The sequence below is a fragment of the Triticum urartu genome, chromosome 1, assembly GCF_003073215.2.
Source record: "Triticum urartu cultivar G1812 chromosome 1, Tu2.1, whole genome shotgun sequence".
Lineage (NCBI taxonomy): Eukaryota > Viridiplantae > Streptophyta > Magnoliopsida > Poales > Poaceae > Triticum > Triticum urartu.
Window position 1 is genome coordinate 481,985,270 of NC_053022.1, and position 72,089 is coordinate 482,057,358.

Here is a 72,089-nt window from a genome sequence, read left to right on the forward strand (position 1 = left end):
AAAATTATATGTTCTCAACAACACGAAATAACAGACCTTTAAAGTAATATCATCGATCAACTAACCAAATGCAAACCAAGTCTCATAAAAAAAAGTTTTAATGCAAACATAAGGGATACTTGATTTGATTTCTATAAGCACCATTTGCCACCTACCCGTTAAACCAGCATAACAAGAATCAATTGTGCAACCACATAATGTTCCAAATTTCAGTTACAAGCTATAAGGTTTACACTTCAAAATGTGAACATTATCATGTGAGACAATATCTTCCCAACAATCCATACCCCAACATCTTTCTGCTGCAAACAACCAAATAACCAAACATGCCCAAAGCAACCAAATGAACTCAAGAATCAGTATTAGCATGCAGCAAAACCACAAATAGACAATCAAAATACCCCCTTAATATTTCAAATCTTCACAATCTTACTACAAACTGGCATTTCATGAGTATATGCAACAAACTTTGTATTACAAAATAATGAACCATTATAACAGATCGTTGATTAACCAATTGAAATGAAAACAAGGACTCGTAAGAAAAGGTTGAAATGCAGACAGAGTGAACACCTAACTTTGATTTCTATCAGCACCAGGACTGACATTTTTGCAGCCTACCAGTTGAATCGACATAACAAGAATTCAACAGCACAGCCACTCGATGGCCTATTCCGATCACAAGGTTTTCACTTAGAAACTCAAACATTATCAAGTGATAGGAACATCCCCCCAATGATCCACACCCCACCCCAATAGCTTTCCTCCAAGGCTGCAAAGAAGCTAAACATGCCCAAAGCAACCAGATAAACACAAGAAATCGTTCTTAGCGTGCAGCAAAAGAGAACAATCAGAATAGTAGTCCTTGATATTTTCACATCTTCACAATTTTATTACAAACAGACATTCACAGTTTCCCTTCCCCTCCCTCCCTTTCCTTCACCTACGCACTTAAACGAACATACATACAGCGGTGTTAATCAGGCTACAGAGTACAAGCTGATTGGCACCTATGCGGAAGCCACGCAAAACAAGTTCAAACAAGCAGCAATCGATCCATGACAACGATGGCATGCGGCAACGACGACCACGACGACGACTGACAACTAGGTGCGTTACGGTTGAACCGAGACAGAGACAAACAGAGAGGAGGGAGAGGGTGGGACGGGGCACCGGCATAGCGAGTGCCGGGCCTAAGCGTCGGCCGCCTTCTTGGCGGGGGACTTCCTGGGAGACTTGGTCGTGCCCGCCTTGGGCTCCTTGGTAGCCGCCGCAGCGGCCTTCTTGGGCAGCAGCACAGGGTTGATGTTGGGCAGGACGCCTCCGTAGGCGATGGTGACCCCGGCCAGCAGCTTCCCGAGCTCCTCGTCGTTGCGGATCGCGAGCAGCACGTGCCGCGGGATGATCCGGTTCTTCTTGTTGTCCCGCGCCGCGTTCCCCGCCAGCTCGAGGAGCTGCCAGACAAAAAAAACACGTAGAAGGTAAAAAACAGAGGCGAATCGGAGCTAGTCCTTCCGCGGCTGGCGCGCGCGGGCGCGGCCCACCTCGGCGGCGAGGTACTCGAGGACGGCGGCGAGGTAGACGGGGGCGCCGGAGCCGACGCGCTTGGCGTAGCGCCCGTGCTTGAGGTAGCGCCCGATGCGGCCCACGGGGAACTGGAGGCCGGCCTTGACGGAGCGCGAGACGGACTTCTTCTTGGGGCCGCCGCCGCCGGCCCGGCGCCCGGCCTTCTTCGGCGCCTTCGCTCCGGTCTCCATCGCCGATCCCGAGCTCCGAAGCTTCTCTCCTCCTTCGCTCTGCTTTTTCGCCCCCTTTTCTCCCGGTCGATTTCTGCGGGGTTTTTTTTAGCCTTGCTTTGTGCGGTGGGGGAGTGTGCGTTTGTGCTTTCTGTGCGTGTGTTTCTGTGTTGTGTTTCTGCCCCGGACGAGTATGGAGGATTGGGGGCGGTGCTTCGATCTGGAGCGTTAACGGCCAGAGGATGATGGGTGTCAGCCGTTGGATGGGATTTGGCGATCCGTGTGAGAGGCAGAGGAACCAATCGGATGAGAGCACGGAAGTACCGGTGGATTGTTGTGGTTTTGGTCTAGTATGAGCAGTCCGGCCCTACAGCACGAACCGAGCCTGAAGCCCAATGGTCGGGTCGGGCTTGGACTTTAGTTTCCGCGCAAGAGTCAAGCCCGATAAAAGGCCCAAGATACCAAAAATCTGGGATTATAATAAAATATAGACACCATAACATATATATATATATATATCCAAACTAATTGTACGATTCTAAAAAAATAATTATTTTTTATGCTTAAAAAAATAATTATATTAACGTTTTGTAATGAGAAATGACAATGTTTTCATGTCGGGTTAGCTATGCTAGGGCTTGGGATTTTAGGATTGGGATTTTTAAATCATGACCCAAAAAAAACTCGGTCTGACAAATGCTAAAGTCTATGTACCCCTCCGTCACCAAAAAGAGGCCTATAAATTTTCTCCAAGTCAAGTCGTGTAAACTTTGACCATGTTTGTAGAAAAAACTATAAACAACTATAATAGTAAAATTAATATATACACAATAAAGTATATGTATTACATTATATCTATTTGATATTGTACCTATGAACATGATTTCCTACATATTTCGTCAAACATTGCACCATGAGGCGAAAGTTATAAGCCTTCTTTTCACAAACCGGGGTAGTACATATTCACATCATTTTGATGTCCTTTCAATATCTTTTTCTAAAAACACACACATCATTTTGAACAAGGATTTGGGATATGGGAATAACATGCAATATCATGTATGTCTAAATAGTGTTTGAATTGTATGACCATGTTAGTACCATCGGACCATATGGGAGAATCGTAAATCGTAGAGTCATATAGGTGCCACAGGATTTGATTTGTACAATCGAGCATCAAAGATACTGAAAAGGTTACAAAACCACGGCTTTGAGGGTTTGTTCTTTTGCGTAAAAATATAATTTCATTATGTTGTCATGTATAACTCTAAGAAATATACTTAAGAATATTAGAAAATGACTTATAATAGCAAAGGGGCAATGGAGCTAACCTTTTATTTTAATCTTGTTGACATATTGACATCCCTTTATTCCAATTTGTGCTTTTTCATGCCAAATATTAATATTTTATAAAAAACTTTTCTAAGTTATCACCGCTCTTCGAAAAATATAGTTATCATGCACTTGTAATGCATATCTTTTATATCTATATCTATATCTGTACATAATAATAAATGGGCTACTGCTTCTGGCGGTACGTCAGGGAAATTGCCCTCAAGTTGCAAAATATTGCCCACAAATGTCATCTATAAGTGATAAAAAACGTTTCACACAGGGGAATCCTCCATCTGGGCAGGCCAGTATAGTAGGGACCTCCTATACTGCGCTTTGTGCGTTGGGGGAAGACGCAACGAACCCGTTTGGGTCGGGCAATGTCCGGGCAGCCTGTTTTTAAAATTTTGTTTTTTATTTTCTGTCTTTTTTCTACTTTAAATAATTTGGGACTTCAAAAAAGTTACAAATTTTAAAAATGGAAATTTTGAAGTAAAGTAATTAATAAATCATAAAATATTTTTGGATTCAAAAAATGCTAGTGATTTTATCAAAAAATTGTTTGCTTATTCAAAAATGTTCAAAATTTTATAAAAACAGATGTTCCAGAAATCAATATTCATGATTTTTTTAAAAAGATCATGTATTAAAAAATGTTAATGAAATTAAACAAAATTTTGCCAATTCAAAAAGTGTTCATGAATGGAAAAACATCTGAAAAATCAAAAACTGTTCGTGACTTACAAAAATGTTTATTCATTCATAAAATGTTCATTGATTCAAATAATGATTGTGCATTTCAAAAAATGTTTGCTAAATTAAAAAATGTTTGTAAATTTCAAAAATTGTTTCGCCAATCTCTAAAACAATGTTCGTCCATTCTACAAATGTTCGCCGATTCAAGAAAATTGCTAAAAAATGTCATAGTTTTTAAAAAATGTTTGCAAATAGTATAAAATTTCATGAATTCAAAAAATGTTCTTGATTTTACAAAATGTTTGAAAAATTGTAAAAGTGTTCATGAATTTGAAAAATGTTCATGATTTCAAATATGTTCACGAGTTCAAAAATGTTCATGATTTCACGAAATTGAGAGTGATAGTATGTCTCGGTGATGTAGCAAAATGTGATCATGGCCAAATTATGATTTTTTTCTCCCGTTGCAACGCACGTGCATTTTTGCTAGTCTAAATAATTAGCCAACTAGTAGACTTGTGTGCACATGCGTGTTTCCACATCACCTCAATTGTTTATGGCCCTTGACCAAATTATGTGACATCGAGAAGTCATGCATTTACTCATACATTACCTTTTGCTTTAATCTACCATGCTATAATTATATATAAATGTATCTATCATTGCTTATTTCGTGCTAAAAATATATCATTTTGGCATTAATTTTCTTTATTTTTCTGGACAAACCTATTAATCCAGTGTCGTAAAATAGTTGTTATTTTTCTTGTTTTGGACTTTGTGTAAATATTCTTTTCGGAGCCCAGCAAAATCAAACAGAAATACAACGTGAAGTTTCGGAGAGGAGGAGCCATTGTGCCAAAAGCCCACTAGGAGGGGGCCCACCAGCTGCCCACACGGCCAGACACCCCAAAAAGCTAGAGCGCGTGGTGTGGTCGTGTGGCCACCCTAGAGCTCTATTCCACCGCCTCTCGGTCCCCATGGCTATATATATACTCAAAAAATACCTCCTATGTTTTACCCTATTTTTTCTGCTGCCTTCAGTTCCCGGTCCGCGGCGATCTTCGTTTAGCCCTTCTCCGACACCCCATCCCTTGATTATGATCGGGGAGGTAATCTTCATCGATCTCTCCATCGTCTCTTGTTTCTCCTATGATGATCGGGGAGTAGTTCACCCACGGAGTAGAGGGTTTGTACCAGTAACTATGTGATCTAGTCTCTTCCTTGATTATGTTCGTTTCCGATGATGAGTATGATCATGGGCTTTGTTAATGGAGCTGAATTATGTGATGTATCTGTTGGGGAACGTAGTAATTTCAAAAAAAATTGATGATGACATGACTACCTTGTATACGACCAAAAATATTGCATACATGCATATTTGTCAGGTGATTTCTAATGCAAACTATTCAATAGTCTATTTATGTTATCCAGAACAAAAATACTTCACACACTTTTGTGTTTTGTCTAATTGCAGGTGTATGGGACATTTGTACAATCCACATATGAAGATAAGGAAAAAGGAGATGTTTAGGTTGTGTTCAAAAAGTCCTCTCACGTCACTTTTGGGCCAAGAGAAGATAGAGTCCAAGTCTCTCACGTTCTGGATTCAGATTCGGACTGCACAGACATACCTGACTCAAAACGCCAACAACTTTTTCATACGGACTCCGAATTGGGTGATTCTTTTTTTGTTGGAAACTAGATTTCGTGCTCTTTCCATCCCAATTGGATTCACCTTCAAATTCGTCCGGAGCGTTGAGTTACAGACGAAACAATCTGACGTTGCAGCAGAATCCGAGTCAAACTACAAGCCCAAAGGTGTTGCATCACCTCCACTTGGGCCCATGAGCCTTGTACGACCTAGGGTTAGTTTTAGGCTGCCTTGGGACGTCCTCCCACCTCCTTGGCCACCACCCCTTGCTCCTATATAAGTAGATCCATCTAGTAGCTTTTTCCTTGGGATTTGTTTAGTTAAAAGTTAGCCATTGCAACTTCGTGTACTTCGTTTGTGTCCAACGACCAGACCAAGACCGCTTCCGGATCCCCACCATTATCAATACTTCATATATATTTGCAATATTCAGATTGCTTTATCATATTCTTGCTCGTTCTTCGATTGCTTGCAGGAATAGACCTTCGTGGTCAGGCTGACCGTGCTTCCAGCATCGTCAGTAACCTCAGGAGATTGGTTTAGCGATTGCTAAGGCACAACGTCGTGCACGTTTGTAGTCGGATCATCAAAGTCGTCTCCACCAAATCGATAGTTATCATCTCATCGAAAGATCGGGACCCTCGCCTCTATCAAGTGGTATCAGTTTTCAGGTTGCTCGGTGAGAATTTCCAGTTTTCCTAGATTAGATTTATTTTCTTACCTATTGTCCAAGAAAAATCCACAAAAAAGAGTTAGATCTATTCATCCTTTGTCCAAGCCAGTCTGAGCCTTTGCAATTTTCTTTTCATTGCTTGCATAGTTGAATTATCGGTTGCATCGTCGTGTCGAGTTGCTGGTCTTAGTGTCTAGGTCGTTTAGAGTTTCGAGTTCTGTTCACATTAGTCACGTCGCCGCTGCATCGTTATCCCTTCCGCTGTCCACCACCCATCCATCAATTTCCTCCACGTGCTACCCACCGTTCATTGTCATAATCATAGTTGAGATCGTTCCCATCTTCGCTTGATCCAATCTACATCTTATCTAGTTTGTTTTGGAAAGAGGGAGAGAGAAAAAAAAAGATAGAGAAAAAAATGAGAAAAAAAAAGTAAAAAAAAAGTCAGAGAAAAAAAAGAAAGGAAAAGAAAAAAAAGCGTGAGAAAAAAAGAGAGGAGAAAAAAAACAAAATTTGGATCTATCTAGACTCAATCTCGTAGTTGAATTCGGATTGGAATCTGTTTTGTGCACTGTTCAGTAAAACAGGCATAACTTCTTCATATGAAGTCTGTTTTGGCTCCGCGAGTACTCATATGAAAGCTAGCGACGAGCCGCATCTAAATAGTTGTAGAAGCTAGTTCAGTATTTGGCACCTCAACATCAGCTTCTAAATAGGTCTACTGCTATTGTGATCTTCACTTATATCTTGCTGTCCAGAGCTACTTCATATCCTTTATTGATGCTAGTTGTGCTACGACATGACCTCATTAGTGTTCTAGGCTCGCGTCTCTAGTTTGGTCTAGCCTAGGACCAGCACAGTACCGTCGTTGAGCGTTTATTCAACATTGCATCTCTGAATTGATTATTGCTAATCTTTTGCTACCATATATAGCCAACCCAGCTCCACATATTTCTACACCGTGTATACGTACGTTCCCCTGGCAATCGTTTTACACAATCTTAGGAGTTATTTGACACCGCTGGTTGCCTGTCACCACCTGCCGCATGGTAAGAACTTGTAAGATATTGATATTTGCTTTACTGTGAGCACTTTACAACCACATCCTAGTAGTTCATAGGAACATTATTCTCGAATTTTGGTTCTTGTTTCTACTAATCATGACAGGTTCCAGAGATAGAAGTTCTTGGATGACGGACACATCTTCACCATCACGAGAGTTGGGACAACACACACAAGCATATGGTCAGGTTATCTCTTTACCATCATTTGAGGGTAGATTTAATCCTGCTATTTATCTAGCTTGGGAGCTTGAAGTAGAACAAGTTTTTAGTCACCATGATTTTTCTGAACTTGAGAGAGTACGAGCTACCATTAGAGCATTTACTGGTTTTGCTTCTGTTTGGTGGAGTGTACATTGTAAGAAAAACATTGATAACCAACCCACAACTTGGAAAGTTTTGAAAGCTGTAATGAGACAACAATTTTTTCCTCCTTACTATCGTCGTGAATTGCGTCGCAAATTGGAGCAATTAAAACAAGGCAGTAACACTGTTCATGCTTACTACCAAGAGTTCAAATCTTATATGCATCATTGTGACATAGAAGAATCTGAGGATGATACAATGAATAGATTTTTTGGTGGTTTGAACCATGATATTCAGGCAAGATTTCGGTATATTCCTCGTTGCATTACTGGTATGTATGTCCGTGCTTGTACCTTTGAGAGACAGATACAGGAGGATGCATTGGGTGACTACAACAACTACTATTCCAGTTCATGCTCACCATCGCCGGTTGGTTACTCCACTATTGCACCTACTAGAGCAGCCCCACCTCGGATTGTGAGCGCGATATCATCTCAAGAGTATGGTACATTGTCAACGTCCGTACCTACATCAGCTACATCTTCTGCGAGGTAACAGTAAAGGTATTGATGATATAACTTGACATGAGAATGAAGCATGCCTAGTTAACTTGAATGCATCATGTGTTGAGTTACCTGTTGATTCTGAGCACACCACCTATTTTAGAGACTCTTGTTACTGTCATGAATGCGTCATGTGATCAAACAACTGAAATATCAACAATTTTGAGTGCACCCATTGAATTAACTGTTGATGCAAAAGAACCAATGTTTAATCATTTTGATATGACCTCTAATCTTGATGATGATTCTGTGTCCAATGACTTATTGCATGTTTGCTTATTTAAGCATGTTGTAGCATGTAAATTTGATGCAAGTAAGGTTTATTCATCGAAGTTAGGATGGTTTAATGATGAACATTGCCAATCTTTTGAAGAGAATAAGAGCTTCACTTATATGTGCAAACTGAGTTCCAATATTTTCATGCCTTCTACTTCTTGTGATAATTTTTTGGCTTTAGATTTTATGAACAATGAAAGTTACTCATATACATGTACATAGTGCAAAAATCAAGGGAAGTTAAATGGATGACATATACATATACAACATGTACACCTTGTCTCTTTTGTTAGCCATATTTCAGATTAAGCAATGCCGGAGCGGCTTTGTTTTTCAAAAAGGGGAGGATGATGAGACATGACTACCTTGATACGACCAAAAATATTGCATACATGCATATTGTCAGGTGATTTCTAATGCAAAACTATTCAATAATCTATTTATGTTATCCAGAACAAAAATACTTCACACACTTTTGTGTTTTGTCTAATTGCAGGTGTATGGGACATTTGTACAATCCACATATGAAGATAAGGGAAAAGGAGAAGTTTATGTTGTGTTCAAAAAGTCCTCTCACGTCATTTTTGGGCCAAGAGAAGATAGAGTCCAAGTCTTTCATGTTCTGGATTCAGATTCGGACTGCACAGACATACCTGACTCAAAACGCCAACAACTTTTTCATACGGACTCCGAATTGGGTGATTCTTTTTTTGTTGGAAACTAGATTTTGTGCTCTTTCCAACCCAATTGGATTCACCTTCAAATTCGTCTGAAGCTTGAGTTACGGACGAAGCAATCTGACGTTGCAGCAGAATCCGAGTCAAACTACAAGCCCAAAGGTGTTGCATCACCTCCACTTGGGCCCATGAGCCTTGTACGACCTAGGGTTAGTTTTAGGCTGCCTTGGGACGTCCTCCCACCTCCTTGGCCGCCACCCCTTGCTCCTATATAAGTAGATCCATCTAGTAGCTTTTTCCTTGGGATTTGTTTAGTTAAAAGTTAGTCATTGCAACTTCGTGTACTTCGTTTGTGTCCAACGACCAGACCAAGACCGCTTCCGGATCCCCACCATTATCAATACTCATATATATTTGCAATATTCAGATTGCTTTATCATATTCTTGCTCGTTCTTCGATTGCTTGCAGGAATAGACCTTCGTGGTCAGGCTGACCGTGCTTCCAGCATCGTCAGTAACCTCAGGAGATTGGTTTAGCGATTGCTAAGGCGCAACGTTGTGCACGTTTGTAGTCGGATTCAAAGTCGTCTCCACCAAATCGATAGTTATCATCTCATCGAAAGATCGGGACCCTCGCCTCTATCAAATTTCCTACGCACACGCAAGATCATGGTGATGCATAGCAACGAGAGGGGAGAGTATTGTCTACGTACCCTCGTAGACCGATAGCGGAAGCGTTATGACAACGCGGTTGATGTAGTCGTACATCTTCATGGCCCGACCGATCAAGCACCGAAACTACGACACCTCCGAGTTCTAGCACACGTTCAGCTCGATGACGATCCCCGGACTCCGATCTAGCAAAGTGTCGGGGAAGAGTTCTGTCAGCACGACGGCGTGGTGACGATCTTGATGTACTAATGTTGCAGGGCTTCGCCTAAGCACTGCGACAATATTATCGAGGACTATGGTGGAAGGGGGCACCGCACACGGCTAAGAATATGATCACGTGGATCAACTTGTGTCTCTACGGGGTGCCCCTGCCTCCGTATATAAAGGCTCAAAGGGGGAGGCTGGCCGGCCAAGAGGAGGCGTGCCAGGAGGAGTCCTACTCCCTCCGGGAGTAGGACTCCCCCCCTTTCCTAGTTGGAATAGGATTCGTGGAGGGGGGAAAGAGGAGAGAGAGGAGGAAGGGGGGCCGACCCCCTCTCCTTGTCCTATTCGGACCAAGGGGGGGAGAGGCGCGCGGCCCATCTCTGGCCACCTCTCCTCTCTTCCACTAAGGCCCACTAAGGCCCATATACCTCCCGGGGGGTTCCGGTAACCTCCCGGTACTCTAGTAAAATCCCGATTTCACCCGGAACACTTCCGGTATCCAAACATAGGCTTCCAATATATCAATCTTTATGTCTCGACCATTTCGAGACTCCTTGTCATGTCCTTGATCACAACCGGGACTCCGAACTCCTTCGGTACATCAAAACTCATAATATAACTGTCATCGAAACCTTAAGCGTGCGGACCCTACGGGTTCGAGAACAATGTAGACATGACCGAAACTCGTCTCCGGTCAATAAACAATAGCGGAACCTGGATGCTCATATTAGCTCCTACATATTCTACGAAGATCTTTATCGGTCAGACCGCATAACAACATACGTTGTTCCCTTTGTCATCGGTATGTTACTTGCCCGAGATTCGATCGTCGGTATCAAATACCTAGTTCAATCTCGTTACCGGCAAGTCTCTTTACTCGTTCCGTAATACATCATCCCGCAACTAACTCATTAGTTGCAATGCTTGCAAGGCTTAAGTGATGTTCATTACCGAGAGGGCCCAGAGATACCTCTCCGACGATCGGAGTGACAAATCCTAATCTCGAAATACGCCAACCCAACATGTACCTTTGGAGACACCTGTACAGCACCTTTATAATCACCCAGTTACGTTGTGACGTTTGGTAGCACACAAAGTGTTCCTCCGGCACACGGGAGTTGCATAATCTCATAATCATAGGAACATGTATAAGTCATGAAGAAAGCAATAGCAACATACTAAACGATCGGGTGCTAAGCTAATGAAATGGGTCATGTCAATCAGATCATTCAACTAATGATGTGATCCCGTTAATCAAATGACAACTCTTTGTCCATGGTTAGGAAACATAACCATCTTTGATTAACGAGCTAGTCAAGTAGAGGCATACTAGTGACACTCTGTTTGTCTATGTATTCACACATGTATTATGTTTCCGGTTAATACAATTCTAGCATGAATAATAAACTTTTATCATGATATAAGGAAATAAATAATAACTTTATTATTGCCTCTAGGGCATATTTCCTTCAGTCTCCCACTTGCACTAGAGTCAATAATCTAGATTACACAGTAATGATTCTAACACCCATGGAGCCTTGGTGCTGATCATGTTTTGCTCGTGGAAGAGGCTTAGTCAACGGGTCTGCTACATTCAGATCCGTATGTATCTTGCAAATCTCTATGTCTCCCACCTGGACTAGATCCCGGATGGAATTGAAGCATCTTTTGATGTGCTTGGTTCTCTTGTGAAATCTGGATTCCTTCGCCAAGGCAATTGCACCAGTATTGTCACAAAAGATTTTCATTGGACCCGATGCACTAGGTATGACACCTAGATCGGATATGAACTCCTTCATCCAGACTCCTTCGTTTGCTGCTTCCGAAGCAGCTATGTACTCCGCTTCACATGTAGATCCCGCCACGACGCTTTGTTTAGAACTGCACCAACTGACAGCTCCACCGTTTAATGTAAACACGTATCCGGTTTGCGATTTAGAATCGTCCGGATCAGTGTCAAAGCTTGCATCAACGTAACCGTTTATGATGAGCTCTTTGTCACCTCCATATACGAGAAACATATCCTTAGTCCTTTTCAGGTACTTCAGGATGTTCTTGACCGTTGTCCAGTGATCCACTCCTGGATTACTTTGGTACCTCCCTGCTAGACTTATAGCAAGGCACACATCAGGTCTGGTACGCAGCATTGCATACATGATAGAGCCTATGGCTGAAGCATAGGGAACATCTTTCATTTTCTCTCTATCTTCTGCGGTGGTCGGGCATTGAGTCTGACTCAATTTCACACCTTGTAGCACAGGCAAGAACCCTTTCTTTGCTTGATCCATTTTGAACTTCTTCAAAATCTTGTCAAGGTATGTGCTTTGTGAAAGTCCAATTAAGCGTCTTGATCTATCTCTATAGATCTTAATGCTTAATATGTAAGCAGCTTCACCGAGGTCTTTCATTGAAAAACTCTTATTCAGGTATCCCTTTATGCTATCCAGAAATTCTATATCATTTCCAATCAGTAATATGTCATCCACATATAATATCAAAAATGCTACAGAGCTCCCACTCACTTTCTTGTAAATACAGGCTTCTCCGAAAGTCTGTATAAAACCAAATGCTTTGATCACACTATCAAAGCGTTTATTCCAACTCCGAGAGGCTTGCACCAGTCCATAGATGGATCACTGGAGCTTGCACACTTTGTCAGCTCCCTTTGGATCGACAAAACCTTCTGGTTGCATCATATACAACTCTTCTTCCAGAAACCCATTCAGGAATGCAGTTTTGACATCCATCTGCCAAATTTCATAATCATAAAATGCGGCAATTGCTAACATGATTCGGACAGACTTAAGCATCGCTACGGGTGAGAAGGTCTCATCGTAGTCAATCCCTTGAACTTGCCGAAACCCTTTTGCGACAAGTCGAGCTTTGTAGACAGTAATATTACCGTCAGCGTCAGTCTTCTTCTTAAAGATCCATTTATTCTCAATCGCTTGCCGATCATCGGGCACGTCAACCAAAGTCCACACTTTGTTCTCATACATGGATCCCATCTCAGATTTCATGGCTTCAAGCCATTTTGTGGAATCTGGGCTCACCATCGCTTCTTCATAGTTCATAGGTTCATCATGATCTAGTAGCATGACTTCCAAGAACAGGATTACCGTACCACTCTGGTGCGGATCTCACTCTGGTTGATCTACGGTTCAGTAGTATCTTGTTCTGAAGTTTCATGATCATTATCATTAGCTTCCTCACTAATAGGTGTAGGTGTCACAGAAACAGTTTTCTGTGATGCACTACTTTCCAATAAGGGAGCAGGTACAGTTACTCGTCAAGTTCTACTTTCCTCCCACTCACCTTCTTCGAGAGAAACTCTTCTCTCAGAAAGTTTTCCGAACTTAGCAACAAAAGTCTTCCTTCAGATCTGTTGATAAGGTGTATCCAATAGTCCTTTGGATATCCTATGAGACACATTTCTCCGATTTGGTTCGAGCTTATCAGGTTGAAGCTTTTTCACATAAGCATCGCAGCCCCAAACTTTAAAGAACAACTTTGGTTTCTTGCCAAACCATAGTTCATAAGGCGTCGTCTCAACGGATTTTGATGGTGCCCTATTTAACGTGAATGCGGCCGTCTCTAAAGCATAACCCCAAAACTGATAGCGGTAAATCAGTAAGAGACATCATAGATCGCACCATATCTAGTAAAGTACGATTACGACGTTCGGACACACCATTACGCTGTGGTGTTCCGGGTGGCGTGAGTTGCGAAACTATTCCGCATTGTTTCAAATGTACACCAAACTCGTAACTCAAATATTCTCCTCCACTATCAGATCGTAGAAACTTTATTTTCTTGTTACGATGATTTTCAACTTCACTCTGAAATTCTTTGAACTTTTCAAATGTTTCAGACTTATGTTTCATTAAGTAGATATACCCATATCTGCTTAAATCATCTGTGAAGGTGAGAAAATAACGATATCCGCCACGAGCCTCAATATTCATCGGACCACATACATCTGTATGTATGATTTCCAACAAATCTGTTGCTCTCTCCATAGTTACCGGAGAACGGCGTTTTAGTCATCTTGCCCATGAGGCACGGTTCGCAAGTACCAAGTGATTCATAATCAAGTGGTTCCAAAAGTCCATCAGTATGGAGTTTCTTCATGCGCTTTACACCGATATGACCTAAACGGCAGTGCCACAAATAAGTTGCACTATCATTATCAACTCTGCATCTTTTGGCTTCACATTATGAATATGTGTGTCACTACTATCGAGATTCAATAAAATAGACCACTCTTCAAGGGTGCATGACCATAAAAGATATTACTCATATAAATAGAACAACCATTATTCTCTGATTTAAATGAATAACCGTCTCGCATCAAACAAGATCCAGATATAATGTTCATGCTCAACGCTGGCACCAAATAACAATTATTTAGGTCTAATATTAAATCCCGAAGGTAGATGTAGAGGTAGCGTGCCGACTGCGATCACATCGACTTTGGAACCATTTCCCACGCGCATCGTCACCTCGTCCTTAGCCAATCTTCGCTTAATCCGTAGTCCCTGTTTCGAGTTGCAAATATTAGCAACAGAACCAGTATCAAATACCCAGGTGCTACTGCGAGCATTAGTAAGGTACACATCAATAACATGTATATCACATATACCTTTGTTCACCTTTGCCATCCTTCTTATCCGCCAAATACTTGGGGCAGTTCCGCTTCCAGTGACCAGTCTGCTTGCAGTATAAGCACTCAGTTTCAGGCTTAGGTCCAGACTTGGGTTTCTCTCTTGAGCAGCAACTTTGCTGTTCTTCTTGAAGTTCCCCTTCTTCTTCCCTTTGCCCTTTTTCTTGAAACTAGTGGTCTTGTTGACCATCAACACTTGATGCTCCTTCTTGATTTCTACCTCCGCAGCTTTCAGCATTGCGAAGAGCTCGGGAATATCTTATTCATCCCTTGCATATTATAGTTCATCACGAAGCTCTTGTAGCTTGGTGGAAGTGATTGGAGAATTCTGTCAATGACGCTATCATCCGGAAGATTAACTCCCAGTTGAATCAAGTGATTACAATACCCAGACATCTTGAGTATATGCTCACTGACAGAACTATTCTCCTCCATCTTGCAGCTATAGAACTTATTGGAGACTTCATATCTCTCAATCCGGGCATTTGCTTGAAATATTAACTTCAACTCCTGGAACATCTCATATGCTCCATGACGTTCAAAACGTCGTTGAAGTCCCTCTAAGCCTAAAGCATGCACATGAACTGTTGGAAATATGCCCTAGAGGCAATAATAAAAGCATTATTATTATATTTCCTTGTTCATGATAATTGTCTTTATTCATGCTATAATTGTGTTATCCGGAAATCGTAATACATGTGTGAATAACAGACACCAACATGTCCCTAGTAAGCCTCTAGTTGACTAGCTCGTTGATCAACAGATAGTCATGGTTTCCTGACTATGGACATTGGATGTCATTGATAACGAGATCACATCATTAGGAGAATGATGTGATGGACTAGACCCAATCCTAAACATAGCACAAGATCGTATAGTTCGTTTGCTAGAGTTTTCCAATGTCAAAGTATCTTTTCCTTAGACCATGAGATCGTGTAACTCCCGGATACCGTAGGAGTGCTTTGGGTATACCAAACGTCACAACGTAACTGGGTGACTATAAAGGTTACTACGGGTATCTCCGAAAGTGTCTGTTGGGTTGACATGGATCAAGACTGGGATTTGTCACTCCGTATGACGGAGAGGTATCACTGGGCCCACTCGGTAATGCATCATCATAATGAGCTCAAAGTGACCAAGTGTCTGGTCACGGGATCATGCATTACGGTACGAGTAAAGTGACTTGCCGGTAACGAGATTGAACGAGGTATTGGGATACCGACGATCGAATCTCGGGCAAGTAACATATCGATTGACAAAGGGAATTGCATACGGGGTTGATTGAATCCTTGACATCGTGGTTCATCCGATGAGATCATCGTGGAGCATGTGGGAGCCAACATGGGTATCCAGATCCCGCTGTTGGTTATTGACCGGAGAGTCGTCTCGGTCATGTCTGCTTGTCTCCCGAACCCGTAGGGTCTACACACTTAAGGTTGGTGACGCTAGGGTTGTGAAGATATGTATATGCAGGAACCGAATGTTGTTCGGAATCCCGGATGAGATCCCGGACTTCACGAGGAGTTCCGGAATGGTCCGGAGGTAAAGAATTATATATAGGAAGTGCTGTTTCGGCCATCGGGACAAGTTTCGGGGTTATCGGTATTGTACCGGGACCACCGGAGGGGTCCCGGGGGCCCACCGGGTGGGGCCACCTGTCCCGGGGGGCCACATGGGCTGTAGGGGGTGCGCCTTGGCCTACATGGGCCAAGGGCACCAGCCCTACTAGGCCCATGCGCCTAGGGTTTCCATGGGGGAGGAGTCCAAGTGGTGGAAGGCACCTCTAGGTGCCTTGGGGGGGGAGGGATTCCTCCCCCTGGCCGCCGCACCTAGGAGATCAGATCTCCTAGGCTGCGCACCCCCCCCCCTTGGCCCTCCTATATATAGTGGGGGAGAGGAGGGACTTCATACACCAGCCCCAGGCGCCTCCCTCTCTCCCCGTTACGTCTCTCTCTCGTAGTATAGGCGAAGCCCTGCTACCGTGACGCCCTGCATCCACCACCACGCCGTCGTGCTGCTGGATCTTCATCAACCTCTCCTTCCCCCTTGCTGGGATCAAGAAGGAGGAGACGTCTCCCGTCCCATACGTGTGTTGAACGCGGAGGTGCCGTCCGTTCGGCGCTTGGTCATCGGTGATTTGGATCACGTCGAGTACGACTACATCATCACCGTTCTTTGAACGCTTCCGTGCGCGATCTACAAAGGTATGTAGATGCATCCGATGACTCGTTGCTAGATGAACTCCTAGATGATCTTGGTGAAACGAGTAGGAAAATTTTTGTTTTCTGCAACGTTCCCCAACAGTGGCATCATGAGCTAGGTCTATGCGTAGTTCTTCTTGCACGAGTAGAACACAATGAGTTGTGGGCGTAGATTTGTCAACTTTCTTGCCGTTACTAGTCTTTTCTTGCTTCAGCGGTATTGTGGGATGAAGCGGCCCGGACCAACCTTACACGTACGCTTACGTGAGACCGGTTCCACCGACTAACATGCACTAGTTGCATAAGGTGGCTGGCGGGTGTCTGTCTCTCCCACTTTAGTTGGAGCGGATTCGATGAACATGGTCCTTATGAAGGGTAAATAGAAGTTGACAAATCACGTTGTGGCTTTAACGTAGGTAAGAAGACGTTCTTGCTAGAACCCTAAATCAGCCACGTAAAACTTGCAACAACAATTAGAGGACGTCTAACTTGTTTTTGCAGCAAGTGGTTTGTGATATGATATGGCCAAAGTTGTGATGAATGATGAATGATCTATATGTGATGTATGAGATGTTCATGCTATTGTAATAGGAATCACGACTTGCATGTCGATGAGTATGACAACCGGCAGGAGCCATAGGAGTTGTCTTTATTCTTTTATATGACCTGCGTGTCATCGAGAAACGCCATGTAAATTACTTTACTTTATTGCTAAACGCGTTAGCCATAGTAGTAGAAGTAATGGTTGGCGAGCAACTTCATGGAGATACGATGATGGAGATCATGATGATGGAGATCATGGTGTCAAGCCGGTGACAGGATGATCATGGAGCCCCAAGATGGAGATCAAAGGAGCTATGTGATATTGGCCATATCATGTCACGTTTATTATTTGATTGCATGTGATGTTTATCATGTTTTTGCATCTTGTTTACTTAGAACGACGGTAGTAAATAAGATGATCCCTCATAACAATTTCAAGAAGTGTTCTCCCCTAACTGTGCACCGTTCCTAAAGTTCGTCGTTTCTAAGCACGCCGTGATGATCGAGTGTGATGGATCCTCACGTTCACATACAACGGGTGTTGACGAGCCTAGCATGTACAGACATGGCCTCGGAACACATGCAAAACACTTGGGGTTAACTTGATGAGCCTAGCATGTACAGACATGGCCTCGGAACACAGAAGACCGAAAGGTCAAGCATGAGTCGTATAGAAGATACGATCAAACATGAAGATGTTCACCGACGTTGACTAGTCCGTCTCACGTGATGATCGGACACGGCCTAGTTAACTCGGATCATGTAATACTTAGATGACTAGAGGGATGTCTAATCTAAGTGGGAGTTCATTAATAATTTGATTAGATGAACTTAATTATCATGAACTTAGTCTAAAATATTTTACACTATGTCTTGTAGATCAAATGGCCCACGTAGTCCTCAACTTCAACGCGTTCCTAGAGAAAACCAAGCTGAAAGACGATGGCAGTAACTATACGGACTGGGTCCGGAACCTGAGGATCATCCTCATAGCTGCCAAGAAAGATTATGTCCTACAAGCACCGCTAGGTGATCCTCCCGTCCCACAGAACCAAGACGTTATGAACACTTGGCAGACACGTGTTGACGACTACTCCCTTGTTCAGTGTGGCATGCTTTACAGCTTAGAGCCGGGGCTCCAAAAGCGTTTTGAGAGACATGGAGCATATGAGATGTTCGAAGAGCTGAAAATGGTTTTTCAAGCTCATGCCCGGATCGAGAGATATGAAGTCTCTGATAAGTTCTTCAGCTGTAAGATGGAGGAAAATAGTTCTGTCAGTGAGCACATACTCACTATGTCTGGGTTACATAACCGCTTGTCTCAGCTGGGAGTTAATCTCCCGGATGATGCGGTCATTGACAGAATCCTCCAGTCGCTTCCACCAAGCTACAAGAGCTTTGTGATGAACTTCAACATGCAGGGGATGCAAAAGACCATTCCTGAGTTGTTCTCAATGCTGAAATCAGCGGAGGTAGAAGTCAAGAAGGAGCATCAAGTGTTGATGGTCAATAAAACCACTAAGTTCAAGAAAGGCAAGGGTAAAAAGAACTTCAAGAAGGACGGCAAGGAAGTTGCTGCGCCCGGCAAGCAAGCTGCCGGGAAGAAGCCAAAGAATGGACCCAAGCCTGAGACGGAGTGCTTTTATTGCAAAGGGAAGGGTCACTGGAAACGGAACTGCCCCAAATACTTAGCGGACAAGAAGGCCGGCAACACCAAAGGTATATTTGATATACATGTAATTGATGTGTACCTTACCAGTACTCGTAGTGACTCCTGGGTATTTGATACCGGTGCCGTTGCTCATATTTGTAACTCACAGCAGGAGCTGCGGAATAAACGGAGACTGGCGAAGGATGAGGTGACGATGCGCGTCGGGAATGGTTCCAAGGTTGATGTGATCGCCGTCGGCACGCTGCCTCTGTATTTACCTATGGGATTAGTTTTAAACCTCAATAACTGTTATTTAGTGCCAGCTTTGAGCATGAACATTGTATCGGGATCTCGTTTAATTCGAGATGGCTACTCATTTAAATCTGAGAATAATGGTTGTTCCATTTATATGAGAGATATGTTTTATGGTCATGCTCCTATGGTGAATGGTTTATTCTTAATGAATCTCGGGCGTATTACTACACATGTTCATAATGTGAGTACCAAAAGATGTAAGGTTGATAATGATAGTCCCACATACTTGTGGCACTGCCGCCTTGGTCACATAGGTGTCAAACGCATGAAGAAGCTCCATGCAGATGGACTTTTAGAGTCTCTTGATTATGAATCATTTGACACGTGCGAACCATGCCTCATGGGTAAAATGACCAAGACTCCGTTCTCAGGAACAATGGAGCGAGCAACCAACTTATTGGAAATCATACATACTGATGTGTGCGGTCCAATGAGTGTGGAGGCTCGTGGTGGCTATCGTTATGTTCTCACCCTCACTGATGACTTGAGTAGACATGGATATGTCTACTTAATGAAACACAAGTCTAAAACCTTTGAAAAGTTCAAGGAATTTCAGAGTGAGGTTGAAAATCAACGTGACAGGAAAATCAAGTTTCTACGATCAGATCGTGGAGGAGAATACTTGAGTCACGAATTTGGCACACACTTAAGAAAATGTGGAATAGTTTCACAACTCACGCCGCCTGGAACACCTTAGTGTAACGGTGTGTCCGAACGTCGTAATCGCACTCTATTGGATATGGTGCGGTCTATGATGTCTCTTACTGATTTACCGCTATCTTTTTGGGGCTATGCTTTAGAGACTGCCGCATTCACTTTAAATAGGGCTCCGTCGAAATCCGTTGAGACGACACCGTATGAATTATTGTTTGGGAAGAAACCTAAGCTGTCGTTTCTAAAAGTTTGGGGATGCGATGCTTATGTGAAGAAACTTCAACCTGAGAAGCTCGAACCCAAGTCGGAAAAATGCGTCTTCATAGGATACCCAAAAGAAACTATTGGGTACACCTTCTACCTCAGATCCGAAGGCAAGATCTTTGTTGCCAAGAATGGGTCCTTTCTAGAGAAAGAGTTTCTCTCGAAAGAAGTAAGTGGGAGGAAAGTAGAGCTTGATGAAGTATTACCTCTTGAACCGGCAAATGGCGCAACTCAAGAAAATGTTCCTGAGGTGCCTGCACCGACTAGAGAGGAAGTTAATGATAATGATCAAGATACTTCTGATCAAGCTCCTACTGAGATTCGAAGGTCCACAAGGACACGTTCCGCACCAGAGTGGTACGACAACCCTGTCTTGGAAATCATGTTGTTAGACAATGGTGAACCTTCGAACTATGAAGAAGCGATGGCGGGCCCGGATTCTGACAAATGGCTAGAAGCCATGAAATCCGAGATAGGATCCATGTATGAAAACGAAGTATGGACTTTGACTGACTTGCCCGTTGAACGGCGAGCCATAGAGAATAAATGGATCTTTAAGAAGAAGACAGACGCGGATGGTAATGTAACCATCTATAAAGCTCGACTTGTCGCTAAGGGTTATCGACAAGTTCAAGGGGTTGACTACAATGAGACTTTCTCACCGGTAGCGAAGCTGAAGTCCGTCCGAATCATGTTAGCGATTGCCGCATTCTATGATTATGAAATATGGCAAATGGACGTCAAAACGGCATTCCTTAATGGTTTCCTTAAGGAAGAATTGTATATGATGCAGCCAGAAGGTTTTGTCGATCCTACGAATGCTGACAAAGTGTGCAAGCTCCAACGCTCGATTTATGGGCTGGTGCAAGCATCTCGGAGTTGGAACATTCGCTTTGATGAGATGATCAAAGCGTTTGGGTTTACACAGACTTATGGAGAAGCCTGCGTTTACAAGAAAGTGAGTGGGAGCTCTGTAGCATTTCTCATATTATATGTGGATGACATACTTTTGATGGGAAATGATATAGAACTCTTGGACAGCATCAAGGCCTACTTGAATAAGAGTTTTTCAATGAAGGACCTTGGAGAAGCTGCTTATATATTAGGCATCAAAATCTATAGAGATAGATCAAGACGCCTCATAGGTCTTTCACAAAGCACATACCTTGATAAGATATTGAAGAAGTTCAATATGGATCATTCTAAGAAGGGGTTCTTACCTGTATTACAAGGTGTGAAATTGAGCTCAGCTCAATGTCCGACCACGGCAGAAGAAATAGAAGAGATGAGTGTCATCCCCTATGGCTCAGCCATAGGTTCTATTATGTATGCCATGCTGTGTACCAGACCTGATGTAAACCTTGCCGTAAGTTTGGTAGGAAGGTACCAAAGTAATCCCGGCAAGGAACACTGGACAGCGGTCAAGAATATCCTAAAGTACCTGAAAAGGACTAAGGAAATGTTTCTCGTTTATGGAGGTGACGAAGAGCTCGTCGTAAAGGGTTACGTCGACACTAGCTTCGACACAGATCTGGATGACTCTAAGTCACAAACCGGATACGTGTATATGTTGAATGGTGGAGCAGTGAGCTGGTGCAGTGCAAGCAGAGCGTCGTGGCGGGATCTACATGTGAAGCGGAGTACATGGCAGCCTCGGAGGCAGCACATGAAGCAATATGGGTGAAGGAGTTCATCACCGACCTAGGAGTCATACCCAATGCGTCGGGGCCAATCAAACTCTTTTGTGACAACACTGGAGCTATTGCACTTGCCAAGGAGCCGAGGTTTCACAAGAAGACAAGGCACATCAAGCGTCGCTTCAACTCCATTCGTGAAAATGTTCAAAATGGAGACATAGAGATTTGTAAAGTACATACGGACCTGAATGTAGCAGATCCGTTGACTAAACCTCTCCCTAGGGCAAAACATGATCAACACCAGAATACCATGGGTGTTCGATTCATCACAATGTAACTAGATTATTGACTCTAGTGCAAGTGGGAGACTGTTGGAAATATGCCCTAGAGGCAATAATAAAAGCATTATTATTATATTTCCTTGTTCACGATAATTGTCTTTATTCATGCTATAATTGTGTTATCCGGAAATCGTAATACATGTGTGAATAACAGACACCAACATGTCCCTAGTAAGCCTCTAGTTGACTAGCTCGTTGATCAACAGATAGTCATGGTTTCCTGACTATGGACATTGGATGTCATTGATAACGAGATCACATCATTAGGAGAATGATGTGATGGACTAGACCCAATCCTAAACATAGCACAAGATCGTATAGTTCGTTTGCTAGAGTTTTCCAATGTCAAAGTATCTTTTCCTTAGACCATGAGATCGTGTAACTCCCAGATACCGTAGGAGTGCTTTGTGTATACCAAACGTCACAACGTAACTGGGTGACTATAAAGGTCTACTACGGGTATCTCCGAAAGTGTCTGTTGGGTTGACATGGATCAAGACTGGGATTTGTCACTCCGTATGACGGAGAGGTATCACTGGGCCCACTCGGTAATGCATCATCATAATGAGCTCAAAGTGACCAAGTGTCTGGTCACGGGATCATGCATTACGGTACGAGTAAAGTGACTTGCCGGTAACGAGATTGAACGAGGTATTGGGATACCGACGATCGAATCTCGGGCAAGTAACATATCGATTGACAAAGGGAATTGCATGTGGGGTTGATTGAATCCTTGACATCGTGGTTCATCCGATGAGATCATCATGGAGCATGTGGGAGCCAACATGGGTATCCAGATCCCGCTGTTGGTTATTGGACGGAGAGTCGTCTCGGTCATGTCTGCTTGTCTCCCGAACCCGTAGGGTCTACACACTTAAGGTTCGGTGACGCTAGGGTTATGAAGATATGTATATGCAGAAACCCGAATGTTGTTCGGAGTCCCGGATGAGATCCCGGACGTCACGAGGAGTTCCGGAATGGTCCGGAGGTAAAGAATTATATATAGGAAATGCTGTTTCGGCCATCGGGACAAGTTTCGGGGTTATCGGTATTGTACCGGGACCACCGGAGGGGTCCCGGGGGCCCACCGGGTGGGGCCACCTGTCCCGGGGGGACACATGGGCTGTAGGGGGTGCGCCTTGGCCTACATGGGCCAAGGGCACCAGCCCCACTGGGCCCATGCGCCTAGGGTTTCCATGGGGGAGGAGTCCACCTAGTGGAAGGCACCCCGAGGTGCCTTGGGGGGGAGGGAAACCTCCCCCTGGCCGCCGCACCTAGGAGATCAGATCTCCTAGGCTGCGCACCACCCCCCTTGGCCCTCCTATATATAGTGGGGGAGAGGAGGGACTTCATACACCAGCCCCTGGCGCCTCCCTCTCTCCCCGTTACGTCTCTCTCGCGTAGTATAGGCGAAGCCCTGCTACTGTGACGCCCTGCATCCACCACCACGCCGTCGTGCTGCTGGATCTTCATCAACCTCTCCTTCTCCCTTGCTGGATCAAGAAGGAGGAGACGTCTCCCGTCCCGTACGTGTGTTGAACGCGGAGGTGCCGTCCGTTCGGCGCTTGGTCATCGGTGATTTGGATCACGTCGAGTACGACTACATCATCACCGTTCTTTGAACGCTTCCGTGCGCGATCTACAAAGGTATGTAGATGCATCCGATGACTCGTTGCTAGATGAACTCCTAGATGATCTTGGTGAAACGAGTAGGAAATTTTTTGTTTTCTGCAACGTTCCCCAACATGAACTATCGAGTAGTCATCAGCTTTGCTCTGCCAGACATTCATAACATCTGGTGTTGCTCCAGCAGCAGGCCTGGCACCCAGCGGTGCTTCCAGGACGTAATTCTTCTGTGCAGCAATGAGGATAATCCTCAAGTTACGGACCCAGTCTGTGTAATTGCTACCATCATCTTTCAACTTTGCTTTCTCAAGGAACGCATTAAAATTCAACGGAACAACAGCACGGGCCATCTATCTACAATCAAACATACATAAGCAAGATACTTATCAGGTACTAAGTTCATAATAAATTTAGGTTCAATTAATCATATTACTTAAGAACTCCCACTTAGAGAGATATCCCTCTAATCCTCTAAGTGATTACGTGATCCAAATTAACTAAACCATGTCCGATCATCACATGAGATGGAGTAGTTTCATTGGTGAACATCACTATGTTGATCATATCTACTATATGATTCATGCTCGACCTTTCGGTCTCCGTGTTCCGAGGCCATATTTGTATATGCTTGGCTCGTCAAGTATAACCTGAGTATTCCGCATGTGCAACTGTTTTGCACCCGCTGTATTTGAACGTAGAGCCTATCACACCCGATCATCACGTGGTGTCTCAGCACGAAGAACTTTTGCAATGGTGCATACTCAGGGAGAACACTTCTTGATAATTTAGTGAGAGATCATCTTATAATGCTACTGTCAATCAAAGCAAGATAAGATGCATAAAAGATAAACATCACATGCAATCAATATAAGTGATATGATATGGCCATCATCATCTTGTGCTTGTGATCTCCATCTCCGAAGCACCGTCGTGATCACCATCGTCACCGGCGCGACACCTTGATCTCCATCGTAGTATCGTTGTCGTCTCGCCAATCTTATGCTTCCACGACTATCGCTACCGCTTAGTGATAAAGTAAAGCATTACAGCGCGATTGCATTGCATACAGTAAAGCGTCAACCATATGGCTCCTGCCAGTTGCCGATAACTTGGTTACAAAACATGATCATCTCATACAATAAAATTTAGCATCATGTCTTGACCATATCACATCACAACATGCCCTGCAAAAACAAGTTAGACGTCCTCTACTTTGTTGTTGCAAGTTTTTACGTGGCTGCTACGGGTTTAAGCAAGAACCAATCTTACCTACGCATCAAAACCACAACGATAGTTTGTCAAGTTGGTGCTGTTTTAACCTTCGCAAGGACCGGGCGTAGCCACACTCAGTTCAACTAAAGTTGGAGAAACTGTCACCCGCAAGCCACCTATGTGCAAAGCATGTCGGGAGAACCGGTCTCGCGTAAGCGTACGCGTAATGTCGGTCCGGGCCGCTTCATCCAACAATACCGCCGAACCAAAGTATGACATGCTGGTAAGCAGTATGACTTATATCGCCCACAACTCACTTGTGTTCTACTCGTGCATATAACATCAACACATAAAACCTAGGCTCTGATACCACTGTTGCGGAACGTAGTAATTTCAAAAAATTTCCTACGCACACGCAAGATCATGGTGATGCATAGCAACGAGAGGGGAGAGTGTTGTCTACGTACCCTCATAGACCGATAGCGGAAGCGTTATGACAACGCGGTTGATGTAGTCGTACGTCTTCATGGCCCGACCGATCAAGCACCGAAACTATGGCACCTCCGAGTTCTAGCACACGTTCAGCTCGATGACCATCCCTGGACTCCGATCCAGCAAAGTGTCGGGGAAGAGTTCTGTCAGCATGACGGCGTGGTGACGATCTTGATGTACTAATGTTGTAGGGCTTTGCCTAAGCACTGCTACAATATTATCGAGGACTATGGTGGAAGGGGGCACCACACACGGCTAAGAATATGATCACGTGGATCAACTTGTGTCTCTAGGGGGTGCCCCTGCCTCCGTATATAAAGGCTCAAGGGGGGGGGCGGCCAAGAGGAGGCGCGCCAGGAGGAGTCCTACTCCCGGAGGGAGTAGGACTCCCCCCCTTTCCTAGTTGGAATAGGATTCGTGGAGGGGGGGGGAAGAGGAGAGAGAGGAGGAAGGGGGGCCGGCCCTCTCTCCTTGTCCTATTCGGACCAAGGGGGGGAGAGGCGCGCGGCCCATCTCTGGCTACCTCTCCTCTCTTCCACTAAGGCCCACTAAGGCCCATATACCTCCCGGGGGGTTCCGGTAACCTCCCGGTACTCCGGTAAAATCCTGATTTCACCCGGAACACTTCCGATATCCAAACATAGGCTTCCAATATATCAATCTTTATGTCTCGACCATTTCGAGACTCCTCGTCATGGCCGTGATCACATCTGGGACTCCGAACTCCTTCGGTACATCAAAACTCATAAACTCATAATATAACTGTCATCGAAACCTTAAGCGTGCGGACCCTACGGGTTCGAGAACAATGTAGACATGACCGAAACTCGTCTCCGGTCAATAACCAATAGCGGAACCTGGATGCTCATATTGGCTCCTACATATTCTACGAAGATCTTTATCGGTGAGACCGCATAACAACATACGTTGTTCCCTTTGTCATCGGTATGTTACTTGCCCAAGATTCGATCGTCGGTATCCAATACCTAGTTCAATCTCGTTACCGGCGAGTCTCTTTACTCGTTCCGTAATACATCATCCCGCAACTAACTCATTAGTTGCAATGCTTGCAAGGCTTAAGTGATGTGCATTACCGAGAGGTCCCAGAGATACCTCTCCGACGATCGGAGTGACAAATCCTAATCTCGAAATACGCCAACCCAACATGTACCTTTGGAGACACCTATAGATCACCTTTATAATCACCCGGTTATGTTGTGACGTTTGGTAGCACACAAAGTGTTCCTCCGGCACACGGGAGTTGCATAATCTCATAGTCATAGGAACATGTATAAGTCATGAAGAAAGCAATAGCAACATACTAAACGATCGGGTGCTAAGCTAATCAAATGGGTCATGTCAATCAGATCATTCAACTAATGATGTGATCCCGTTAATCAAATGACAACTCTTTTTCCATGGTTAGGAAACATAACCATCTTTGATTAACGAGCTAGTCAAGTAGAGGCATACTAGTGACACTCTGTTTGTCTATGTATTCACACATGTATTATGTTTCCGGTTAATACAATTCTAGCATGAATAATAAACTTTTATCATGATATAAGGAAATAAATAATAACTTTATTATTTCCTCTAGGGCATATTTCCTTCAGTATCCCCCTCATATTATCTTTGTGGTGAATTGAATCTTGCTCATTCGTAAAGTTTTTTATGTTGAATTGAATCTTTTGGGGATCAATGAGATTATGTGATTCGTATCTAGTATAATTTTTTGAGATATCTTTAGTGGCAATGGGATGACTTATGGATTGAGATTATTACGATAAAGATCATGAGGTGATTGTTTAGTATACTTTTTTGGGACTACCTAAGGTGACATCGGGTTGTGCCTTATATATTAGAAATATAAACTTATATGTGTGTTGTTGTAGTGGATTTTAACCCTACTTAATGTTGGGGAACGTAGTAATTTCAAAAAATTGCCTACGCACACGCAAGATCATGGTGATGCATAGCAAGGAGAGGGGAGAGTGTTGTCTACGTACCCTCGTAGACCGATAGCGGAAGCGTTTGGTTGATGTAGTCGTACGTCTCCACGGCCCGACCGATCAAGCACCGAAACTACGACACCTCCGAGTTCTAGCACACGTTCAGCTCGATGACGATCCCCGGACTCCGATCCAGCAAAGTGTCGGGGAAGAGTTCCGTCAGCACGACGGCGTGGTGATGATCTTGATGTACTACTGTCGCAGGGCTTCGCCTAAGCACCGCTACAATATTATCAAGGACTATGGTGGCAGGGGGCGCTGCACACGGCTAAGAATATGATCACGTGGATCAACTTGTGTGTCTATGGGGTGCCCCTGCCCCTGTATATAAAGGAGCAAGGGGGAGGCCGGCCGGCCCTTGTGGGTGCGCCAAGGAGGAGTAGGATTCCTACTCCTAGTTGGAGTAGGTTTCCACCTTTCCTAGTCCAACTAGGAGAAGGGGGGAAAGGGGGGAAGAGGGGAAGGAAGGGAGAGAGGGGCCGCGCCCCAAACCCCCTGTCCAATTTGGACTGGGCTTGGGAGGGGCGCGCGCCACCTCCTATTCCTTCCCACTAAGGCCCATTAAGGCCCATTGCTTCTTCCTCGTATTCCCGTAACTCCCCGGTACCTCCAAAAATACCCGAATCACTCGGAACCTTTCCGATGTCCGAATATAGTCGTCCAATATATCGATTTTTACATCTCGACCATTTCGAGACTCTTCGTCATGTCCCCGATCTCATCTGGGACTCCAAACTCCTTCGGTACATCAAAACTCATAAACTCATAATATAACTGTCATCGAAACCTTAAGCGTGCGGACCCTACGGGTTCGAGAACAATGTAGACATGACCGAGACACGTCTCCGGTCAATAACCAATAGCGGAACCTGGATGCTCATATTGGCTCCTACATATTCTACGAAGATCTTTATCGGTCAGACCGCATAACAACATACGTTGTTCCCTTTGTCATCGGTATGTTACTTGCCCGAGATTCGATCGTCGGTATCTCAACACCTAGTTCAATCTCGTTACCGGCAAGTCTCTTTACTCGTTCCGTAATACATCATCTCGCAACTAACTCATTAGTTGCAATGCTTGCAAGGCTTATGTGATGTGCATTACCGAGAGGGCCCAGAGATACCTCTCCGACAATCGGAGTGACAAATCCTAATCTCGAAATACGCCAACCCAACATGTACCTTTGGAGACACCTATAGAGCTCCTTTATAATCACCCAGTTACGTTGTGACGTTTGGTAGCACACAAAGTGTTCCTCCGGCAAACGGGAGTTGCATAATCTCATAGTCATAGGAACATGTATAAGTCATGAAGAAAGCAATAGCAACATACTAAACGATCGGGTGCTAAGCTAATGCAATGGGTCATGTCAATCAGATCATTCACCTAATGATGTGATCCCGTTAATCAAATAACAACTCCTTGTCCATGGTTAGGAAACATAACCATCTTTGATTAACGAGCTAGTCAAGTAGAGGCATACTAGTGACACTCTGTTTGTCTATGTATTCACACATGTATTATGTTTTCGGTTAATACAATTCTAGCATGAATAATAAACATTTATCATGAAATAAGGAAATAAATAATAACTTTATTATTGCCTCTAGGGCATATTTCCTTCAGTCTCCCACTTGCACTAGAGTCAATAATCTAGTTCACATCGCCATGTGATTTAACACTAATAGTTCACATCACCATGTGATTAACACCCATAGTTCACATCGTCATGTGACCTATACCCATAGGGTTTACTAGAGTCAGTAATCTAGTTCACATCGTTTATGTGATTAACACCCAAAGAGTACTAAGGTGTGATCATGTTTTGCTTGTGAGATAATTTTAGTCAACGAGTCTGTCACATACAGATCCGTAAGTATTTTGCGAATTCTATGTCTACAATTCTCTGCACGCAGCTACTCTAGCTAATTTCTCCCACTTTCAATATGTATCTAGATCGAGACTTAGAGTCATCCAGATCTATGTCAAAACTTGCATCGACGTAACTTTTTACGACGAACCTTTTGTCACCTCCATAATCGAGAAACATATCCTTATTCCATTAAGGATAATTTTGACCACTTTCCAGTGATCTACTCCTAGATCACTATTGTACTCCCTTTCCAAAATTAGTGTAGGGTATACAATAGGTCTGGTACACAGCATGGCATACTTTATAGAACCTATGGCCAAGGCATGGGGAATGACTTTCATTCTCTTTCTATTTTCTGCCGTGGTCGGGCTTTGAGTCTTACTCAATTTCACACCTTGTAACACAGGCAAGAATTCTTTCTTTGACTGTTCCATTTTGAACTACTTCAAAATTTTGTCAAGGTATGTACTCGTTGAAAAAACTTATCAAGCGTTTTGATCTATCTCTATAGATCTTGATGCTCAATATGTAAGCAGCTTTACCAAGGTCTTTCTTTAAAAAACTTCTTTCAAAACACTCCTTTATGCTTTGCAGAATAATTCTACATTATTTCCGATCAACAATATGTCATTCACATATACTTATCAGAAATGCTGTAGTGCTCCCACTCACTTTCTTGTAAATACAGGCTTCACCGCAAGTCTGTATAAAACTATATGCTTTGATCAACTTATCAAAGCGTATATTCCAACTCCGAGATGCTTGCACCAGTCCATAGATGGATCGCTGGAGCTTGCATATTTTGTTAACACTTTTAGGATTGACAAAACCTTCTGGTTGCATCATATACAACTCTTCTTCAAGAAATCCATTAAGGAATTCAGTTTTGTTTATCCATTTTCCATATTTCATAAAATGCGGCAATTGCTAACATGATTCGGACAGACTTAAGCATAGATACGAGTGAGAAACTCTCATCGTAGTCAACACCTTGAACTTGTCGAAAACCTTTTGCGACAATTCTAGCTTTATATATAGTAACACTACTATCAGCGTCCGTCTTCCTCTTGAAGATCCATTTATTTTCTATGGCTTGCCGATCATCGGGCAAATCCATCAAAGTCCATACTTTGTTCTCATACATGGATCATATCTCAGATTTCATGGCCTCAAGCCATTTCGCGGAATCTGGGCTCATCATCGCTTCCTCATAGTTCGCAAGTTCGTCATGGTCTAGTAACATAACTTCCAGAACAGGATTACCGTACCACTCTGGTGCGGATCTCACTCTGGTTTAACTACGAGATTCGGTAGTAACTTGATATGAAGTTACATGATCATCATCATTAGCTTCCTCACTAATCGGTGTAGTAGTCACAAGAACAGATTTCTGTGATGAACTACTTTCCAACAAGGGAGAAGGTACAATTACCTTATCAAGTTTTCTACTTTCCTCCCACTCACTTCTTTCGAGAGAAACTCCTTCTCTAGAAAGGATCCATTCTTAGCAACGAATGTCTTGCCTTCGGATCTGTGATAGAAGGTGTACCCAACAGTCTCCTTTGGATATCCTATGAAGACATATTTCTCCGATTTGGGTTTGAGCTTATCAGGATGAAACTTTTTCACATAAGCATCACAACCCAAAACTTTAAGAAACGACAACTTTGGTTTCTTGCTAAACCATAATTCAGATTGTGTCGTCTCAATGGATTTAGATGGTGCCCTTTTTTAACGTGAATGCAACTGTCTCTAATGCATAACCCCAAAACGATAGTGGTAAATCGGTAAGAAACATCATAGATTTGCACTATATCTAATAAAGTACGGCTATGACGTTCGGACACACCATTATGCTGTGGTGTTCCAGGTGGCACGAATTTGTGAAACTATTCCACATTGTTTTAATTGAAGACCAAACTCAAATATTTGTCTCCGCGATCAGATCGTAGAAACCTTATTTTCTTGTCACGATAATTTTCCACTTCACTCTGAAATTCTTTGAACTTTTCAAATGTTTCAGACTTATGTTTCATCAAGTAGATATACCCATATCTGCTCAAATCATCTGTGAAGGTCAGAAAACAATGATACCCGCTGCAAGCCAAGATATTCATCGGACCACATACATCAGTATGTATGATTTCCAACAAATCTGTTGCTTGCTCCATTGTTCCGGAGAACGGTGTTTTAGTCATCTTGCCCATAAGGCACGGTTCGCAAGTACCAAGTGATTCATAATCAAGTGGTTCCAAAAGTCCATCAGTATGGAGTTTCTTCATGCGCTTTACACCGATATGACCTAAACGCAGTGCCATAAATAAGTTGCACTATCATTATTAACTTTGCATCTTTTGGCTTCAATATGTGTAACACTATGATCGAGATCCAATGAACTATTTTCATTGGGTGTATGACCATCGAAGGTTTTATTCATGTAAACAGAACAACAATTATTCTCTAACTTTAATGAATAATCGTATTGCAATAAACATGATCAAATCATATTCATGCTCAACGCAAACACCAAATAACACTTATTTAGTTTCAACACTAATCCCGAAAGTATAGGGAGTGTGCGATGATGATCATATCAATCTTGGAACTACTTCCAACACACATCGTCACTTCACCCTTAACTAGTTTCTGTTCATTCTGCAACTCCCATTTCGAGTTACTAATCTTAGCAACTGAAGTAGTATCAAATACTGAGGGGTTGCTACAAACACTAGTAAAGTACACATCAATAACATGTATATCAAATATACTTATGTTCACTTTGCCATCCTTCTTATCCGCCAATCACTTGGGGTAGTTCCGCTTCCAGTGACCAGTCCCTTTGCAGTAGAAGCACTTAGTCTCAAGCTTAGGACCAGACTTGGGCTTCTTCACTTGAGCATCAACTTGCTTGCTGTTCTTCTTGAAGTTCCCCTTCTTCCCTCTGCCCTTTTCTTGAAACTAGTGGTCTTGTCTACCATCAACACTTGATGTTTTTCTCGATTTCTACCTTCGTCAATTTCAGCATTACGAAGAGCTTGGGAATCGTTTCCGTTATCCCTTGCATATTATAGTTCATCACGAAGTTCTACTAACTTGGTGATGGTGACTAGAGAATTCTGTCAATTACTATTTTATCTGGAAGATTAACTCCCACTTGATTCAAGCGATATTAGTACCCAGACAATCTGAGCACATGCTCACTGCTTGAGCGATTCTCCTCCATCTTTTAGCTAGAGAACTTGTTGGAGACTTCATATCTCTCAACTCAGGTATTTGCTTGAAATATTAACTTCAACTCCTGGAACATCTCATATGGTCCATGACGTTCAAAACGTCTTTGAAGTCCCGATTCTAAGCCATTAAGCATGGTGCACTAAACTATCAAGTAGTCATCATATTGAGCTAGCCAAACGTTCATAACGTCTGCATCTGCTCCTGTAATAGGTCTGTCACCTAGCGGTGCATCAAGGACATAATTCTTCTGTGCAGCAATGAGGATAAACCTCAGATCACGGGTCCAATCTGCATCATTGCTACTAACATCTTTCAACACAATTTTCTCTAGGAACATATCAAAATAAACACAGGGAAGCAACAATGCAAGCTATTGATCTACAACATAGTTTGCAAAATACTACCAGGACTAAGTTCATGATAAATTTAAGTTCAATTAATCATATTAGTTAAGAACTCCCACTTAGATAGGCATCCCTCTAATCCTCTAAGTGATCACGTGATCCAAATCAACTAAACCATGTCCGATCCTCACGTGAGATGGAGTGGTTTCATTGGTGAACATCACTATGTTGATCATATCTACTATATGATTCACGCTCGACCTTTCGGTCTCCGTGTTCCGAGGCCATATCTGTATATGCTTGGCTCGTCAAGTATAACCTGAGTATTCCGCGTGTGCAACTGTTTTGTACCCGTTGTATTTGAATGTAGAGCCTATCACACCCGATCATCACGTGGTGTCTCAGCACGAAGAACTTTCGCAACGGTGCATACTCAGGGAGAACACTTCTTGATAATTTAGTGAGAGATCATCTTATAATGCTACCGTCAATCAAAGCAAGATAAGATGCATAAAAGATAAACATCACATGCAATCAATATAAGTGATATGATATGGCCATCATCATCTTGTGCCTGTGATCTCTATCTCCGAAGCACCGTCATGATCACCATCGTCACTGGCACGACACCTTGATCTCCATCGTAGCATCGTTGTCGTCTCGCCAATCTTATGCTTCCACAACTATCGCTACCGCTTAGTGATAAAGTAAAGCATTACAGCGCGATTGCATTGCATACAATAAAGCGACAACCATATGGCTCCTGCCAGTTGCCGATAACTCGGTTACAAAACATGATCATCTCATACAATAAAATTCAGCATCATGTTTTGACCATATCACATCACAACATGCCCTGCAAAAACAAGTTAGACGTCCTCTACTTTGTTGTTGCAAGTTTTACATGGCTGCTACGGGCTTAAGCAAGAACCAATCTTACCTACGCATCAAAACCACAATGATAGTTTGTCAAGTTGGTGCTGTTTTAACCTTCGCAAGGACCGGGCGTAGCCACACTCAGTTCAACTAAAGTTGGAGAAACTGTCACCCGCAAGCCACCTATGTGCAAAGCACGTCGGGAGAACCGGTCTCGCGTAAGCGTACGCGTAATGTCGGTCCGGGCCGCTTCATCCAACAATACCGCCGAACCAAAGTATGACATGCTGGTAAGCAGTATGACTTATATCGCCCACAACTCACTTGTGTTCTACTCGTGCATATAACATCAACACATAAAACCTAGGCTCGGATGCCACTGTTGGGGAACATAGTAATTTCAAAAAAATTCCTACGCACACGTAAGATCATGGTGATGCATAGCAACGAGAGGGGAGAGTGTTGTCTACGTACCCTCGTAGACCGATAGCGGAAGCGTTTGGTTGATGTAGTCGTACGTCTCCACGGCCCAACCGATCAAGCACCGAAACTACGGCACCTCCGAGTTCTAGCACACATTCAGCTCGATGACGATCCCCGGACTCCGATCCAGCAAAGTGTCGGGGAAGAGTTCCGTCAGCACGACGGCGTGGTGACGATCTTGATGTACTACTGTCGCAGGGCTTCGCCTAAGCACCGCTACAATATTATCGAGGACTATGGTGGCAGGGGGCGCCGCACACGGCTAAGAATATGATCACGTGGATCAACTTGTGTGTCTATGGGGTGCCCCCTGCCCCCGTATATAAAGGAGCAAGGGGGAGGCCGGCCGGCCCTTGTGGGCGTGCCAAGGAGGAGTAGGATTCCTACTCCTAGTTGGAGTAGGTTTCCACCTTTCCTAGTCCAATTAGGAGAAGGGGGGAAAGGGGGGAAGAGGGGAAGGAAGGGAGAGAGGGGCCGCGCCCCAAACCCCTTGTCCAATTCGGACTGGGCTTGGGAGGGGCGCGCGCCACCTCCTGGTCCTTCCCACTAAGGCCCATTAAGGCCCATTGCTTCTTCCTCGTATTCCCGTAACTCCCCGGTACCTCCGAAAATACCCGAATCACTAGGAACCTTTCCGATGTCCGAATATAGTCGTCCAATATATCGATTTTTACGTCTCGACCATTTCGAGACTCCTCGTCATGTCCCCGATCTCATCCGGGACTCTAAACTCCTTCGGTACATCAAAACTCATAAACTCATAATATAACTATCATCGAAACCTTAAGCGTGCGGACCCTACGGGTTCGAGAACAATGTAGACATGACCGAGACACGTCTCCGGTCAATAACCAATAGCGGAAACTGGATGCTCATATTGGCTCCTACATATTCTACGAAGATCTTTATCGGTCAGACCGCATAACAACATACGTTGTTCCCTTTGTCATCGGTATGTTACTTGCCCGAGATTCGATCGTCGGTATCTTAATACCTAGTTCAATATCGTTACCGGCAAGTCTCTTTACTCGTTCCGTAATACATCATCTCGCAACTAACTCAACTCATTAGTTGCAATGCTTGCAAGGCTTATGTGATGTGCATTACCGAGAGGGCCCAGAGATACCTCTCCGACAATCGGAGTGACAAATCCTAATCTCGAAATACGCCAACCCAACATGTACCTTTGGAGACACCTGTAGAGCTCCTTTATAATCACCCAGTTACGTTGTGACGTTTGGTAGCACACAAAGTGTTCCTCCGGCAAACGGGAGTTGCATAATCTCATAGTCATAGGAACATGTATAAGTCATGAAGAAAGCAATAGCAACATACTAAACGATCGGGTGCTAAGCTAATGGAATGGGTCATGTCAATCAGATCATTCACCTAATGATGTGATCCCGTTAATCAAATAACAACTCTTTGTCCATGGTTAGGAAACATAACCATCTTTGATTAACGAGCTAGTCAAGTAGAGGCATACTAGTGACACTCTGTTTGTCTATGTATTCACACATGTATTATGTTTCCGGTTAATACAATTCTAGCATGAATAATAAACATTTATCATGAAATAAGGAAATAAATAATAACTTTATTATTGCCTCTAGGGCATATTTCCTTCACTTAAGGTCCCACCCCCTATCCTACATGGAGTACCAGATAAGCAGTCAACAATGGTCCAAGCCACCCCCTGTGGTTCCACGCAAGGCTTCATGGTCAACAAGTCAAAGGAAGAAGACTACATAAAAGAATAAGTCAAAGGAGAAGGCAAGAGAGCAAAGAGGCCCAAGCCCAAGCAAGGAAGCCTCCTCATAGTGTAGCGGTTCTCTCTTAATGGGCTACAACCCACCTACTAGCCCAGCAAGGAGCACATGGACCAATGGACAGAAAATTACCTAGTCCTACCCTCTCACCTCCTTACCTCAAGGGTAGCCTTGGTCGTTTGTCAATACCCCTAGGCTATATAAAGCCCCGCTTGAGCATGTAACTCACTCACTCTCACTTAAATAAACTCAAGTGGAGAGTCACTCTCTCCTTCCATGACCCTCTAGGAGGGCAAATGAAGGGCAAGAACTCAGAGTCTGAGGGGCCGTGTAAGGCTCCAAATGCACTATGCCCCAGGAACCACTATTGACGATCGTCCCATAGAACACAGGTGGTGCTCCCAAGAGGCGACTGAACCTATTACAAACATCGTTGTGCCGCTTTGTCGGGTGTACGACAACCTTCAATATATAAGGCCATCGTACACGCCCTCGCTAATTTCTGGCCATGCTACTAAGAATATCCCCTGGCCAAAAGTTGATTCTCGAACTTCAACATGTGCCTAGTCATACCTACACTATCTCATCCCTTTTTGATCTGATTTTAAAAAATAAAGTGATTCTTTACCGTATTTTTTTTAGGTTATATCATGTTGTTTAACTATGTTTATGACGTTGAGAGTTGCCACTAATGAAACTATGAACCATAAGCCTTATTTTCAAGCATTGAGACACTATTTTACTCCATCTTACTATTGTTAACCATGTTGTCCTATTTTGTTCTATAAATACAAAAAATATTGTTTCCATTTGAATTCTCAATCTCCTCGTCAAACTAGTGCACCTATACAATTAGCGATTGTGTTAGGTGTTGTTGGGGACCCAAGAGACTACTTGTATTTGATTGCAGGGTTGTTTGAGAGAACATTTTGAACCTGCACCTCTCACTGATTGACAAACCATGGGTCATCCACTTGAAAAAAATTGTTATCCTAGAACCATCTGCAATTGGAGGCCAACAACGTCTACAAAAATAAAAGTGCATAGTAGACATCAATGCCTATGTTTTTTATAATTATTGCTCTTTGTACTTATCAATTGTTGGGTATTACTACTATTGTCACTCTACTGTAATCAAACAACCAACTCTTCATTGCATTTGTTACAAATAACTTATCTTGATCAAGTACTTGTTTCTAGGTGTGGTTAAATTGACAACTCAACTGCTACCTTATAAATAATTTTTGGCTTTCTTTGTGTTGAATCAATAAAATTTAGTTGTGATACTTCCCATTGAAGACGGTTGCGACCCCCTACACTTGTGGGTTCTTAGACGCCACCACTCCTCCTACCGAAGAAGAAGAAGGGATGGACTCAAAGTTATTGAAGCTTTGCCTCTTTTTCGACATCCAAGCCAAGAAGAATAAACATGAGCAGTCGCTGGAGAGATAAAAGAAGCAGAAAAAATATAAGAAGAAGAGAAGACAGAAGTCAAACAAGAGAGAAAATAGAACAAAGATGAAGTAAAAAGAAGATGAACAATGAAGGGAAGTCGTGGAACAGAGTATGTGAGAGACGAGGGATATAGGACATGTAACAGGTAGACAGACGTATAACAAGGGTCCGCATACATATATGTATAAAATAATCATGTATATTGTCCTGTATTTAGATAGTTAAAGTATTTTTATCCATTTCCAACAATTTTCTGTCGAAACATGTGAACGGATAGCGGCGAAGATCGATGGTGGCAGGAGTTTACGCAGGTGCGTGCCCCTGCGAATTTTCAGACTTCCACCTAGTTACCATCGATGAACTTTCCTCTGTTCAGCCATATGGCTCTTAATTTATACTACTATTTGTTAGTAGGTAGGATGAACAACCATTTGTTTTCTAGCTAGGACTGAGACGATGTTGAAATCGTGTGCAGTAAGGTCATCACTAATGAAGTAGTGCATACCTTATGACGTTTACAACCAAAGAACGTGTAGTTCGTTTAACAAGACCTTATTTTAATATATACACAGTAGGAGGTACTCCTACTATTCCTGGTAAAAAACCATACACCATGATAAAAATTGCCTTATTGAAGACCCGACTCATCACATTATAATGAGTCGGCCCTTGGGGGCTGTTGGGGAACGCAGTAATTTAAAAAAAAAAATCCTACGCACACGCAAGATCCATCTAGGTGATGCATAGCAATGAGAGGGGAGAGTGTTGTCCATGTATCCTCGTAGACCGTAAGCAGAAGCGTTATGACAACGCGGTTGATGTAGTCGTACGTCTTCACGATCCGACCGATCCTAGCACCGAAGGTACGACACCTCCGCACCTGCACACGTTCAGCTAGGTGACGTCCAACGAACTCTAGATCCAGCTGAGGTTGAGGGAGAGTTTCGTCAGCACGACGGTGTGATGACGGTGATGATCAAGTTACCGACGCAGGGCTTCGCCTAAGCTCTACAACGATATGACCGAGGTGGAAATCTGTGGAGGGGGGCATCGCACACGGCTAAACAATTGATACGTCCATTTTGCATCATGCTTTATATCGATATTTATTGCATTATGGGATGTTATTACACATTATGTCACAACACTTATGCCTATTCTCTCTTATTTTACAAGGTTTACACGAAGAGGGAGAATGCCGGCTGCTGGAATTCCGGGATGGAAAAGGAGCAAATATTAGAGACCTATTCTGCACAACTCCAAAAGTCCTGAAACTCCACGGAAGTCAGTTTTAGAATATATAAAAAATATTGGGCGAAGGAAGCACTAGAAGGGGCCACCCACCATCCACGAGGGTGGGGTCGCGCCCTACCCCTTGGGCGCGCCCCCTGCCTCGTGGGCCCCCTAGAAGGCCTCCGATGCCCATCTTTTGCTATATGAAGTCTTTCGCCCTGGAAAGAATAATAAGCAAGCTTTCAGGACGAAACTCCGCCGCCATGAGGCGGAACCAATCTAGGGCTCCGGCGGAGCTGTTCTGCCGGGGAAACTTCCCTTCGGGAGGGGGAAATCATCACCATCATCATCTTCGATCCTCTCATCGGGAGGGGGTCAATTTCCATCAACATCTTCACCAGCACCATCTTCTCTCAAACCCTAGTTCATCTCTTGTATCCAATCTTTGTCTCAAAACCTTAGATTGGTACATGTGGGTTGCTAGTAGTATTGATTACTCCTTGTAGTTGATGCTAGTTGGTTTATTTGGTGGAAGATCATATGTTCAGATCCTTTATGCATATTAATACCCCTCTGATTATGAACATGAATATGATTTGTGAGTAGTTACATTTGTTCCTGAGGACATGGGAGAAGTCTTGCTATAAGTAGTCATGTGAATTTGGTATTCGTTCGATATTTTGATGAGATGTATGTTGTCTTTCCTCTAGTGGTGTCATGTGAACGTCGACTACATGACACTTCACCATTGTTTGGCCCTAGGGGAAGGCATTGGGAAGTAATAAGTAGATGATGGGTTGCTAGAGTGACAGAAGCTTAAACCTTAGTTTATGCGTTGCTTCGTAAGGGGCTGATTTGGATCCATATGTTTCATGCTATGGTTAGGTTTACCTTAATAATTTTTTTGTAGTTGCTAATGCTTGCAAGAGGGGTTAATCATAAGTGGGATGCTTGTCCAAGGAAGGGCAGTACCCAAGCACCGATCCACCCACATATCAAATTATCAAAGTACCGAACACGAATCATATGAGCGTGATGAAAACTAGCTTGACGATAATTCCCATGTGTCCTCGGGAGCGCTTTCCTTTATATAAGAGTTTGTCCAGGCTTGTCCTTTGCTACAAAAAGGATTGGGCCATCTTGCTGCACCTTATTTAATTTTATTACTTGTTACCCGTTACAAATTACCTTATCACAAAACTATCTGTTACCGACAATTTCAGTGCTTGCAGAGAATACCTTACTGAAAACTGCTTATCATTTCCTTCTGCTCCTCGTTGGGTTCGGCACTCTTACTTATCGAAAGGACTATGATAGATCCCCTATACTTGTGGGTCATCAAGACTCTTTTCTGGCGCCGTTTCCGGGGAGTGAAGCGCCTTTGGTAAGTGGAATTTGGTAAGGAAAAATTGATATAGTGTGCTTAAATTTACTGTTACTTGTTACTATGGAAAGTAATCCTTTGAGGGGCTTGTTCGGGGTATCTTCACCCAGACCAGTAGAGCAAAGAGTTGCTCCTCAACCTACTTAACTTACTGAAAATGTTTATTTTGAAATTCCTTCAGGTATGATAGAGAAACTGCTAGCTAATCCTTTTACAGGAGATGGAACATTGCATCCCGATTTGCACCTAATCTATGTGGATGAAGTTTGTGGATTATTTAAGCTTGCAGGTATGCCCGAGGATATTATCAAGAAGAAGGTCTTCCCTTTATCTTTTAAGGGAAAGGCATTGACATGGTTTAGGCTATGTGATGATATGGGAACATGGAACTACAAACGGTTGAAATTGGAATTTCATCAGAAGTTTTATCCTATGCATCTGGTTCATCGTGATCGTAATTATATATATAATTTTTTACCTCGTGAAGGAGAAAGCATCGCTCAAGATCGGGGGAGGCTTAAGTCAATGTTACATTCATGCCCCAATCATGAGCTGTCAAGAGAAATTATTATTCAAAATGTTTATGCTTGGCTTTCTCTCAATAATCGCTCCATGCTCGATACTTCTTGTACTGGTTCTTTTATGATGAAGACTATTGAATTCAGATGGGATTTATTGGAAATAATTAAACGCAACTCCGAAGCTTCGAAACTCGGCGAAGGTAAGGAGTCAGGTATAACACCTAAGTTTGAATGTGTTAAATCTTTTATGGATACCGATGCTTTTCATGAATTTAGCACTAAATATGGACTTGACTCTGAGATAGTAGCTTCTTTCTGTGAATCATTTGCTACTCATGTTGATCTCCCTAAGGAGAAGTGGATTAAATATCATCTTCCCATTGAAGTAAAAGTAGTTGAACCTATTAAAGTTGAAGAAAAGACTATCACTTATAATGTTGATCCTATTGTTCCTACCGCTTATATTGAGAAACCACCTTTCCCTACTAGAATAAAGGATCATGCTAAAGCTTCAACTGTGGTCAACAAAAGTAACATTAGAACACCCAAACCCTCTAAGCAAATTAAAGTTGAACCTAGTATTGCTATGGTTAAGGATCTCTTGGTCGATAATATTGATGGGCATATTATTTACCTCTGTGATGAAGCTGCTAGAATTGCTAGACCCGATACTAAAAAGAAACATAGACCTGTTGTAGGCATGCCTGTTATTTCTGTTAAAATAGGAGATCATTGCTATCATGGCTTATGTGATATGGGTGCTAGTGCGAGTGCAATACCTCATTCTTTATATGAAGAAATTATGCATGATATTGCACCTGCTGAGATAGAAGGCATTGATGTTACAATTAAGCTTGCCAATAGAGATACTATTTCACCGATTGGGATTGTTAGAGATGTTGAAGTCTTGTGTGGGAAAGTTAAATATCCTGGTGATTTTCTTGTTCTTGGTTCCCCACAAGATGACTTTTGTCCTATCATATTTGGTAGACCCTTCTTGAATATCGTGACTGTGAATGAAGAGGGCCGCCCATGATCGATTGGATTCAGCAAATAAAGTAGAGGGCCCGCCCATGTCACCACCAGTCAAGGATATTGTTTCTGTTGGTTTAGGGGATATGTCTCATGATTTTAATTTTGCTAAATTTCGTAGACAACCCCATGATAAAGAATTGCCTAGTAAATATGAAATTATTGGTCTTGCTTCTATTGCCGTCCTCCTACTGATCCTTTAGAACAATATTTGCTAGACCATGAAAATGATATGTTTATGAATGAAAGAAGGGAAATAGATGAAGTATTCTTTAAACAGGGACCTATTTTGAAACATAGCTTGCATGTTGAAATTCTAGGGGATCCTCCTCCACCCAAGGGTGATCCCGTGTTTGAGCTTAAACCATTACCTGATACTCTTAAATATTCTTATCTTGATGAAAAGAAGATATATCCTGTTATTATTAGTGCTAACCTTTCAGAGCAGGAAGAAGAGAAATTACTGAAAACTCTGAACAAGCACCGTGCTGCTATTGGATATACTCTTGATGATCTTAAGGGCATTAGCCCCACTCTATGCCAGCATAAAATAAAATTGGAGAAAGATGCTAAACCGGTCAATGACGGTTAAATCCTAAAATTAAAGAAGTGGTAAGAAAAGAAATACTAAAACTTCTTGAGGCAGGTATAATTTATCCCGTTGCTGATAGTCAGTGGGTAAGTCCTGTCCATTGTGTCCCTAAGGGAGGTATTACTGCTGTTCCTAATAATAAAGATGAATTGATCCCACAAAGAATTGTTACAGATTATAGAATGGTAATTGATTTCCGCAAACTAAATAAAGCTACTAAAAGGGATCATTACCCTTTACCTTTTATTGATCAAATGCTAGAAAGATTATCTAAACATACACATTTTTGCTTTCTAGATGGTTATTCTGGTTTCTCTCAAATACCTGTGTCAAAAGAGGATCAAGAAAAGACCACTTTCACTTGCCCTTTTGGTACCTTTGCTTATAGACGCATGCCTTTTGGTTTATGTAATGCACCTGCTACCTTTCAAAGATGTATGACTGCTATATTCTCTGACTTTTGTGGAAAGATTGTTGAGGTTTTCATGGATGATTTTTTCATATATGGAACTTCTTTTGATGATTGCTTAAGCAACCTTGATCGAGTTTTGTAGAGATGTGAAGAAACTAATCTTGTCTTGAATTGGGAGAAGTGCCACTTTATGGTTAATGAAGGTATTGTCTTGGGGCATAAAATTTCTGAAAGAGGTATTGAAATTGATAAAGCTAAAGTTGATGCTATTGAAAAGATGTCGTGTCCTAAGGACATCAAAGGTATAAGAAGTTTCCTTGGTCATGCCGGTTTTTATAGGAGGTTCATTAAAAGCTTCTCAAAAATTTCTAGGCCTCTGACTAATCTCTTACAAAAAGATGTTCCTTTTGTCTTTGATGATGATTGTGTAGAAGCATTTGAAATACTTAAGAAAGCTTTGATTTTTGCACCCGTTGTTTAGCCACCTGATTGGAATTTACCATTTGAAATTATGTGTGATGCTAGTGATTATGCTGTAGGTGCTATTCTAGGACAAAGAGTTGATAAGAAATTAAATATTATCCAATATGCTAGTAAAACTCTAGACAATGGCCAAAGAAATTATGCTACTACTGAAAAAGAATTTTTAGCAGTTGTATTTGCTTGTGATAAGTTTAGACATTATATTATTGATTCTAAAGTAATTGTTCACACTGATCATGCTGCTATTAAATATCTTATGGAAAAGAAAGATGCTAAACCTAGACTTATTAGATGGGTTCTCTTATTACAAGAATTTGATTTGCATATTATTGATAGAAAGGGAGCTGAGAACCCTGTTGCAGACAACTTGTCTAGGTTAGAGAATGTTCTTGATGACCCACTACCTATAGATGATAGCTTTCCTGATGAACAATTAGCTATCATAAATGCTTCTCGTACTACTCCATGGTATGCTGATTATGCCAATTACATTGTTGCTAAATTTATACCACCTAGTTTCACATACCAGCAAAAGAAAAAGTTTTTCTATGATTTAAGACATTACTTCTGGGATGACCCACACCTTTATAAAGGAGGAGTAGATGGTGTTATTAGATGTTGTGTACCTGAGCATGAACAGGAACATATCCTACGCAAGTGTCACTCTGAGGCTTATGGAGGACACCATGTTGGAGATAGAACTGCACATAAGGTATTGCAATCCGGTTTTTATTGGCCTACTCTCTTTAAGGATGCTCGTAAGTTTGTCTTGTCTTGTGATGAATGTCAAAGAATTGGTAATATTAGTAGACATCAAGAAATGCCTATGAATTATTCACTTGTTATTGAACCATTTGATGTTTGGGGTTTTGATTATATGGGACCGTTTCCTTCCTCTAATGGGTATACACATATTTTAGTTGTTGTTGATTACGTTACTAAGTGGGTAGAAGCTATTCCAACTAGTAGTGCTGATCATAACACCTCTATTAAGATGCTTAAAGAAGTTATTTTTCTGAGGTTTGGAGTCCCTAGATACTTAATGACTGATGGTGGTTCACATTTTATTCATGGTGCTTTTCGTAAAATGCTTGCTAAGTATGATGTTAATCATATAATTGCATCTCCATATCATCCACAGTCTAGTGGTCAAGTAGAACTGAGTAATAGAGAGCTTAAATTAATTTTGCAAAAGATTGTTAATAGATCTAGAAAGAATTGGTCCAAGAAACTTGATGATGCATTATGGGCCTATAGAACCGCATATAAAAATCCTATGGGTATGTCTCCATATAAAATGGTTTATGGAAAAGCATGTCACTTACCTCTCGAGCTAGAACATAAGGCATATTGGGCCATTAAAGAGCTCAACTATGACTTCAAACTTGCTGGTGAGAAGAGACTATTTGACATTAGCTCACTTGATGAGTGGAGAACCCAGGCTTATGAGAATGCCAAACTGTTTAAAGAAAAAGTTAAAAGATGGCATGACAAAAGGATACAAAAACGTGAGTTTAATGTAGGTGATTATGTATTGTTATACAACTCTCGTTTAAGATTTTTTGCAGGAAAACTCCTCTCCAAATGGGAAGGTCCTTACGTTATCGAGGAGGTCTATCGTTCCGATGCCATAAAAATTAACAACTTCGAAGGCACAAATCCGAGGGTGGTGAACGGTAAAAGAATCAAATATTATATCTCAGGTAATCCTATAAATGTTGAAACCAATGCTATTGAAACCGTAACCCGGAGGAGTATATAAGGGACACCTTCCCGAACATTTCAGCCTCCGAAAAGGAAGAGGTATGTGGTACGGTAAGTAAACTGACTCCAAAACAGTTCTAATAGCAATTTTTCTTCGTTTTGGAATATTTAGGAAAATAGGAAAATAAGAAGCAATCTGGAAAGGACTTGAGGGCGGAGGGCGCGCCCTACCCCCCTGGGTGCGCCCCCTACCTCGTGGGCACCTCGTGTGCCCTCCGGACTCCGTTTTCTTGCACGATACTTCTTTTGGTCGATAAAAATTCATTATATAATCTCCCAAAGGTTTTGACCACCGTACCACGCAAATATGCTCTGTTTTTGTTTCGAGTTGTTTTCTGCCAGAATTGTCAAGGCCAGGCATTATGTCGTCCCCCTCCTCCAACAATGAGGGCGACGATGCTTGGCTAATGAAGATAGAGCTGAAGAGAGAAGAACCCGGGGAGATCAACAAGGATGATAGGATCAAGTAGGCCACGGAGGATCAAGCTCCGACAGCAGAAGAATAAGGCATCTTTCAACCTCATTATAATCTTCTTACCCCAAATGAGATTGAAGATTTCAAGATGATTTAGTTAGCTCGATTACAAAACAAGTATCTCACACGTGAAAATATTTTGTTGAAGGAGCATATCACCGCACTCAAGGGCATTATTCACAAATTGGAGGATCTCCTACGCTTGATATGCGACACTACATCATCAACAACTCCATCTCACCACCTCCGAAGAAAGAGTCATAAACACATGGGTATGGGCACTCCCCTTGGCAACTGCCAAGCTTGGGGGAGTGCCCTGGTATCGTATCACCAACACACTTTATCTTTACCGTTTTTCTTAGTTCGATCCTTTTGGTAATATCTTGATCTAGTAGAATAAAGTTTTAGCATGATCTAGTTGTGAGTTTTGCTTTATGATCCTTCTATGTAATCGAGTCCGTGAGCTATATATAATAAAGATTAGTTTTGAGTGAAGGGCTTGATTACCTTGCTTTGATCTTGAGGAAAAAAGAGAAAGAATAAAAAGAAATAAAGAGATCATATTGATCTTATGGAGAGTAATGATTTCACATATAAAGAGTATGATGAATAAAAGTTGTTGAGAGTTGACAAACATAGTTTTGGTCATCGTTGCAATTAATAGGAAGTAATAAAGAAAGAGAGGTTTTCACATATAAATGTACTATCTTGGACATCTTTTATGATTGTGAGCATTCATTAAAATATGACATGCTAAAAATTTGACGTTGGACAAGGAAGACAACGTAATGGGTTATGTTTTCTTACACCCGAAATAAATTATATTGTCATGGATCATCCAACATGTTGAGTTTGCCTTTCCTCCTCATGCTAGCCAAATTCTTTGCATCAAGTAGAGATACTACTTGTAACATCCCCAGCATCGCACCACAGTAATCTCCCCCTAATGAAGGTCATGTCATCATGATCATCATGCCAAAATGCCACTTGTCCAAAATCTGCTTCAAATTCAAATTTAAATCGCAAGTCAAATATTTGCTTCTTCTGTCATGCAAATAAAATAGTTCATCCTATGGCAAATAATCCCTAGATATTTGTCATGTTGAAACCAACATTTTTGGAACTCCCAAATTGCCTTTGGGAATTTATTATCTGGCCCATCATTATTTAAGATGTCCTTTTCATTTTCTAAAAATGCTTGGACAACTCCTGATGGCCCCAAACTTTTTTGTGGCAGTGCTGGATAAGGAATTGTATCTGTGTGACCAAGTTTCACATTTTACAAAATACATTTGGCAGCTCATTTATCTACAAAATTCTTCTATAAAAAAAGAAAATTGCAGAAAGAAAAGGCCCCCTCCCCTATTTCCCTGGGCCTAGACCAGCTCCCCGCACCGGATGAATCCCCCTCTCCTTCCTGTTCATCGGTCTCAGACCGCTATAGGGGGCGTGCTCCCACCGAGCCAACTCGTCGGCGCCGCCCCGGCGAGGGGATAAGGCCACGCCCCACCCCTGTGCCTCGCTCCCCTCATCTCCACTCCCCACTTGCCTCCTGCCCCCCTATTCCTTCCCTCTCTCTCCCCACAGATCTCCCCTGCCCCAAGCATGTCCATGGCCGCGTCACCGTCGTTCCCATGGCCGGAGCCGTCCCCGACCCACGAGGATATGCTCTAGAGCTTCGTCGGCCTCGTCTGCTTCTCCTACAACCTCCGGTTCGAGCTTAAGCCCTCCACAACCTCGCCATCTGGTCATCTTCCCTGCCACGGCCATGGCGCCATCGCCGTCGGTCTCCACCACCGGCGTCTCCCCGCGGTTCCGAGCACGTCCACGACCTCCCTCACAGTGAGCCGCGTCCATCCCCCTCCTTGCCCCCTCGATTTCTTGCCGTAACCGTCATCCCCGAACACAACAGAGCTCTCTTGTACGCGTACGCGTATATGTGTGTTGCGTTGCTGCTCCTTGCCGATGCTGCTCTGCACTACTGCCGCATTCAGCTACTATCACGCTGCACCGCCCTGCGCCGCATCCACACGCGCCCGCCCGCATCTAGGCGCGCCTGCTGCTGCCCTGCACCATCCGCCTGGCTCTTGCCCACGCGCCTCCTGGCTGCCCTGCTCGCAAGCGCGCGCCCAGGCCGCGTGCCTCGGCCGCTCCTCTGCACGCGCTGCAGCCTGCCTCCGCTGCTGCCTGCAGGCCTCCGCGCCGGTGGCCGCCTCCGCTGCCGCCTACAGGCCCACGCGCCCCGCGCTGCAGCCCGCCTCCGCTGCCGCCTGTAGGCCTCCGCGCCGGTGGCCGCCTCGGCTGTCGCCCGCAGGCCCACGTGCCACCGCGCCGGCGCCCGCCTCTGCTGCCGCCCATAGGCTCGCGCACCCCCGCGTAGGCGCCTGCCTCCGCTGCCGCTTGTAGGGGCGCTGCTGCGGCGTCCGCTTGCCGCTGCTGCTCGTTGTGCCGGCCATGGCCGTGCACAGCCGCGGCTCAGCTGGCTCCCTTTCGGTGGGGTCAGCCCGTTTATGTTAGGGTAGAATTAGATTAGGTTAGTCTAGTAATTAGTTAGCAAATGACCCTATGACACATGAGTCCCACTTAGTTAAACAACCTAAATAAATCCCTACTTAAAGTTATTGAGTATGACATGCGGGACCCACCACCACTGTTCACTTTGACCAGTCAATGATGACTGGGCAGTTAACCCAGTCAACTGGCCCGCCCTGCCATACACTGGTTGGGTACACTTATGGTTACCCATAGCCTTTTTCTTATTTATTTTCAAGAAAAATAATTCCAGAAAAGAGTAAAACTTTGGAAATTAATATAAAATAAACCGTAGGTCGGATGAAAATACTTTGTACATGAAAGTTGCTCAGAACGACAAGACGAATCCGAATAGGCGGTCCGTTTGTCAGCCACACATCCCTAGCATAGCGAACATGCAACATTTCACCTCCGGTTCATCTGTCCGAAAACGCGAAACACCGGGGATACTTTCCCGGATGTTTCCCCCCTTCAACGGTATCACCTCCTACCGCGTTAGGTCACACCCGACACATCTTATTGCCATGTTATGCTTTGTGGTGCTATATTTGCTTTATATTTACTGTTTCCTCCCCCTCTTCTCTCCGGTAGACCCCGAGACCGCTGTTGATGCCCTTGTGATCGACTACGTCGACGACACTTCTTCCTTACAGCAGAGCTTCCAGGCAGGCAAACCCACCTTGAGCATTCCGATATCGCCCATCTCTTTCCCTCTCTTGCTTGCATTAGAACTGCTACTGCTTTATGTATGATCCTACTCTGATGCATAGCCTGTTGTTGTTACCTGCTTTTATACCTTACCTGCTTATCCTAAACTGCTTAGTATAGGTTGGTTAGAGATCCATCAGTGACCCCACCTTGTCCCAGTTGCCTCGCTTTATGTTCGATGACTCGATCAACGTGATCGACGTCCAGGCCCCGACACCGCACATCACCCCCCTAGTTGTACGACTCTGCAGAGTTACCATCGAGTGCCAAGGGTGGAACCTCTTACATCACTCCTGATGAGATCTCTGTAGTGTAGCTATACGGTCGAGGTCATCGAGGGTGATTTCCTCCTTAACCACTTCCGTTACGGCTCTTTCGTGCAACCCATCAAATGTGAACCTCGAGGGTGGATCCTCTTACGTTCACCTTGATGATAACATCGAGTGGAATTCACAGGGGGTGATTCCTCGGGTTCTCCCCTTGGTGTTAGACACACAGTTACTATGGTTACTATGACTTTGCACCGAACCATAATTACTAAAGACGGGTCGGCCCTGAGGGGTACCCGCGCAATCTTAATAGCGAGTGATGTGGAGTCGGGTTGACCTGGAAGGTGCCCGCGAGATACTTACGAGGCGTGGGCGGGCATTCTTAGCCCTTGCCGCAAGTACTCGAGACGGGGCGATGGGGTCACATCTTTCGTGAGTCTCTGCTCGTTAGCGCATGCTCCTAATCCACTACGGTATGGATATTTGATCCGAGGGGCCTTTGGCCTGATAGCGCTAACCATCACGTGGGCATTGTATGGGCATTCTGCGTTGTATGCATCAGCTGAAGCTTAATCGACGTCAGCGACTGAGCGGCGCGCGCCGGGTTGGACTGCGTAAGCTCCTGCCTTGTTGAAGGAGGTAGCTAGGTCTGCTCACCGGCCGCGTATGCAACATGCAGGAGTTCCCGGGGAGATGGCCCATGACCCCTGGGGGCATAGGTTTAGTCCGGCATGCTTGACCTCTCTATTAAGCCTAGGTCGGGTTGCGGCATATTGTTTGGCCGATGCCGGGCATGACCCAGGAAAGTGTGTCCGGCCAGAGTTAATCGAGCGTGGTGGGTAAGTTGGTGCACCCCTGCAGGGAAGAAAACATCTATCGATAGCCTGTCCTACGGTAACGGACACTTGGAGTTGTATCCCAATCGATACAACTAGAACTGGATACTTGTGATGAGAACTGGATGGTGATGAGATTTGGAATGTGTTGACACTTGGATAGTATGGCTCTGGGATTGCTTTCTCGCAGGGAGTCGAGAAAGGATCTCTGGCCGAGGTTGATAACACCACTACTACTTTACATTATGTTGATCTGTAGTCTTCTATATGCTGTAAGATGCTTGAAGATGCTAGTCTTCGATAGGATTAGGCTTTCCCCTTCCCTTATGGCATTCTGCAGTTCAGTCCACAGATACAACCCTTTCATTTGATACCAATGCATACTTAGTTTAGATCTGATGTAAGTCTTGCGAGTACTTTGGATGAGTATTCACGGTTGCTTTGCTACCTCTTTTCCCCATATACCCGATTGTTGCGGCCAGATGACGGATCCTAGGAGCCAGACGACACCACTGATGACTACTGCTACCCTGAGGGTGCCTACTACTACGTGACGGCCGCTGACGATCTGGAGTAGTTAGGAGGCTCCCAGGTAGGAGGCCTTGCCTTTTCGATTGATGTTGTTTTTGTGCTAGCCTTCTTAAGGCAAACTTGTCTAACTCATGTCTGTACTCAAATACTGTTGCTCCCGCTGACTCTTGTGTTTTCGAGCTTATGTATTCGAGCCCTCGAGGCCCTTGGCTTGTAATATAAAACTTGTATTATTTTAATTTGTGTCTAGAGTTGTGTTGTGATATCTTCCCGTGAGTCCTTGATCTTGATCATACACATTTGCGTGTATGATTAGTGTATGATTGAATCAAGGGCGTCACAAGTTGGTATCAGAGCCGACTGCCTTTAGGTAGCCCCCTTTCCAACTCCTTGGCCGAAGTCGAGTCTAGTTACTGAAAAACTTTCACTAACATGGATGTGTGCCTTACGGGCCCACGTTGCCATTTGGGTGGTATTAGGATCTTTTATTCCTCGTCTATACTCTGGGACTCTGATCTCTCTTCTATTCGGGTTAAATGGTTTTACTAACTTGAGCATTAGGATCTCATGATCACATCCGCCTGGAGAGCCCCTTATTTCAGATGATCGCCTGCTGCATCAGAAGATTCCGAAGATACTCTACGATATTCTCGCGAGACTTTGTGCCTGTTGCCTTTGCAAATTCCCTACCACCGAAATATCCTTATGGATAACTACACACACTTGCCAATCTTACATTCTATCCCATTGATCTTGTTATTACAAGATGCCCTGAACTGCTCTCCTTTTTCCGAGAATCCTTTGAGCTTGCTGCCTTGCAGTTCCTTGTCATCTGAATACCCCTACAGATAACTTGGTGCACCTATCGAGTATCCGCTCATCCTCAGTTGATTCATGTACTTCACAAAAGTCTTTGTAATACAATTCGTTCTTGTGAAAATCCTCAACACCCTATCGTTCTTGAATTTCTTGCTTGCTTGCATTATGGTTAATACCATAAGTCTAGTAATCTTATTGTCAGCCTTTGTCATTATCATTTTGAGTCCGTTGATACAATATGTTGCGAATGCTCGCAATCCTCAATCAGATCCTAGAATTCATCCTTTCGGCTCAGACGTCATTTTAAATGGGCTGAATCTCGATCAATCAAATCGCCATCGATTGTACCCCTAAGACTATTCTACCTATCCATCCCTAATCAGAGCATTGCTTCTGACCCCTTGTCTTGGAATTCATAATCCCTCTTGCAATTGAGCTTTGAGTTAGTCAGTTGTTTCTATAATCTGATCTCCTTTCATTCATTCTTCCTCTGGTTGAATACTGAGGCTCACATTAGATCCCTTGTGGACCACCAGACTCCCCTTTTTCGGATTTTATCCGACAACGTCCTTCATATTCAATAAGCTTGTGAGCCTTTCCTCGGATACACAATGCTTTTGGTAAATTGTATCCTCTGCTTTCTCAAACATGCTCTACTCCCGAGTTTGTGTTATTTATTCTTGAAATTTATGACATATGTTCCTAGGATGCCCTGATGGGTTGAAACTATGCGTTCCCTAATCTATGTGAACTCAAAAGTTATGCGAGTTATACTCTACTGGCTTTTCGTCAGATGAGATTTCAATACTACAGCTTCATCAAGAGCGAGAAGTAAAATGAAAGGTTATGCATTGTAGAAGTGGGAGTCAACCTTGAACCTTGTGTTCATGCCCATGGACACGGTGTGGGACTTATCATGAAGGTTTCTTGCAAGGATATTTAATCATTTGAATATTCTTCCGGTATCGTAAATTGGATCCCTTGCAGTTATGGTCCCGACCATATTTCCTCCTTGATCCCATTTACTGGGTAAGTTACAATTACTTATCCTCTGCAAATCATTCCCCCATCCAACCTCTACTCCGATTTACCTTCTGGCATTACACCTAGTACTTGATACTAGGAAGCTTTATACCCCATCACATCATTCCTAGCCTGATCAGCTATATTTTTATCATGTCAACTTTTTAACTCTGCTACCTGGTCCTTATGCCCGGAGCAACTTCCGACGATGAGCTAAGCTTACGTCGATCTTCCTCATCTTATCATTTCACCTCGAACAACAAGCTTGACTTTGAGCTTGTGTCGAATCCGTGGTTCTCATAGCCTTTCACTTCTTCCTTCCTTTTCTGCTCGGTGACATCTTCATGAAATCTCTCGACAAATGTGTCATGATCATCATCAACATTCTGAGCTTTTCCAGGATATCAATCGAATTCTTGATGAGAAATACCATCCTTGCCTCTTGATGGTTTGTGTCAGCACCAACAACATTCTTGTCTTCCCCCAACACAAACTTGTTCATATAATTTTATAAATACATCCTTTTTTTGGCATGTCGGTGGATTGTGGCTGAGCCCGTCGGCCGCACCCTCATCTTTTCCCTGCTAAAATTGTATGACTTATTTTCTAAGATTGTTTCCGATGGATCCTTGGTGTATCCATAGTCTGACCTTTGCTTGAAACCATGTCAATGCTATCTCGTAGCATGTCTGTGGTAATCCGATCTCCAATAAGAACATTTGAAGCACGATACTAAATTTTGTTTATCAATTATCCAAACACCGTTGTATGGGTAATGTCATGAAATTTCTTTCCCTTTACCTAATTGGTTATCTACTTACTATCCTGTCATGGATATCATCCTCTGCTTGTCCTTGGGAAGGATATACTCCTGATAATTCTGTTTAAACACATTTTCCTTTCCATTGTTTTGATTAATATACTAATCATATTTTCCTTTCCATTCTTTTTTTAACCTTTTCGGTAAACTAACTTATCTCAGTAGAGATAATTTCCTGCTTAGGTAAGCACCTCAATGTACAACTCTGTCAGTAAAGACCATGTTACTATTGTTGATGACATTCCGGTAGCCACCGATGGACGAGAACTTTGCCTAAACGGCCCGCCTCGTTTAAACGAGGAGGAAAATGGTTCTCTTCATCCCTCGCCCTTGGTACCGATGTTGTCGCCGACATAACTGACAGGCTAACCTCTGACATACCTTGTTGTCGTGACCAGTAAGATGCCACTGTTCTCCCTACTTTTGATCAACACCCCTCCACAGCTCCACAGGATTGGAACCTGACTCTCCTGTATATCCTTGATTCCGAAGTATCTTATGCTCTTCGCTTTGTGTGTTATCACGAGCCACCCTCCGAGAGATGACCTATTTCCGATGCTCTGAACCCCTTCTCACACTCTGTTCAGGTATCGATCATTTGTCCATTCGCTTGAAACTTCTTATTGTACCTTCATATTTTGCTCTCGATCTTTTCTTAAGATTCAACTCGAGAGATACCTCTGTCCCTTTCCCTGAATTGTTCACCAGACAATTAACCCTATAAGGGTCAGTTCACCCGAAGTTATTCTTTACTTCCCCACTTAAATCTCGGGACGAGATTTCTTGTAGTGGAGGAGATTTTTAACATCCCCAACATCGCACCACAGTAATCTCCCCCTAATGAAGGTCATGTCATCATGATCATCATGCCAAAATGCTACTTGTCCAAAATCCGCTTCAAATTCAAATTTAAATTGCATGTCAAATATTTGCTTCTTCTGTCATGCAAATAAAATAGTTCATCCTATGGCAAATAATCCCTAGATATTTGTCATGTTGAAACCAACATTTTTGGAACTCCCAAATTGCCTTTGGGAATTTATTATCTAGTCCATCATTATTTAATATGCCCTTTTCATTTTCTAAAAATGCTTGGACAACTCCTGATGGCCCCAAAATTTTTTGTGGCAGTGCTGGATAAGGCATTATATCTGTGTGAACAAGTTTCACGTTTTACAAAATACATTTGGCAGCTCATTTATCTACAAAATTCTTCTGTAAAAAAAGAAAATTGCAGAGAAGAAAAGGCCCCCTCCCCTATTTCCCTGGGCCTAGCCAAGCTCCCCGCACCAGATGAATCCCCCTCTCCTTCCTGTTCATCGGTCTCACACCGCTACAGGGCGCGTGCTCCCACCGAGCCACCTCATCGGCGCCGCCCCGGCGAGGGGATAAGGCCACGCCCCACCCCTGCGCCTTGCTCCCCTCATCTCCACTCCCCACTTGCCTCCTGCCTCCCCCATTCCTTCCCTCTCTCCCTCCCCACAGATCTCCCCTGCCCCAAGCACGTCCATGGCCACGTCACCGTCGTTCCCATGGCCGCAGCCGTCCCCAATCCGTGAGGATATGCTCTAGAGCTTCGTCGGCATCGTCTGCTTCTCCTACAACCTCCGGTTCAAGCTGAAGCCCTCCACAACCTCGCCATCTTGTGGTCTTCCCCGCCACGGCCACATCGCCATCGCCGTCGGTCTCCACCACCGGCGCCTCCCCGCGGTTCCGAGCACGTACACGACCTCCCTCACAGTGAGCCGCGTCCATCCCCCTCCTTGCCCCCTCGATTTCTTGCCGTAGCCGTCATCCTCGAACACAACGGAGCTTTCTTGTACGCGTAAGCGTATATGTGTGTCGCGCTGCTGCTCCTTGCCGATGCTGCTCTGCACTACTGCCGCATCCGGCTACTATCATGCTGCGCCGCCCTGCGCCGCATCCACACGCGCCCGCCCGCATCTAGGCGCGCCTGCTGCTGCCCTGTGCCATCCGCCTGGCTCTTGCCCACGCGCCTCCTGGCTCCCCTGCTCGCAAGCGCGCGCCCAGGCCGCGTGCCTCGGCCGCTCCTCTGCATGCGCTGCAGCCCGCCACCGCTGCCGCCTGATGACCCACAAGTATAGGGGATCTATCGTAGTCCTTTCGATAAGTAAGAGTGTCGAACCCAACGAGGAGCAGAAGGAAATGATAAGCAGTTTCCAGCAACAAGTGACAAAAGTAAATAAGGTGCAACAAGGTGGCCCAATCCTTTTTGTAGCAAAGGACAAGCCTAGACAAACTCTTATATGATGTAAAGCGCTCTCGAGGACACATGGGAATATCGTCAAGCTAGTTTTCATCACGTTCATATGATTCGCGTTCGGTACTTTGATAATTTGGTATGTGGGTGGACCGGTGCTTGGGTGCTGCCCTTACTTGGACAAGCATCCCACTTATGATTAACCTCTATTGCAAGCATCCGCAAATACAACAAAAGTATTAAGGTAAACCTAACCATAGTATGAAACATATGGATCCAAATCAGCCCCTTACGAAGCAACGCATAAACTAGGGTTTAAGCTTCTGTCACTCTAGCAACCCATCATCTACTTATTACTTCCCAATGCCTTCCTCTAGGCCCAAACAATGGTGAAGTGTCATGTAGTCGACGTTCACATGACACCACTAGAGGAAAGACAACATACATCTCATCAAAATATCGAACGAGTACCAAATTCACATGACTACTAATAGCAAGACTTCTCCCATGTCCTTAGGAGCAAAATTAACTACTCACAAAGCATAAACATGTTCATAATCAGAGGGGTATTAATGTGCATATAGGATCTGAACATATGATCTTCCACCAATTGAACCAACTAGCATCAACTACAAGGAGTAATTAACACTACTAGCAACCTACTAGCACCAATCCCGGACTTGGAGACAAGAATTGGATACAAGAGATAAACTAGGGTTTTGAGATGAGATGGTGTTGATGAAGATGTTGATGGAGATTGCCCTCTCCTGATGAGAGGAGCGTTGGTGATGACGATGGCGCTGATTTCCCCCTCCGGGAGGGAAGTTTCCCCGGCAGAACAGCCCCGCTAGAACCCTAGATTGATTCCGCCAAGGTTTCGCCTCGTGGCGGCGGAGTTTCATCCGAGAAGATGGCTTATCAGTATTTTTCCATCGAAAGAGTCCATATAGCAGAATATGGTCACCGGAGGGTCACCAGGGGGCCCACGAGGTAGGGGGCGCGCCCAGGGGGTAGGGCGCGCCCCCACCCTCGTGGGCAGGGTGTGGCCCCCCTGGTGAAGTTCTTGCGCTCAATGTTTTTTATATATTTGGAAAACATCATCGCAGAGGGAGGCAGAGGTTGTCATGCGCTTTTATGGTTGGATGCACAAAATCCTAATGCGAAAGAACGTCACTTTATATTGCCACTTGTGATATGGACCTTTAGTATGCAGTCTGTCGCTTTTATTACTTCCATATCACATGATTGTATAAAGCTTATTTCTACCACACCAATCAATCATACATATTTAGAGAGCAATACTTTTATTGCTTGCACCGATGACAGCTTACTTGATGGATCTTACTCAATCCACAGGTAGGTATGGTGGACTCTCATGGCAAAACTGGTTTAAGTGTCTTTGGAAGGACAAGTAGTATCTCTACTTGGTGCAATGAATTTGGCTAGCATGAGGGAGAAAGGCAAGCTCAACATGTTGGAGGATCCAAGACAATATAATTTATCTCAGATGTAAGAAAACATGACCCATTATGTTGTCTTCCTTGTCCAATGTCAACTCTTTAGTATGTTATATTTTAATGAGTGCTCACAATCATAAAAGATGTCCAAGATAGTATATTTATATGTGAAGACCTCTCTTTCTTTATTACTTCCTATTAATTGCAACGATGACCAAAACTATGTTTGTCAACTCTCAACAACTTTTATTCATCATACTCTTTCTATGTGAGCTCATTACTCTCCATAAGAGTCACATGACCTCTTTGTTTCTTTTTATTTCTTTCTCTTTTCCTTTATTCACTTAGGATCATGGCAAAATAATCAAGCCCTTGACTCAACACTAATCTTTATTATATAGCTCATGGACTCGATTACATAGAGGGGTAATAAAGCAAAACTCACAACTAGATCATACTAAGAACTTTTATTCTACTAGATCAAGATATTACCAAAAGGATCGAACTAAGAAAAATGGTAAAGATAAAAGTGATGGTGATACGATACCGGGGCACTCCCCAAAGCTTGGCAGTTGCCAAGTGGAGTGCCCATACCCATGTGATTATGTCTCTCTTTTCGGGGATGGTGATGTGATGTTCTTGGCGATGATGCCCCTCAAGATACGATTCTCCTCCTCAAGCTTGTTGACTTGCTGCTTGAGGTCCATTATTTCCTTTTGGAGTTTTCCTGTAATAGCCAAACCTCCCTGCACCCAAGGGTGCTGCATAGCTGCGGGAGAACCAGTGACACTTTTTTTTTCATATTCTCATAAGAAAGAAATCTAACATTGGAAGGGATAACCGAGTTTGGAATAGCTGAGCTCCGCAGTTCTCCCATTGTGAATCCAGCTTGGAGGCGGGAAGTGACTTCTTGATCCTCTTCCATGGCATCTATCCTCTTCAAATCAGCCTCCATCTCTTCCTCCGTTGGTGGCCCAAAGGGGTCAACATGATCGTTTGTCGTTGATCTCGGTGCCGGATGAGACACCCGGCTCTCCCCGACTGACTCTTGCGAAGACATCCTACTCTAATCTGCAGCAGCAACAACTCGAAACACAAACATGAGATAATTGCGTGATACGGGAGTCAAAACCCCCGGGGATTATATAATGAATTTTTACCGACCAAAATACGTGTCCTATAAGAAAATGGACTCCGGAGAGCACACGAGGTGCCCACGAGGTAGGGGGGCGCGCCTAGGGGGGTAGGGCGCGCCCTCCACCCTCATGGAGCCCTCGTGTCCTTCCCAGACTGCTGCTTATTTTCTGTTTTTCTAAATATTCCAAAACGGAGAGATATTGCCTTAAAAACTGTTTTGGAGTCAGTTTACTTGCCGTACCACATACGTATTCCTTTTCGGAGTCTGAAACGTTCCAGAAAGTGTCCCTTATGTATTCCTCCGGGGTTACGGTTTCAATAACATTGGTTTCAAAATTTATAGGATTACCTGAGATATAGTGTTTGATTCTTTGACTGTTCACCACCTTCGGATTTGTGCCTTCGAAGTTGTTGATTTTTATGGCACCGGAACGACAGACCTCCTCGATAACGTAAGGGCCTTCCCATTTAGAGAGAAGTTTTCCTGCAAAAAATCTTAAACGAGAGTTGTATACCAATACATAATCACCTACATTAAACTCACGCTTTTGTATCCTTTTGTCATGCCATCTTTTAACTTTTTTTAAACAACTTGGCATTTTTGTAGGCTTGGGTTCTCCATTCATCAAGTGAGCTAATATCAAATAACCTCTTCTCACCGGCAAGTTTAAAATCATAATTAAGTTCTTTAATAGCCCAATAAGCCTTGTGTTCTAGTTCAAGAGGTAAGTGACATGCTTTTCCATAGACCATTTTATACGGAGACATACCCATAGGATTTTTATATGCAGTTCTATAGGCCCATAATGCATCGTCTAGTTTCTTGGACCAATTCATTCTAGACCTATTGACAGTCTTTTGCAAAATTAATTTGAGTTCTCTATTACTCAATTCTACTTGACCACTAGACTGAGTGTGATAAGGAGATGCAATTATATGATTAACATCATATTTAGCAAGCATTTTACGGAAAGCACCATGAATAAAATGTGAGCCACCATCAGTCATTAGATATCTAGGGACTCCAAACCTTGGAAAAATAACTTCTTTAAGCATTTTAATAGAAGTGTTATGATCAACACTACTAGTTGGAATAGCTTCTACCCACTTAGTAACGTAATCAACAGCAACTAAAATATGTGTATAACCATTAGAGGAAGGAAAAGGTCCCATATAGTCAAAGCCCCAAACATCAAATGGTTCAATAACAAGTGAATAATTCATAGGCATTTCTTGACGTCTACTAATATTACCAATTCTTTGACATTCATCACAAGATAAGACAAACTTACGGGCATCCTTGAAGAGAGTAGGCCAATAAAAACCAGATTGCAATACCTTATGTGCAGTTCTATCTCCAGCATGGTGTCCTCCATAAGCTTCGGAGTGACACTTGCGTAGGATCTGTTCCTATTCATGCTCAGGTACACAACGTATAATAACACCATCTACTCCTTCTTTATAAAGATGTGGGTCATCCCAAAAGTAATGCCTCAAATAATAAAAGAACTTTTTCTTTTGCTGGTATGTGAAACTAGGTGGTATAAACTTAGCAACAATGTAATTAGCATAATCAGCATACCATGGAGCAGTATGAGAAGTATTTATGACATTTAATTGCTCATCAGGAAAGCTATCATCAATAGGTAGTGGGTCATCAAGCACATTTTCTAACCTAGACAAGTTGTCTACGACGGGGTTCTCAGCTCCTTTTCTATCAACAATATGTCACTACAAAAAAAAGACACATCCGTGACATTTTGGGCCGAACGAAATTTTTTTCTGTCATACATATGACACTTCTATGATGATAATTGTGACAAAACCCGGTATCATCATAGATGTGGTGGGCTCCTACTTCTATGACAAAAATCATGACAGAAAATGGGCTTTTCGTCCTGGGCGGGCCAGAGATGCAGCTGCATGACATTCTTTGGGCCGTCCATGACGGAAAAAACCATGGTAGAAGCGAGGGGGAGGAAAATTTCGGGGAGTTCCCGGTTACGGTGGGAGGTCGGGGGCCGAGCGATGCGCGTTTCTCTCGTACACATACGTGCGTGTGTGCGAGGCGTTGGCTCTAACTGAACCCAAGCGAGGTGATGGGCTCTAACTGAACCCGAGCGATTGCACTGTAGGCTATGCGTTACTGAACCCGAGCGATCGATCGATGGCTGTTAACTGAACCCGATCGAGCGATTCCTTCGCTACTGCTGCTAACTGAAGCCGATCGATGGGATGAACAGTGAGTGTTGCGGGGGAGGGGGGGTTTGGATGAACAGTGAGCGATGGCGTTGCCTCTGGATGAACCAGGACCCCGTGGTGTGGTGGAGGGCTGGATGAACAGTAGACGGTGGAGGGGTTCCCGTGGAGGGGTGGATGAATAGGACCCCGTGGTGTGGAGGGCTGGATGAACAGTAGACGGTGGAGGGGTGGTTGAACAGGACCCCGTGGTGTGGAGGGCTGGATGAACAGTAGACGGTGGAGGGGTGCCCGTGGAGGGGTGGTTGAACAGGACCCCATGGTGTGGAGGGCTGGATGAACAGTACAGGGTGGAGGGGCGGTTGAACAGTAGCCGGTGGAGTAGCGCGTGGTGGAGGCTGGATGAACAGGAGCCTGTGGATGAACAGTCGCAGGTGGAGGCTAGAGGAGGTCGATGGTGGATGAACAGTAGCTCGTGGAGGCTGGAGGGGGTCGACGGTGGAGATGAACAGTATCCCGTGGAGTCCCGTTTTGCGGAACGCCACACCCCTCCCGATGAACAGGACCCCCGTTTCGACCGTAGCGCTCCAACACAAGTCCGTTTCCTCCGTTTTGCGGTACGCCACACCCCTCCCGATCAACAGGACCCCCGTTTCGACCGTAGGAGGTCCGTTTCCTCCTTTTGCGGTATGCCAGACCCCACCCAATGAACAGGATCCCGTTTCGAACGTGGCCTGTCGAACACAAGGCCGTTTCCTCCGTTCTGCGGTACGCCAGGCCTCGTTTCCATCGCCTGTTCCGTCCAAGCCCTCCCGATGAACATAACGCATTCCGTTGCCTCCCCATGAACACGACGACGACGCTGTTTCTCTATTCCGACCCAGCCATGTACACGAGCTCTGGCCATACATATGCGCGAGTAGGCGTTCGAGACCCCGCCCGTATGTACACATACATGGCCGTATTTTCTTTCTTGCACCCTGGCCACTATACGTACGTGTAAATGCTACGTGCACGCCTCTACTACGACACGTGCGCGCCTCTACTACGACACGTGCGCGCCTCTACTACGACACGTGCACGCCTCTACTACGACACGTGTGCGCCTCTACATCGACCAGTATGTACGTACACGTTCGCGACCAGAATGGCAACGCTACGTACACTTCGACCAGGTGGGTCTCGACTGTCAGGCACTTCCTTGCCTGTGAAGATGTAGCTGGTGGGTCCCAACAGTCAGGGGGCGAATCGTTTTTTTTTGCCCGGACGCACTTCCTTGCGTGCGAAGATGTAGCTGGAGGGTCCCAGCAGTCAGGGGGAAACATTTTTTTCGTGAAATACGGCGGCCCGTCCGGTGGGTCCTGCTGTCAGGTGGAGGAATAATTATTTTGCACGTAATAAGGAGGCACTTCCTTGCTGCGGCCGTGGACCCAGCTGTCAGCCTCTCCACGTACAGTCCATGTCTGATGGAAGTCGTTCCTTGACCACGTTGACTATGCCGCGCCGAGAGCACCAGGGCGGTGGACGACGGCGAGGCCTAGGAAGGGGACGACACGGAGGCAGGGAAGACTCGGCAGTGGATGCCCACGCGGAGGTGAGTATGACTGTACGAGGGTTTACTGGTTCGTCTGCCGTCGCCGGAGAATAACAGCAGGTGTGGGTGAGTAGAGGGATGGCTAGGCCAGCAATGAGAGTACGGTCGGGTGGTGAGGCCTGCGTGGCAGCACAGCCGGCCGCGAGGAGGAGGGAGCAGGCAGTCCCGCCGACGCTTGTTTGAACGGCTAGAGCAGGAAGAGCAGAGATGGAAGAAGCACGACGGCCGTTGGATGGACATCCAACAGTCAGTGCTTGTGCGTCAACCTTTTTTTAGGAAAGCCTCAAATCTGTGGAAAATAGCATACATCCCATCTGCCATTATTTCTAATAATTTACAGCCCATTTGCTAATTCTTAAGGGTTTTTGGATCCCATATTCTTTTTGTTAGCATTACAGCCCATATTGTGGCAACGGTTAAAAAATTATACGAAATTTTGCATATTTCGGTGTGGTCTGAACTGTTTTTAATCCCGAAATTTCGGCTCACATTCAAACTGATTTTAAAAATAAATGTATATCAATATAAAATCCAACAAATTCTCCATGCATAAAAATTAATGTAATTTAAAATCTTGAAATGAAAAAAAGATATTTGAAACTAATTGCCGGTTTGATGTGTTTTAAAAATGTACAACCCATTGCTCATTACTGATGGGCCATTTTCTCGGCCAGTCGAATGAAATCTCTCCTCATCTTGAAAGATTTGCAGCCCAACAGGCCTGACAAAGCGACTTACTTGGCAAATCACAAAAAAACTGGGCTGTGGCCGTGGACCCAGCTGTCAGCCTCTCCACGTACAGTACTCTTCCGATGGAAGTCGTTCCTTAACCACGTTGACCACGCCGCGCGGAGAGCACCACGGCGGTGGACGACGGCGAGGCCTAGGAAGGGGACGACGCGACAGTGGAAGCCCGCGCGGAGAGGACTATGAGGGTTCACTGGTTCGGCTGCGGTGTGAGGCTGCCGTCGCCGCAGGGCCTGGCCAGCGGTGGGAATAGTAGGGGGCCGTGAGGCCTTTGCGGCAGCACAGCCGGCCACGGGAGGCAGGAGCATGCGGCACGACCGGCGCTGCTTTGGCGGCTGGAGCAAGAAGACCAGAGGTTGAAGAAGCACTACGGCTGTTGGATGGACATCGTACGGTCACTGGAGCTAGAATCGTTCATATTGACTAAGTTGACAAAGCCCTTCGTCCCTGTCAACTTAGTAGGCCCACAAGTCAGTCTCCCAGCAAGGTGGGTCCCAGCTAGCCGAGGGAGTATTCATTTTTTTTGTGCGTAATAAGGAGGCACTTCCGGTGGGTCCGAGCTGACAGCGGGGGGAACGTTTTTTTTGTGAAATACGGTGGCCCGTCCGGTGGGTCCCAGCAGTCAGGGGGAAACGATTTTTTTCGCAAAATACTGGTGGCCCGTCCGGTGGGTCCCCGCTGTCAGGTGGAGGAATAATTATTTTCCGCGTAATAAGGAGGCACTTCCTTGCGGCTACCGTGGACCCAGCTGTCAGCCTCTCCACGTACAGTACTCTTCCGATGGAAGTCGGTCATTGACCACGTTGACCACGCCGCACCGAGAGCACCAGGGCGGTGGACGACGGCGAGGACTAGGAAGGGGACGACTCGGAGCCGGGGAAGACGCAGCAATGGAAGCCCACGCGAAGAGGAGTACGAGGGTTCACTGGTTCGGCTGCGGTGTGAGGCTGCTGTCACCGCAGAATAACAGGAGGTGTGGGTGAGTAGAGGGATGGCCTGGCCAGCGGTGGGAGTAGTAGGGGGCGGTGAGGCCTCTGCGGCATCACAGCCGGCCACGGGAGGCAGGAGCACGTGGCACGACCGGCGCTGGTTTGGGCGGCTGGAGAAAGAAGACCAGAGGTTGAAGAAGCACTACGGCCGTTGGATGAATATCGTACGGTAACAGGAGCTAGAATCGTTCATATTGACTAAGTTGACAAAGCCCTCCGTCCCCGTCAACTTGGTAGGCCCACAAGTCCGCCTCCCACTATGCTGGGTTCCAGCTGGCAGGGGGAATATTCATTTTTTTGTGCGTAATAAGGAGGCACTTCCTTGCGTGCGAAGATAGCTGGTGGGTCCGACATGTCAGCGGGGGGCACTTTATTTCACAAAATATAGAGGCCCTTCTGGTGGGTCCCAGATGTCAGGTGGAGGAATCATTATTTGGCGCGTAATAAGGAGGCATTTCCTTGTGTGCGGCCATGGACCCAGCTGTCAGCCTCTCCACTCACAGTCTACTTCCGATGGTGTCGTTCGTTGACCACGTTGACCACGCCGTGCCGAGCGCATGCAAGGTGGTGGACGACGGCGAGGCCCCGGACAACAACGAGCCGGAGATGGGAAGAAGCGGGAGTAGAGTCGCAGACAGAGAGGTGTACGAGGGTTAACTGGTTCTAGTGCGGTGTGGTTCGGCAGTCGCTGGAGAAGAACAGGAGGTGTGGAGGGGTGGAGGGATGACCTGGCCAACGGTGGAGTAGCACTTCATAGCGAAGCGTGCTAAGCAGAGCTGCTAGCAGCAGGAGGCGGGAGGTGGTCCCGGCGGCGCTGGAGGAAGAAGACGAGAGATTGAAGATGGATGCCGGTCGTTGGATGTAAATCCAACGGCTAACATGTCAGAATCATTTGTTGACTAAATTGACAACGACTTGCATTGGCTTTGACCTATTGGCCCACATTTCAGCCTCCAAAAATGTGGCACGTATTCAACCCATTTTTTCAGAATTTACGTCTTTTTTTGCGCGGTAGAATTTACAGTCAATTTGATCTTTTTGTTGAATTACAACCATTAACTGGGCTGGGTGAACAAATAATGTAGCGTCCATGTGGCCCGTTTATTTTATTTCCTAAAAAATTACAGCCCATTTGCACTTTCTCGAAATACACGATTTTGCTAGGCTGATTCTAATTGTAATGTTGGGTTGGGACAACAATGTTATCAAAAAATAAAAAGGGTCTGAGCATTTTGTTATAAATATATTTAAATAATAAGTGATATTATTACATTCGTCCTTAAATTTACAGTCTTACCAAGCTTTATATAATAACATATAAAATATTTTTTTAGAAAAACAGGAAGCATCTCCCCGGTTCCATTGCTGAGAACGAAACCACAACATATTCTGATACAACAGCTCAAAGAGCAGTTCAAAAGCAAAGGTAGAAAAGCTACAAACTAGGGGGGGTGGATGAACAAGTTCTCTGAATAACACAAATCACCCGAGCGGTGCCAAAGGCAGAGCGGATAGAGCACTCAAATGACACAACGAGGGTCCAGCGAAGCCTTCATGGTCTTCAGCCGAGGGGCCGTGTCAGCCTGCGGCGACCAGTAAGCAAGCGGAGACACCGGGCTGGAAGGCGTAGCATGGTGGATGTCCCTCTTTTTCGGCGCCAGGTGCCCATCATCTTCATCAGAGATCTTGAGACGAGCGCACGGGTCCAGCCCCAGAGCAGGTCGAGCCTTGTTCAGCCACAAGTGATCGCCAACGGTTTCTGGAGGGATCTTGTTAGGGTTTCCACGAAGCTCATCAACTTGTCCTTGTCCGATCCGGAGGAGAGAGTCGCCCAGTTCCTCACCATGTTCCTGATCAACCTCAAGACCTGCGGAATGGAAATCCAGGAGGTGTTACTGAAAATCATAGCATTTCTATATTTCCAGAGGCACCAAAGGACAGCTGAGCTAACAGTGTTTAAAACTGAGCACTTTTTGGTAGCAATCCAGAATCTGGCGACAGATTCGAAGGATGAGCCAATCTGACTAGAGAAATATTCCTAAATGTGGGCCCAGAGATGTTTGGCAACTATACATTCAAAAAATAGGTGAGAACAAGACTCTTGTTCCAAGCAGTAAACACAATCAAGGGGTTTGATGATGTGTCTCTTCCTAAGGTTATCCCTAGTCATCAATTTGTTTTTGGAGAGAAGCCAGAGAAATACATGAATTTTAGGGGGAACTCTCAATTTCCAGACAGCAGGGATAAACACGGGTTGAACCCCTCTAAAGTTTATAACATGATAGAGGGAGCTGGAGGAATACTTCCCCTTATTGTCCAGCTGCCAAATCAGGGCATTCGGCTCGGCAGTAAAGGTAATGCTTTTGGCAATTTCCTCCAACTAGAACCATTGTTCCATGATACTATCACTAAAGTTCCTTCTAAAAGAGAGTTTTAGGCATTGACCGTCCCAAACTTCATTGACACTTTTGTTAAGCTCATTGCGGACAGAGTAAATAGGCCAAAATTGGACTGCTAGGGGGATGTGCCAAACAAAGTATCTTCCTAGAACCTGGTTCTGCTCCCATCCCCTATGTTCCATCTGTAGCCAAATTTCACAGCATGCATAATAGATTTTAATCCTTTCCAGAATCTAGAGGTCTTAGGGTTGGAGGAAGGGACAAAAATATTAGGTTTATTTCCTAGGTATTTATGGGCAATAAGAAGCTTCCAGGGTTTCAGGTCTTCCTCATAGAATCTTTTAATCCAAGACCCTAGAAGACAGATGTTAATTTCTTGGAGGTTAGGTATGCCTAGGCCTCCAAAATCTTTTTTCATATTGACTAGGGTCCAATTATCAAGGTGTAGCTTCCTATTTCCCTCAAAATCATTCCACAAGCAATGAGACATCTGAGAATTGATGAGGTTCACTGCCCATTTAGGGAACTTGAAGAAGGAGAGGAGATACACTGGAATGCTAGCCAAACAAGCTTGTATGAGGATCAATCTACCTCTGTAAGAGAGAAGTTTGCCCCTCCACCCAGCAATCCTTTTAATGATTTTATCCAGAAGGGGTTGGATATCATCTCTCCTCAGTTTATCATAGTGGAGAGGGATACCTAGGTACTTAATGGGGAAGTTACCTTTATTACAGACTAGAATAGAGAGGAAGTCAGCTAACTCCTAATCATCCATGTTGATAGGGATGAGTTCACTTTTAGAGTAGTTGATTCTCATGCCTGAGACTTGTTCAAACCAGGTTAGAACAGTTTTCAGATTGCTAGCATGTGTGGAGTCATTGTCTAAGAAAAGGATGGTATCATCTGCATATTGAAGGCAGATGATGCCACCAGGGCAGACCTCAGGACAGAGCCCTGCAATCAGACTATGATCAGCAGCTTTGCTCAGCATTTTAGTAAGAACGTCCACTACTAAATTAAACAAAAGCTGGGAGATGGGGTCACCTTGCCTAAGGCCTTTACCAGCAAGGAAAAAATCACTTTCACAGTTATTTAACTTGACCCCAACAGACCCCCCATGAGTAAGTTGCTGGATCCAACTCTCCTCTATGAAAGGCTTGGAAAAGATCTAAGAGATCATTTTTCACCAAGTCCCAAAAATGCTGGTAAAACAAGAAGGGAATCCCATCAGGACCAGGAGCCCCATCAGGATAAGAGCTAAAAAATGGCTTCCTTCACCTCTGTCTCTGAAAAAGGGGCTTCTAGCAGCTCATTTTCAGCAGGAGAGACTTTTTCAAAAGCAGAGAAAAAATTGTTTTGTAGAGAGAACCCAGAAGGGTTTCCTTTCTTAAACAGGTATTTGTAGAAGTCACTAGCCACTTTCAGCATCTCATCTACCTCAGTAACAGGGCCATTAGGGCCATCAAAGGAGTGAATGAGGGTTTTCCTCCTCCTCTGGTTAGCTACTGCATGGAAGTAAGCAGTATTTGTATCACCCTCCTTAATGTTCCTATCTCTAGACCTTTGTTTTTCTTTGATTTCTTCTTGAAGCCAAATTTTCTTAAGCTCTCCATGGACAAAGTTTAATCTATTAGTCTCAGCCTCAGAGAGGTCAGTGGTTTCTGCCTTAATATCTAGAGAATCAAACTCAAGGAGGAGAAGCCTTTTGTATCTTCTAAGATTAGCTTCCTCATTGGAGTTCCACCCTTTGGTAGTTCTTCTAAATCTCCTGATTTTGATCTGCCAATTTTCTATGGGGCAGCTGCTCCCAGTAGGCTCATTCCAGATTTTCCTGACTAGCTCAGTAAAATCTTCTCTAAGCAACCACCATTTTTCAAATTTAAAACTATTGCTCTTTGGAGTTTGGTTAAGACCAGAGTCCCAGAGGAAAGGAGTGTGGTCACTACCACATCTGGGCAGAGCTCTACAACTAGAAAGGGGAAAAACTATCTAATTCCGTGTCACAGAAAATGCTGTCAATGGTGGACATAATCCTGGAGTAGCACTTCCAACATATCTAGCAGAACTATGGGTTTTCCTTCTGACAGGGCAATTCTCAACTTTATGGGTAACCATTTTGCAGATAAAACAACTCTTGGGCTTGACACATTTATCCAAATGATGCCCTGGTTCCCCACAGTTGTAGCAGATCACCTCAGAGTACGCCATAAGGCCCGAAGTAGGGGCAGGAGCAGTTTTCTGGATGTCCTGTCTCTTCTTTTGCTGATTCTTGCCTTGAGATTTCCCACTGATCTGAGAGTCAGAACCCCCAGCAGATTGATCTTGGGCAATTACAGGAGCCTGCCCAGATTGTGTCCCCATTTGGGGCGGAGGTGGGTCGTACCACTTCCCAACCGGCGCTCCCCCCATTGTGATAGGGGAAATTCATCGGAGTTCCTGGTTCCTTCTCATCCTCCAGCCAGATGTTGTCTGTCAGGAAGCAGAAATAACCACCAGGCAGCTCAATTGAAGCAGATTGCAAGCCTAATTTCAATCTTCTGCAGGTTTGGGGGAGAGGTAAGGTAGGGGATCCACCTGCTCCGGCTCCGGTGGCGTGCTGGTGGGCAGGAGTCCAGTCAAGCATTCCCATCTCGCAGCACGGCATGGATCTCCTGAATTCACTTCTCCTTTTGCCCATCGAACGAACGCAATCGGCGGCTCACTGGGGTGGGGCATCTTGTGCTTCTCCGAGAAATCTCCTTCGAAGTAGATCCGCAGGGCTAGATTCAGCAGCTCCCAATCCACATGATCCTTGCACATCCGAGCATACCTGGCGTTCCTATTCTTATATAGAAAATTAGAACAGACCTCTGCGTTTTCTTCAAAAAAAAAATATAAATTGGGCTGCCAAAAATAAAACCTCGGATGGGAGGTCCATAGGCCGGTCGATACATGACGGCCCTAAGAAAATACAAACATGCCTATGGACCTCCCATCCGAGGACGTGAGCTGCGCATGTTAAAAATGAAAGCCTAGACGGGGCAGCCCAAAACCACGTCCAACACTTGCCAAAACTTCGTCCCTCGTTTTCTCTGTGTTTCACACACTCAACATTGTGTGGGCATTTTGACTGTGCATCATATGAAGATGTGCTATGCATGAATGTTGATCAGCATGATGTTAACTGGCTGGTAGTTCCATTTTCGACCATAAATAAAAATTTCAACATGATGTTAACCCTGTTTGAAAAGGCCGTGTTAATATAAATGCTCTGCCTCTGAAAGTTGCAGTTTCTTATCTGAAACTGAACTTGCAGTTTCTTATCTGAAACTGAAACTTGCAGTTTCTTCTCTGAGAATCACATTGTCTGCACTTTTATACTCCTATGAAACTACATTTTTTAAGTGCTAAAAATAGATATCTAGAATTCATAAAATACTTCATATGCTCAATACTGCAAATCTAAAATTCAAAAGACATTCATATCTGAAAGTACTCTCAAAATACACAACACAAAACACAATTCACAACCTGCAAATACTGACAACCCTAAGCTCCTCCTGACAATTCACAACCTGCCCGACTATTGGGCTGGGGGGGGCAGCCCCCTCCTATTCCTCGGCAGCAGACAGCTGCCCCATGAGACGATGTGAACGGCGAGGGATACGATGGCGGGGAAGCATCATCGGGCCAACTGCTTTTCTCCTCTTGCAGTTGGGTTCGGTCGACGAAGACTCCACCGGCTCGCTCTGGCATGACACCCTCACAAACGGCACCCTGTAGATGCTCGATCCTTCAATCTCTGGTGGATGCTCCATCTGGGATCGATACTCCCACCATCGCTCCCTCACGATCGGATTCGGTGAATCTGTTTGCTCCATGGCCCAGAGGAGCAGCTCTATGTACTCCGGCGCGACTCCCTCCGGGAGTATCGCCGCCTTTTCGCTCTGTTGCAGACATTTGGCCATGGATGTCGCCGTCGCCGCTAGTTGGTCCTTGTTGTCAAACCAAGACTGTGTCTCCAACATCCTAGCTAGCTTCATAGGGTCACCATCTGCGATCCTCACATATCGGTTGTACTCCTCCATCGATCTACTTCTCCACAGCACCTTCACTCGCCGCGGTGGTTTTTGAATGGAAGAGGAGAGGAGCAGCGCTAGTTTTGGATTAGAACGAGAGAGGAGCGATGCTGGTTTTGGACTGGAACAGGAGAGGAGGGGCGGTGGTTTTGAAATGGAAGAGGAGAGGAGCGGCGCTGCATTTAGATTGGAACAGGAGAGGAGCGAAGGTGGTTTAAGAGGAGAAGAGCGGAAGAGCGGCGCTGGTCTTGGAAGTATTTTTGTGTTGTTTCGCGTATTTTGGGTCAAAGTTTACCACGTACTGTATTTGACAAGCAAAATGTGAATGCATGTCACCAAATTGATTTTGATTTTGAACCAGTCAGAGCGCGCCGGCCCTCTCGTCCAATCCTAAATCGCTGCCGCACACTCCTCTCCCTCTTCTCCATTGCAAAACCACCTCCTCTCCTCTCCATCATCTCCATTCCAAAACCACCGTCTCGCCTCTCCCTCTTCTCTATTGCAAGACCACCGTATCTCCTCCGTTTTCTAGACGCTTTGCTCCATGGCGCGGGCGCAATCCATGGATACAAAATTAGTATACTGTATACTATTTAAAAGTCGAGGGCGGGGCTTTTCCTGCACGGTAGGCGGCGGGGCAGTTCCGCCTAGTCAGTTCGACAGAGACGCGAGAAGACGAGGGAGTAGACTGCTGCAAACGTAGGGCTGTGTGATTTGACATCGAGTTACTGCTGGACAGGTGGGGCCCCGTGATTTAACTTGCCATTATCATTTTAATTGCGGTGCTATGACCGGCGTGAGTCTCCCAGATTCCTGACCACCTCCATACAGGTGCCTCTCCCAATGCTCCACCATGTAGTAGAGGCTGGCTCTTGCATGAGAGCCCACTTCTCCACTTTTTCCTTGCCTCTCTTTCCTCCACATATGCAAAAATGCCATGTAAAGCACACTATTGTACTTACTTTTACTTGCTCCTATAGGTGCTTAAGCTTGCCACATAAGCATAAAGTCCTATGTGGCAAGTTAATCAAGAAGAGAGAGACTAGTTTGGTGACCCAAGGAAGAAACGGTGCTAAGCGCATGTACCTAGGTGAAAAGACAATTTTGAGTCTATAGCTAATTAAATGAAGCAAACTTAGCAACACCATTTCATTGGAAGAGGCCACTCCTTGGCAAATGCAATAAATACACGCGCTTAGCACCGTTTCTTCCTTGAGTACGAAGAAAGAGATAGAGAGGAGTAAAAAAATACACTTATAGCCAACCTTGTTGTAGTATGAGTGACCAAGTGATGACTATGTATGACATGCCAACATCAGATAGCCTAACACACCGTGTTAAATCTCCAAGGGCGCGACCGCGCGAGCGACGCGACGGTCGTGGTAGGCGCGACCATGATACGGGCTGCTGGCAGCCCTTGGATCTGAGATCAAACGGTCGCATGCTAAGTTGCTGAAAAATTGCAGATTAACCCTCCAGGATAGGATATTCACCCATAGGTCTAGAATCACGTCATGCAACTGTTCGATCTCAGATCCAAGGTCTCTCAAAAGCCCGTATCATGGGAGAATGGAAAGCCACTACCCTGCCGTTCGCACGCTGGCAGTTCGCTCCTACTCGTCCCCGCATGTCCTTCAATACTATGGTGGTTCGCTCCTAGTCGTCCCGTCCATTCACATTATGGCAGTTCCACTAATCCTAACCCTCCTCCCAAATCCATGGCGTCCCAAATCTCCACGATCGGCGGTGAGTACAAGGTTAGAACCATCACCGGCGATGAGTTCGACGTCATCTACACCCGTTCTTCCGCGACGGTGAAAGGATGCCTTTCTTGCTTCAAACGCATGTTCGAAGACTCAGATGATGAGTGGGTCGCTGGGCTAGATGTTGAGTACACCACAGTCCTGGGATGAGAGAAGGATCTAAAGGACGAAGAGAGGAAGAAGCCCGCCGTGATCCAGGTTTGCGTGCATGACTTATGCTTGGTCTATCACATATGCCATGCCGACGTTGAGTGCCAGGATTTTAAGGACTTCCTCGAGAGAAACCTAGTCAAATTCGTTACTGTAGACTTTGGTAATGACAAAGACGTCCCGCATCGGATAGGCCTCGTTGTAGGCAACACCTTCGACCTCCAGAAGAATCGGCTGGTGTCCGCTCGTCAGCCTTCAATGCTGACCCTGGCAGGAGCCATGGTTCATCCTTCATACGGTAAACTGGAGAAACCTCCATACACGTTTCATCGTCATGCATGGCAGCGGAATGTACTAGATATAGACCACATCCACTACGCTGCAATGGATGGCTACCTTTGCTTCAATATCTACAAGGGTTGGATGAAGAGCAACAGCCAAGTGTG

The 72,089-nt window shown here is 44.4% G+C and overlaps 1 protein-coding gene across 1 annotated transcript; it reads right to left on the reverse strand.

Moving 5' to 3' along the window:
• Positions 1-844: 844 nt before the first annotated feature.
• On the reverse strand, positions 845-1,872 carry LOC125520883 (histone H2A-like). Its single transcript, XM_048685928.1, has 2 exons — positions 1,545-1,872; positions 845-1,454 (listed from the first exon to the last, which is right to left on the reverse strand). Exons 1-2 carry the CDS (start codon positions 1,755-1,757, stop codon positions 1,194-1,196), a joined length of 474 nt encoding a protein of 157 aa, XP_048541885.1. The 5' UTR covers positions 1,758-1,872; the 3' UTR covers positions 845-1,193.
• Positions 1,873-72,089: the final 70,217 nt, after the last annotated feature.

Bases quoted from the DNA above. Each gene is read 5' to 3' on its own strand.
- LOC125520883 (XM_048685928.1), bottom strand. From the start codon at position 1,757: ATGGAGACCGGAGCGAAGGCGCCGAAGAAGGCCGGGCGCCGGGCCGGC. The intron at 1,455-1,544 runs GTGGGCCGCGCC...TTTGTCTGGCAG, and splicing joins TCGAGTACCTCGCCGCCGAG to CTCCTCGAGCTGGCGGGGAA.